Source organism: Pseudorca crassidens, unplaced genomic scaffold (assembly GCF_039906515.1).
Source record: "Pseudorca crassidens isolate mPseCra1 unplaced genomic scaffold, mPseCra1.hap1 Scaffold_64, whole genome shotgun sequence".
In the NCBI taxonomy this organism is placed as follows: Eukaryota; Metazoa; Chordata; class Mammalia; order Artiodactyla; family Delphinidae; genus Pseudorca; species Pseudorca crassidens.
The window spans coordinates 1,221,232-1,293,320 of record NW_027136316.1 but is presented as its reverse complement, the minus strand read 5'-3'; the positions used below and the strand labels follow the sequence as shown (position 1 = coordinate 1,293,320).

General features: G+C 42.1%; 2 long non-coding RNA genes and 1 pseudogene across 3 annotated transcripts; all 3 read right to left on the bottom strand.

The window, feature by feature from the left end:
• Nucleotides 1-18,710: 18,710 nt before the first annotated feature.
• Nucleotides 18,711-43,790, bottom strand: LOC137218243 (uncharacterized). Of its 2 annotated transcripts, none has more exons than XR_010940566.1 (4): nucleotides 41,107-43,790; nucleotides 22,294-22,380; nucleotides 21,897-22,031; nucleotides 18,711-19,174 (listed from the first exon to the last, which is right to left on the bottom strand). It is a non-coding gene; the product is annotated as an uncharacterized lncRNA (long non-coding RNA). The 2 variants fall into 2 exon arrangements; XR_010940565.1 differs by having other exon boundaries at nucleotides 41,006-43,086.
• An 801-nt stretch (nucleotides 43,791-44,591) lies between these two features.
• Nucleotides 44,592-51,732, bottom strand: LOC137218222 (uncharacterized). Its single transcript, XR_010940536.1, has 3 exons — nucleotides 51,644-51,732; nucleotides 44,834-45,520; nucleotides 44,592-44,799 (listed from the first exon to the last, which is right to left on the bottom strand). It is a non-coding gene; the product is annotated as an uncharacterized lncRNA (long non-coding RNA).
• LOC137218218 (NOP protein chaperone 1 pseudogene) lies at nucleotides 48,390-49,328 on the bottom strand (annotated as a pseudogene).
• Nucleotides 51,733-72,089: the final 20,357 nt, after the last annotated feature.

Sequence of the window (72,089 nt, the reverse complement as noted above, 5' to 3'; positions counted from 1 at the left end):
ACATGTGAACACAAGTGAGATTCAGAATATGTTCAAATTGTTCCCTGTATGTCAGGCATGTTAGAGCAACACTTATTGCAACTCTGACAATGTATTAATATCTTTCTCCAAGATGGCTATGAAACAGCATATATGACCTTTAATCTGGGGCTCCCTAAGGATCACGAACTGCAGGTTGAAGGAATTGAAGAAACGGGATTTAAACAATTATTTTTAAATAATTAATGTAACACATTATGGAAAAAAGGAGTACTAAGGTTTAAAGCTTACCTTGGCTTCCATGTTCCATTGAGTCATTTTCTCTTAATGAATTCAGTTCTCAGATTATGCAACCAAAAATCTTTAGGCTTTTGTATAGTTAAATATAGAATATTATAATATAATGCTAATGTAGTATGAGCTTCAATAGGTGTGGAGAACAACATTTTGAAATATGAAAATCCATAAAGCAGGGTTAGTATTTCCATAGGCACCATAGTCTGTGCTGTCTAACTTTAGATTTAGAAAAATAATGACCCTGACTATCTGAGATGGTTAAAGCCAGTTTTTCAACTTTTCTTGTGGTGGGGCCCCACACTGTCTTAACAACATCTTCAACTTACATTGATTAAACAACTCTAAACTAAATGCACTTCAAGAAATATCAATAAATCTTTACCTAATTAAAAATAATATCCCAGAAATTTTCATCTATATTTTGGATGCTTCAGCATTTTTAAATTGGTTTTTACCCTGATTATGTGAGTAATGTGTGGTCAAAATTTATAAAGTACCAAGAAAATAAGAATTATGCACATCTCTATCGCAAAGAAAGAGCTAGTAAGAGTTTTATATATTTACACTCCTCATAAACTCACATGTAAATATTGTTGATTTCCCCCTCTCTCCATATATATATAATGTAATGTAATATATAATTTTTGGAGCAATGCATTGAAAGAATGCAAGATGGGGCATCTGATTTGCAGATGACACAACCCATCTTCCAGGCCTGCTCTAAGGATTTAAATTAGATTCCCAAAGTTAAGGGTTCAACATATGTAACACATAATGTAAATAGTAGCTGCTGTGATACATTTATTGACCTGTATTTAAGTATCTTCATAGACATTATGATAATGCCTGAATAATGTTATGTCAGGAACTTGGGCAATATAGTTTAACCATTTCCTTGCTAGTTAGAGTCTAGATTTAGGGCTCTTCACAATTTTTCCATCTTAAAAGTAAACTATTTGAATACCTTTTCTATGTACAAACACGTTGCCATATCATTTTTCCCCCGTTAGTAGTAGAATTCTAAGGATGGAATTACAAGAGGTTTATTATCACCTCTTTAAAAACTGCTTTCTAGAAATGTACCAATTTATGTATGTGGCTGTTCACCGCTTTTGATTTAATTGTGCCATGTTTTGAAAGTTTTCCTAAAGGTAGAAAAGATTGTATTATTATTCACTTGTGAGATCAACGTTTTATGTTGGTATTTTTATTTAATCAAAGGAATTTTCTGTGCACATCATTCGTGTGTGCGTTTTAGATCTGCTTTATTCTTTCAGTTTAAATCAATTTGCATTAATGTTTTAATATTTTAAAACTAATAGTTTATTTAAAAAAATAGTTTAAAAATATTAACTTATACAAATATTAACATCTTGAAGTTTCCCATTTTTATGTAATTTTTCTTCTATCCTTTATGTGTTTGAGATTTTCCCATCTAGAAACCATATACATCTATATATTTTTTAAAAATAAAACCCTGTTTGAATGTATATCAAATTTATTTTTTATGTTTTGAGTGAAGATGTAAATACTTTTTAAAGAAAACTAACTACCCAGTTTTTCATCACCACTTATTGTATGCTCCATAATGGCTTCTATTGACTGTAATACCTTTATCATATAGGCTCTCATCCTAGAATCTACATTTAGGGTAACGCTAGTCTCAGCTACGAATTGGCACTTGTCATCTACCTCGACAAGGATTAAATCATGTGCTGGTGCAGCTGCTGCAGCCGCTGACCTTCAACACTCCCTGAAAGGAGTTCCGGGTGGAGAGCAGAAATGAGGCACTCTGTGCTCGGGGGAAACTGGCAGGACAACTCTTCAGAGAGTTAGATACTTTCAGGAGAAGATTTTATGAGCCCAATTCTTGTATCCCCTCATATCTAGAAAAACACTAAGATCTTTCATGGTGAGGTCTGCTCTCAAGACTAGCAGCAACCTTCGCGAGACTAACAGAAACATTCTGCAAAAAATATATGTTCTCGATTGCATATACTCCCCATTCACCAAAATCACATATATACTGATCTTCCCCCCTGCCTCTTTGGAGTAGTTTCTCAGAGCTCTCTGAAATGCAGTCTCCTGGGCTATACTCCTCATTTTGCCCCAAATAAATCTGAACTTGCCACTCTCACGTTGTGCATTTTTTTTAAAGTCCACAGTAGTTTACCATTTTCTGTATTAGAACCACTCTCTTAATTTAGCTTTATATATATAATTAGTAAGGCACATTTCACTCATTCTCTTAAAAAAAAATTCTAGCTTGACTTTCAACTAAACCTTAATCACTTTCTTAACAACATACTAGGATTTTGATTGGAAGTTTATTAGAATTAAAATCGAGAAAGGTAGATCTCTCTATAATATTTGGTGCTCTACAGAATCATGGTATTTTCTCTCTTTTTTTTTTTTTTTGGTCTTTTTAAATGGTATTTTGTAAATTTGATTTTTTTCTACTTATTCATTCTCTATATTCCTTTAAAATACGTTTATTTTAAATTTTAGTTGCTTTTTTATGAAAGAGATTTATACATATGTTTTCTATATCTTAAAAGTAGAAAGTCAGCTGTTTTGTGCACTCTTTATGATTCTTGTCCATTGAACTGTTACATTTTTAAGGATTTTCAGTGCCGTTTCATTAACTATTGGGAAATCTCATAATTTCTGAAAATGTCCTTTAGCATTCAACAATTCATATATTATTAATTAGTATTTTAATAAGATAGGATTTTAAAAATTGGGGTATAGTTGTTTTACAATGTTGTGTTAGTTTCTGCTGTACTGCAAAGTGAATCAGCTACATGTATGCATATATCCCCTCTTTTTTGGATTTCCTTTTCATTTAGGTCTCCACAGTGCATTGAATAGAGTTCCCTGTGCTATACAGCAGGTTCTCATTAGTTATCTATTTTATACATAGTAGTGTATATATGTCAGTCCCAATCTCCCAATTCATCCCACCTCCCTTTTCCCCCCTTGGTGTCCATACATCTGTTCTCTATGTCTGTGTCTCTACTTCTGCTTTGGAAATAGGTTCATCTGTACCATTTTTATAGATTCCACATATATCCGTTAATATACGATATTTGTTTTTCTCTTCCTAACTTACTTCACTCTGTTTGACAGTCTCTAGGCACATCCATGTCTCTACAAATGACCCAATTTCATTCCTTTTACTGGCTGAATAATATTCCATTTATATATGTACTACATCTTCTTTATCCATTCATCTGTTGATGGAGACTTAGGTTGCTTCCATGCGCTTTCTATAGTAAATAGTGCTGCAATGAACATTGGGGTGCATGTGTCTTTTTGAATTATGGTTTTCTCAGGGTGTACGCCCAGTAGTGGGATTTCTGGGTCACATGATAGTTCTATTTTTAGATTTTTAAGGAATGGCCATATTGTTTTTCATAGTGCCTGTATCAATGTACATTCCCACCAACACATAAAATTGGTGTGTGGTTTTGTTTTGCACCATTTATGTCTGATATCAGGGTTAAATTATTTTCACAAAATACAGATTTCCTCTATTCTTCTATTCTTGATTCTCTGAAACTAGTTGTTACTTTTGTAGTCAGCTGTTTTTTGTTTTTTTTACTTGTATAACCCATACACGATTTTCAGAAGTAATTGTTGAAAAACTTTATGTGCTTTCTAGCTTATTTTTCTTTCGTTTTAGTTGTTTTAAATATTGCTCTTGAGAATTCATATTTTTCCAGAAAGTAGTCAATTTCTTGAATATTCTAATGTAGTTGCAGTATATATATATGTGTGTGTGTGTGTGTGTGTGTGTGTGTGTGTGTATCTGACCTGGGGTCTCACACAATGTCCCTAAATCCCTTGAAGTTTCCTGGGTGATAGAAGTGGGGCTTTTTTCTATGTTTTTTAAAGTGTTAATTTAAATTTTTTTTTCTGGTAGGAAACGATTACTTGCATATCACTTAGACCCTTTAAAGTCTCATTTTTAAGGTTTGTTAGTGCAGTTCTAGAGTATCCTAGAGTATCCTTTATTCTAGGGCTTGTGATTAGTTCCACTTCTAATATGCACAATTTCTGGTGTCTTAATTGAATGCCCCATGTATTCAAGGAGGTTTCTTCACTCTGGCTGGTGAGGATTCTCAGCCATACATGAACTTTGGAAATTATTTAATGTACAGTTTTCCAGTAATTGTTCTTTCTGCAGAAATTGTTCCTTCCCAGCCTTGTGAAATTTCACCTGTGTGTGCTCAGATTAGTACTCGACAGAGACTCAGAGGGATAATCAGGCAGTGGTGGAGGTCTCTCTCTGGGTAGCTCCTTCCTTTTGGATGCCCTGCCACACAAATTATCGCCCCCTGGGCCTCCCAACTCACTGTGTTCTCTCCCTTGCTCTTCCTTTGGAGTCCCTTCCTCTCAGTTCACCTGTAATTTCTGGGCCACTGAAAGTATTTGCATCTAACTCTGTCTTCTCCTGCTCCTATGTAAAGTCTCAGTAGCATCTTCCCCTGAATGATGACCATGGATGAAACCTAAATCCTCTTCTCCTTCCCCAGCTACTTTAAACTCCCCTCTGGATGTCTCCTCTCATCCAGGCTCAGTGAGTCAGAATCATCCATGATCCATTTTTTCATACTCAACAAGATGTCTGGCCATGTTGAGTGTTTCTCCAGTGGAGTGGGTTGAGCAATGATGGACAAAGAGAGACGAGCAGACAGCAGTTAGAGACCATGTCAGGCTGTGGTGGGCATGAGAATGAATGACACTGCTAAGAAGAGGAACAGATTATAGAGAAGTCACAAGGGTAGAAGAGGTTGGAAAATGTTTTCAAATACAGATCGGGGAGAAATCTGGTAGAGGAGAGGTTGAATTTATAATAAAATAAAGAGAAATGACCACTTCTAGGTTCCTCAGAAAAACTCAGTACCTGCTATCTTACTGGTAACATCTTATCAAATGTTATTTCAGTTAGAAATACTTTAGGCTACAAATCCTTTAGAAACTATCCTATACAGATTTTAGCAGTAGAATAACATAGACCAAAGTTATGCATTGCAGCATTGTTTGTAATGTCAAAAGATGGTTGACTATTAGTGTTTATCCTAATATGGACTGGCAATATGCATTATAGTACATCATCCACTCAGTGGACTGCTTTGTAGGAAACAACGTCCTGATAGAAGTTTTTTTCCCCAGATATTTTTCAACTGAATATAAGGAAGATGTAATGAAACATTATACAACTACTTATGTATTAAAATGTGGAGTGAAGGAAAATATATATTCACATTTTCTTGTATACCCATAAAATGACACTCTGGAATGATACTTGGAAAATCAACCACAGTGGCTGACTTTGAAGACAGGGGTCCTGGGCAAGGGCGGATGGCAGAATACAACATAAAGTATATAATATTTATAGGTTTTTGAACCTTCTACACATATTATCAACTTCTCATAAATGCGGACATTAAATTCTTTTTAAATCTCTAAAAATTAAAAATTATAGCACGATTTCTACCAACTGAATGAAAGTCCAATTTGTTTTTCCAGAAAGATTATCCGGCTTCCCTAAAATGTCTACTCATGAGAATTTTCTGGTGGCTTTTGCTTCTTTTCTTTCACTTTGGAAGCAGTTTTCTGATTCATAATCCTTTGTGTTCTTCCTTTCAAAGAACATCTACCGCTGCTAATTTTATGAATTAAGCTTGATCTAATTTTCTTACCTTTTTCCCCATTTTTCCCTATGAAAAGGCTCTGTACATTCATTATCAGTTGAGACAATACTTAGATAATTCATAAGGCTAGGAGGACAATTATTTGCCTTAATACTTGAATTCTTTCTCTGCATCTGACATATTAATAATGCCAGTAAGATATTGTATAAAACCGTTGACTTTATTATAATAAGAAACATTAGTCAGGAGACCATATCTTAAGACTGATTGTAAAACCAGCAGCCATGTAAACAGTGAGGAGATGTGAGGGGATATTTCATGTGGAAGAGAGGAGAGCTCTCTTCAGAGGTTTAAAGAGTGTTTAAAAGCATGTAGAGCTAGGCCCAGTGGATGGATCATTTGGGAGTCACTCCCCAGGGATACATAGGAGAGAGTCCTGAGCATCTCGAGTGCTGCACAATGCGGTGGTCTGGAGTGGTGGCTGTGGACCCCTCTGTAGATCAGTAGAGAAGAAAGTTGCACCCTTGTGTCTGTACAAGTCTGTACAAGGCGATCTGGCCTTCAGAAAAAGAAATTTGACTAAATCGCATATGGTCTCAGCTCTAATAATAAGATCTTTTCTTGAATCCTTTTCTTTTTGCTCTCAAATTCTCAAACCCGAGTAGTTATTCTGCATGAGACAATTCTCTTTTAATTCCATTCTTCAGTCTCAAATTTTGTAGCTTATCTTCAGATAAGTACCTGTCCATCTTTATTCTTTAGACAAGATAAGCAAGAGGGTCATCTTCTTATCAGACTTTAAAGGAAAACAAATACCTTTACATTTAGACTTTCTAAGGTTCTAAATGTATTTCATGTTCCCACAGTAGTATCTTCAGTCCTGAGTTTGTGGCATTTTTACCCACTTCAGAGATGACTCTGGGGAGTGAATTGGTGGTGGGACCTGACAGACCACTGGGATTTTGAACTCTTGGCAGTTAGATCTCCGTTTATAGAAGTGTTAACAACAAATGGAACAATCAGCATACAGTCCAGGGTTACAGGGATGACAGCCCCGAGAAGGCGACCTATGGATGACAGAAGAGATCGGCCTTCTGACAAGCAGTTGCATTTCACTGCGAGGCAAAGAGAAAGTGCCTGCAGATACAGAGATGCCATCAGCAGGGAGCAGGAAAACTTCACTCAGATCTGTTATCAACAAAAACGTCAGAAGTCAGTCATTCCCTGGGCTTATTTGTGCTTCCTGTTTCTGCGCTCCCTTGTGCTTCGAGACTGCTCTGCTGAGTTGATGTTCTCCTCTGTGCTTTTTCTAAATCTTTTTCTGGGCCAGGAGGATGTAGGAAGCAGAGGTGCTCTGTGGCGGATCTGCTTCATATAACACGTCTGACCGCCTTGCAGCTGGGACAGTATGTGTGCTGAGTGCCGACCTGCCTTCCCACGGGTGTGGCTGGGGTGGGACCAGAGGTCTGAATGGGGAAGGTGGTAGGGGTGCATTTGTTTTCTTTCACTCCCAGGTCAGGAGATCTTAATCTGAGGGGCTTAGGGAGACCAGGGAGCCTGTGGCCTCCCTGAAGTCATGTATAAAATGTGTTTGTGCACAGGTTTTTATTCAAATAAAATTAAATGCCCTGGATTTACCCTTTCAGAATATTTAACACTGTTCCTAGTCTGTAGAGATCCTTGTGCACTGGAGTAGAACATAGCTGCAGTGATTTCAACACATTTCCATTGTGAACAGTACCTAGTAAAGTAAGCTTTCTGAGTCAAGAGCGAGTGGTGGCTGAAAAGGTTTAAAAACATCCTATGAAGTGTCTAGAATCGGGAGTGTTTGATCTGCACTCTACTGGAACATTTTAAGGTCTAATACTTTGTTTTCCACTTGTGAGCAGCTAGGTCAAGTTTTTTTGTTCCCCCAGACAAGAAAACCTAAATATATAAAGTCTATGTGTCTGGCCAGGGTCAAAGGACAAACTAGTTTAGGGATGGTCACAGGCAGACTTTTCTCATTACCAGAAATTAAAGTGGCAAAGAGTATTTATGACACAAACCCTAAACGCATTTAATTATTGGATAATCTCGATCTACAGAGAGGCAAAGTCTCTTCCTGTGGTTATTTGTAAATACTTCATACAGATCTATTTAAATGGCTTTGTGCTCTTCTAGGATTATTCTCCCGTGACAATGGCCAGGACTTAATGCACTTATGCACAAAACTATTTAGGTTCCTGCTCAAGTGTGGTAAACTGGTTAACAACAAACCAAAACAGTGAACTGTGTTTTAAACTGGCTGATGGTGCCACCTACTGTCCAGTCTGTAGAAATGAGCTGGGACTGGAACCTGAGCCTTATCTACTGAGAGCCACAGAAACTAGGATATGAAGGGGAATTAGACTCAAGTCTAATTATACTTTCTAATTATACTCTATTTAGAACGAGTTACATAAATAGTTATATTTATACCCTCTCCCCAACATTCCCAATCTCAGGTTACAGAAAATAAAACATTAGAAAATTATTTTAAATTGTGGCAGATGTAGGAAACAGTATCAGGCTATCATGTGCTTTCTGTAGATGCAGATTATCCAGTACCAAAATGCTTTTAGGGCTCTGCATCAAACATGCTCTTTGCCATTTCAACTCCTAGTGATGTCCGAAGCCCCGAGCCCCCTGAGTAGCGGCCCCTGCTGTGGACTCGACTGTATTTACTTTACACTGTGTTGAACAGATGACAGAAAATAAAAAGCTCTAAAAAGGAGGAAGGTTTCAGGTAAGCAAAAATAGTATTTTAGAATATTGATTTGGGTGTTTTGTTTTTAATGGACCAATCCATGATAGAACAGGCCCAGACGAGTTTTGAAAATAAAATGTATATTTTCTTCCCTGGAGAGACACTGGCAGGCAAGTTAATTAAAACATATGCTTTCTAGGAACCGGGCATAAATTCTCACTTAGTTTAGACAAATAACTGATTTCCAAGCTGGCTTAAACCCAGCGAGTGCTCAAGGAATGTTCTAGTGACTACTGTGCAGTGAGGGTTTTATTATTTGTGCTTCGAGTGTGTTCTGTCTCTAATCCTTAAATAAAAACCCATTCTCTTCCACGTAACTTACTATTTGACTTGACTGTAGGCTGTATGACAAGACATTTCTGTTATCACATGTAAAATTGTGCATGTGTGCGCGTGTTTTAAAATACAAACAGTGTACACTCTTGTTCAAGTTCATCCTGAGTTCCAAGTACACACAAAAAAAACCCTGAATACTTCAGAGGAAAAGTACAATTTCTCATTCACACGTATCAAGGTATCCATGGTTCATTTGTATATATTCTGACAACTTAAAAAAAAATTTTTCAAATATACTTTTATTTACTCACAGATAATAAAGTTTCATTTTTACTTGTCTTAAATACTGTGTGTTGCCTTGCAGCTTGCTTTTGTCGGGTAACAGCATGACTTTGAGGTGTCACGATTTCCTGCTTTGGGGTTTTCCACTGCTATTTGAGAACACTGCAGAAAGCTTTCCACAGAACCACATAACACTGCTATAAGCATATCTAGGTTCATATTTCATTTCTATCTCTCACCTTCATGCTAATAACAATATGCATAATTAAACGTTTCTAAGTTTTTAGAGATAATTTTCTTTAAAGTGAATATAAAGCCCAGTCACCAAGCAGTTTCTGTGGTGTCTTGTCTTATTCTAGCCTCGTCTTGAATTCCTTAAAACTTTGAGGCGAAAACTTCGTTGTAAACTTTAGGTTAAACTGTAGGTTATCTCTAGCGCAGCTAATTCCATTACTGACATCGGTGGTAATAACCCGTTTTCAGATTAATGCTACTAAAAATATCTAGTACATTAATGACAAAAACAAAGTTATTACAAGTCAGTTCTTAGCATGAGGCTTTGGAAGTCCGCAAGAGCCGGGAGCTGCCTGTCCATGTGTAGGGGCTAAGGCGTCTCATCATTTCCCTTCTCCACCATGAAGGGCTGAGAGGGCTATGACTCCGCAGGGATGTCGAGAGGAAAACCCTCCAGCAAGTTCAGTGCCCCTACACTTGACTCTTCCATGCTCGGTCCTGTCCAGACGCTCACATGAGGGCATCTCAGGTGACACACTGAGAATTCAGTCCCATTTGTCTTCTCACAGTCCCACCAGCACACTGGCTGGGTCATGAAGCTCTTTTGGGAGAGTTATAGCCTGATGGCCAGGAGAGGACACAGGGGCAGCTGGTCTGCACTCTTTCCGAGCAAGGCGGCAATAGTTGTTTATTTGTTGGGTTCTCTTTTCTGCATGTGTAGAATTTATTCAGCATAATCACAGGGACGTTGTAGTCATGCTGTCACACACACACACAAACACAGATATTGCACCACATCCATGTGGAGCCCAAGTGCATTCCATCTGAGACTTACTTATATGCTTTTATGTGCCACAGCCCACCTTTTATATAATACATGTTTCAATGCCAGTTGCTGTGTTGACTTTCTCAGCATCATCTGCAGACATCTTCACGACTGCAGCACCCAGAGCAAGCTGTTTTCCTTCTGCCTCAATTGCAACAATCCTATCTGCTGCAGCGGAGCAAAGCTTAGCTCCTCGAGAAGCTAAGTGTAGACACGTGATATCAACTCCTTTGAGTACAAATTTGATGGCTCCTTTATCCACCTGTTGGTGTGGAAAAAGGGTCTTTTTTTATCTCTTTCTGTGTGGAATAACCTTGGGGTTGGATAAAAAGACCCTCTCTTTTTCTAAATAGAATAACTCTCCAGTCACTGTAAAGATTTCTTTCTGTTCATAGCATACCACTCTTTTAACTGGTTCCTTCTTAGGCACGATTGGATGAAGCCATAGTTCAATGCCTGGGAATGGTTCTACTTGTTCTTAATACCCATAATAGCAGGTTTTCCACTGGCTGTAGCTGAACACATTTTCTTTTTAATCAAATTTCTTGAATATGTTTCAAGGTGAAGGGGTGATGATAGGGAAGGGCCGGGAATGGCGAAAAATAGACTTAGCAAGGATACCGTAGACCCCCTACACCTGGAAGGCAAAAGGGATGGTGGCAGCTGGGGTCGTTACTCACAGGTGACGCATCTGGATGCAATTTTCCAGCTCTGGTGAAATCTCACTCCTTCTGCTCCTTCAACTACTTCCTCCGACTATTCATATGAGCACTGAGGCAATTTGTGGTGTTCTTTGGGGTTACCACTTTCTCCCTAGGGCTGGTAGCTGAAAGGGTGGAAGTTGAGCAGTAAGAAGGGACCAAGCACTCATTCTCATTGCAAGAACAGGATGGACGGGCGGCACCTGGTCTACACAGGGACGGTTGGCCATTTCTGCAGGCTCACAGGGATCAGAAGAGTGTGGGCTTCAACGCTCAGGGGCATCCTCCTGAATTCCAGTAACAAGTTAGGGTCCCTCTCACGGCGCTAACGTCCCACGGGCTAGCAGACCTCTGGTGAGTGGCTGACTAACCTCGTCTGGGACTTGGAGCCTGGCTACTTTAACTAATAAATTGTTGATGAAAATAATCAATAAACAATCTATAATAGGAATAGAAAAGCATCTGATTTGAGCCAAACTGTGGACTACAGCCTGGAAGACAACCGCTAAAATAGCTCTGATGACCTGTCTCAGGTAAGCATGGTTTTCAGCAAAGTTTTATATATTGTCAGAACAAAGAACATTAAACAAGTCAGGGATACTTTCCTTTAAGGTTTCAGGGAAAAAACAAAAACAAAACAAACAAACAAAAAACAGATCAGCTCATACACAGAGAGTCAACATGGCCTTGGCACCTGGGAAATGAGGCTTATTATTGAAGGAGCTTCAGGATTGGCGTCCCAGGAAGGGAGGCATTTCATCTTTATTTTTAACATGTACATTCTTTACTTCTGGTCAATGCACTCTTTTCTTTAATAATTAAAGCAGAAGCACAATGTATGTTTGATAGGCCACACGCAGGCTATTCTAGTATGCATAACACTCAAGTTAACTCCTGTATAAGCCAGACGACGTCCCCATACCTCAATATGTGAAAATATCTTTGTCAAAATCCTGGGTCTGGGTGGGGGGTTCAGCTTTTTCTGTTTTCTTTCTACCCGGAAGCTCCTCTTCTTGTTTCGATGGTGACTAGCAATTACTACCCTGTCACCTGTGAGAGTTTGCACACCTGGACCATCGCCTATTCCAGACACTATGGGTGCCCCACCTAGCCCGTGGAGGGGTCCTTGCTACTTCCAACTGTGGAGCAGTCTAGCTCCCAATTCCCTCTCATCACTGCTTCCCCACCGTCACATGTCAGTTTCTCTGGAAGGGAATGTTTACATGGATTTTGGCAAGCAGAGTGCAACTTTGGTGTCAACCTCTGTGACAGGGCAGAGAGGGAGCAGGATTGGCCAGATGACATAGTTGAACAGGAGTCCGGCCCCGAGGAAGCCTTGGCTCAGCCCATGGGGGCTCTGAAGCATATGTGGCCATCACAGGTGTTGTAAGTGCCCCTCTGCACTTGACCATTGGGTGTGGCAGCCCTGAGAGGGTCCCATGCATGGTTGAGGCTGCCTGAGGGGATCTTGGCTGGAAGTTGCCTGTTGATGGCACTCCAGCATCTGGGAAGTGAGTGTTTTCTGTGCCAGAGGTGTGGGTGGCACATCCGTGTGCACCCTGAGTGGTGCCCCATATATTAGAGATGAGTAAGTGGGGAACACGTTAGAGATATTTGTCTTGTCATCTTCACCCTGCTGCACCACCTAACATGCTACACTACCTGATTCTTGTGGTAAACAGTCATGATGATTAAATTTCTTTAACTTCATTTTGAATTATTACTGTAAAATAGATTGTTTCCTAATATTTACTACATATTCTGGTAGCAAAGTCTCACTATTATCAGTAAAATTAGTTTAGGTTCATTGTGCATTGTTACCCTGGAGGCTATTGAAATAATGAGGATTCTATTTTCTCACATTGTATAATCTAAGTAGATACACGCTGTTGATGCAGGCACACAGAGGGGCACATCCGGGGGAATATATTAAACAAACGTGACATTAAACACACTTTAGGTAAAGGCATCTTGGGGCCTTGGGCCAAATACCACTAAGGGATGGAGGACTTCGAGTCAGCTCTGCACAGAAGTATCCAAAAATAGCCTGAAGATACTACACAAGGAAAGCCTATTCTTTAGTTTGTCATAATTCCATCACTGGGCAAGTCTTGGTGAGTCTTTTGTTGGTGTCGTTTTTGTTCTCCTTGCAATCTACTGGTGCCACTTGAGAAAAAATTTTCAGCTGAGGAATTTTTCCTCAATCCCCTATCTCCAGAGGACTAATGGATGTAACCAGAGACATTCTGGGTTGTCACGCCTGAGGAGATGCTAGTGGGTAGAGGCCAGGGCTGCTGCTCAACATCACAGAATTCACGGGACAGCTCCCACAGCGAGAAGTTATCCAGCTCAGAATGTCGTTAATCCCCAGGTTGAGAAATCTTGCCCTAGAGCAAGAGCAAAGGGCTTAAATATCACAAAGTGTGCCTTCTGAACTTTTTGAGCAGAGTATTGGACTAAAACCTCTATACAAAAAGTGAATAGACTTGTTGAGGTTAGTGCCACTGTGACAACTCTTGTTGAAAGTCACCCCCATGTGATACTGTACCTCTCATGAGCTTTCAGTGTAGTTGAGCTTTAAAAGCCTGACACAAGACTGGAACAACTTTGGTCTTTCTCACTTGGTCAATGCAAAACTCTAGGAGGAGACGCTAAAAGGATCATATTATCAGGGGGAAAGCAACATGCAGATGAAACAAGCTGTGAGAGCTTTAGCCCCCACCACAGGCAGTGAGGTCTCCGGAGCTCAGCTACAGTCACAAGCTGTGTGAAGCAGCTTAGGAGTAGATGCTTGTGCAGTTTAGCCTCCTTGTCCCCAATAAATATTCATTCAATGCCTGCTACATGCCAGACATGGATATGTCACAGCCCAGTCTCAAGCAGCACCGCTGTAAGCCTGGACACTCAGGACGTGTTATAGGTTCTGTGATAGACACCAGAAGCAGCCTCAGTTGAGGAGAGCACAGAACACAGACTAGCCACTGCAGAGGATCTAATTTGTAAACCTTGCAGCTACAAGGGTCCTGTTCACATGTGAAGCCAAAGAAGTGCCTGATGAACGGCTGATATCCTTACACTGAGTTTACCAAAAAAGCTGCCCGTCTGGGGGGCTGAGAGAGCAGCCCTGTGAAGGATGTGGTAGAGCTGCCGCCACAGCTGCCTGGTCCCACCGCCCACACTGGGCCAGCTTCCTCACCTCACCTCTCACTTCGTTCATCTTTTTGGCTGAATGAATACATGTCTCTATTTGACTTTTCTCTGGCATTTCTCATTTGTCTGGATGGTTAATCAATAACATTTTAAAAGTAGTCGGACACTTTTGACCATATTAGGTATTTTGCAGGTGTTTCTACCTTTAGTCCCTGTTTACTCTGCCATCTGGAATACAATGACAGCTAATAAATTTCGCAGTGACCAATCTTTGCAAATCTGAGTAGAAATTAGAAACCTCTAAAGCTGTAGTAAATTGAGTGTATGAGAATAGGCTCAATGAAGTTCTGAATATATTTAGTCACGCCAACCTTATCAGGGGAGCTTTTTTCTTATTGTATTTTTGGGCTATATCTTAAAACAACGCACAGCCTGTGCTTAGGTGGCTAGCCTTAGCAAACTACAATAGGTGCTACCATGCACACCCGGGGAAAGTCAGAGTCGCCTTTAGTTGTCCTGCACATCCAACCACCTGGCGAGGGGAGAATAACAGCAGGGAAAGTCTCCAGTGACAGCAGGTACCCAGTTATCACAGCTCTAAAAGGAGGAAGATGGGGCAAGGCCAGCTCACTGGCTGCAGGGAAGGTGCTTACGACTGGCTGTGGCCCCCAGCCAACCTGATAGCAGGCCTGAGAGTCTCAATGAAGGGAAAGAAAAGAGAGACAGGAGGGAGGAGAACAGTGGGGGAGGGTTAAATTCACCTCCAGATGTCCAAAAACAAGTGTCACAGCAGAGACTGGGGAGGAGAGGGGGTCCGGTGGGAGGAGCCAGTGAAGAAATACCTGGAGGAGGCTTCCTCCCCTCTCCACTCCAGATGGGGCGCACGGGGCGGGCGACAGTGTTTGCATCCACTCTCCTCACTAAGAATGTGCACTTCAAGCTGGTCTTGAGAACACACCTCATTCTTCACTGTGACTGCAGGTTGGGTCTTCTCTGCCCACCTCCCCCTCACATTTCACTTTGCCCTGAAGTCTTCATTTTTTCAGGCAAACAGTCTGGCTCAGTGGGAAGAGCTGAGCACCCAGGAGGCAAATCCTGACTCACAGGTGTAATATATATTCATATTAATAGCTTATTTATATATATTAATTTAATTTATTATAATAAAATAATACTATATAAATAAATGTACATATAATGTAAATAAAATGTTAAATATGATATACTAATATTATTTTAATATAATAATATTTATTAATATATCAACACTATATGTTCATATTAATCATACATAGGCTAATTTATTTAGTGACATCCTTGGCATGAAGAAAAGCGAAGACTATAGAAATCAGAAGAACTGAGAACTTTGAAGATCTTTGAGAGAACTCCATGCCCACGATGTAAATGGAGAGAAGTATGTGAAGGGCTCCTGGCCAGGACTGCTCACAGAGATATTCTAGGCTCCTTGTTTACTGGGTCAAGAGTGAATCAGGGTGCCCCAGATGTCTGGATAAAAGCAGGAGCCTAGGGTCCAGGGGCCAGCCCCCGTGGACAATGCCTGTCCTTCTTTCACCACATTGCAGTGGCCCAGCCCGCCCGCACATCACCTCCTCACTTACACTCCTGTGAACAAACGTTACCACTTCTCCTACACAATGAAGTGTGCGTGTTGCAGAAGAATTGGCACCTACCAAATAGCGACGAACATCTTGACACTACGGAGAGAGGGAGAAGGAGAGATAGATGGACAAATAGGTAAGCATGCCACAGTTTTAGACTATAATGTAAAATTTATGAAAATAGAAAGTAATGTTAAAACTCTTTAGCTCTCCTGCTTCCCTGGGGACGAAGTGGTTGCGAGTCTGCCTGCCGATGCAGGATATACGGGTTTGTGCTCTGGTCCGGGAAGATCCCACATGCCGCAGAGCGGCTGGGCCCGTGAGCCATGGCCGCTGAGCCAGCGCCTCCGGAGCCTGCGCTCCGCAACCGGAGAGGCCCCAAAAGTGAGAGGCCCAGGTAATGCAAAAACAAAAACAAAAACAAAAAATCTCTGTAGCTCTCAGCTTTTATTTTTACCAATGCCTTCATTAAACAATTTATCAGTCATCTAAGTACAGTAGATTCTAAATCATAAAATAGGATTTTAATTTTGAAGTACTGTAGTTTTCTACATTACCAGAATGTACCTTCAAATCACCCAATGTCTTCTTAACCAAAGCAGACATTTGTTGTATCTTCAAAGACCCTGTCAGAATGTTCCCAGGAGATTAAAGAGGAGTTTCCTGGAACATCGTCTGCCCTTCCCCTGTTGCCAGAAGTAAGAGTGTTTATTAGTTTTGAGAGAGCTTGGTGAACTGGTTCAGTTCCTACACATGCAGAAATTGCTTGCTGACCAACATGCTCCACTAGGTTCAGCCTCCAATTGAATGTGCCCTAAATCCCGAGCCACTAAGCAGGCCAAGAGCCTCGCTGTCCCATTACCCCCTCTGCTTCCACCCACCAGAGTCATGGGCCCACAGGATGCAGAATAGACTGGACTCTAGCCCGCTCATCTCCTCCTACCTTTCCCCACTCGCAGGCCCAGAGAAACCAAGCTCTTTCCCCTGACTTAAGGAGGAAGGAGATCCAGCAACAGTGCCAGAAGAGGAACATGGGAGGGGTCCCTGCACTACCAGAGGACCATGGACTCGTCATGTAGGTTTGAGTGGAACATGGTAGCTAGTCTAAGAGACTCAGGACCTGACACCTATGGGACTTCCCCTGCTGTACAGACTCAGAAACCGTCTGTGGGCTGTGCGAGCTGAGGAATGGTGGGGGCACTTGGATGGACTGGAGGTAGAGGGGAGGGTTTTCCCTGTTGCAAAGCACAGGCTGTGGTCTTTCTGGGCTGGAAATATTGACAGCTCAGCACCTAATGGAGGGTGTTGGTTGGAGGTCTCCTGGTAGTAGAGTTTCTTAGGGAGGTGAGAGGAGATTCTGGGAGGATGCAAAACACCTCCAAGAGCCTTGGACCACACACCCAGCCTTCTGACACCAGAGGTGGAAGGTAGCAATTTCTTATATTTAAAGCTGTCCCAGGTCAGGACAGCCGATTTCCCAGGGCCTGAACAGTGAGGAATACAGGTGGGTGTTGCTAATGATGAGCAGTGTCCCTGAGCAGAGGACAGATGAGGGTTCCCGAACAGCCAGAACAAAGGCTATTGAGTCAGCAAGACAGTCATGAAGGGGGTGAGGCAGACACCATGCTGGAACTCACAGCAATCTTTGCCATTGAATAAGCAAAGTGAAGTGTTGGAAGAGGGAAGGGAAGATGGGGGACTGTGTGGGGCAGGCACACAGGTGAGCGTGCATGGAACACATAGAACATCTTAGTTCCTTGAAGGGTTTTTATTGAGAAAATAAGGACAGGTCCATGAGGCAGCCCTGAAATATGGATGGTCTAGAAAGTCATTTACTTTTTTCTTGTCAAGCTTTACCTCTTCCGGGTGGAAAGAGAAAAAGAGAAAGAAAGGAAGGAAGGAAGAAAAGAATGACAAGAGATGTCCCTAAGTGTTCACTGGTTCTCCTCCATAGGGGCGTGGCAGGGACCTCAGCAGAATATGCCCTCAGGAGACCAGCACTGTACCTCATGTGACCCCAGGGTGACTGCAGGTCCCAGGACACTGCTTCCTTGTCCCAAGCACAACAATTTGCCTGGGGGCAGCTGCCCTCTTCACTAGAGTCTATCCATGTCCGGGGTTCTTTTTGCTACAATGAGGGGCACTAATAGTGGGATCATGGTCATGATGGATGACGTTCGGTTTTCCAAGGAAGGGCAGCATGGCTGGGCTTGTGTCCTCTGGGCCTACTGGAAGCTCCAGGTGAGTGGGGGTATGTTGGGGCCAGGCAGGGAAGCAGTACTTAATGTTAGTCAACTGTAGACTTTAAATGGTTAAAATTGAAAATATATATTTTCCAAAAAAAAAAAAAAAAAAACAACCTCCAAAAACCCTGGTGCCATGTGAATGTACGTGAAATCTTATGGATTAAAAAGAAAAATTCTTAGGCCAAACGAAGGAGTACATTACTGATACATTCTAAAACATGAGCCTCAAAAGCATGATATTCAGTATAAGAAGCCAGACATAAAGGGCACATATTGTATGATTCCAGTCACATGAAATATTGAGAATAGGCATATCCGTAGAGACAGAAAGCACATTTGTGGTGGCCACGGCCTGAGCATAGGTGGAATAGAAGAGACTAATGGGGATGGGGTTTCTTTTTGAGGTGATTAAATGTTCTGGTATTAGTGCCGATGGTTGCACAATTTTGTGAATAGATTATAAATCACTTAATTCTACACTTTTCAAAGGGTGAATTTTATGGTATGTGAATTATGTCTCAACTTAAAAAATGGTGATTAATAAATGTGATTTTTAAAATAACATGGGAAACATTATCATGAGTTTTATTTGCTTCCTGCCATCCTAAGCTCTGTAGATATGAAAAATGACACACACACACACACACCCAAATGAGAACAAGCACTATTTACTGAGAACTTGTCTATAGAGCATGGGGGTCAGCCACCACCACTCACATCAGGCTGAGACTCAGGGCACACATAAGAGTGGGGACACTTTGTGGTGGCAAAAAAAGGAAGCCATGTCCTCCCGAGAGCTTGTGATGCAGGGAGGCTTGAGAGAAGCTGATAGGAAGAGGGGCGTCTTACGTGATTACTTAGGGGAACATATTTGGCCTTCCCCACATTTGGTTCTACATGGAAAGGACTGAAAATTTCGAAGCTGTGAGTCACTGACCAAGTCCTGACCCTTAGGTCCTATTGCTGCAGAGGTTGGAGTCTGGTTTTCCAGATTGGTTGCTGCATGTGTGGGGCAGGGCCTTGTGGCTGGAGGGAGAGTTTCCCAGGCTTCCAGGTGGATTTAGAAAATTCTGCATCCCAAAACCCTCCTTCATCATCTTCAAGCAATCAGATACTCTGTGGATAGAGAAACTTGAATCAATGTTTTTAAAATTAACTGCAAACAGAATTATAAATGACTAATGTACAATATAATGACATACTAAAAGGCAAATATCAATAGAAGAATCAAACAGAATTTTATAAATTCCTTCCAAGAAATGAATATGCTCAATTAAAATCACACACTCCTGAACTTCAGTATTTGGTAGTACATATTTGTGTGAAAAGAATTTTCAAATATGAAATATGCAAACCAGGCAAAATCTCCTTATAAGTGAGCATTAACAGCTGAAATTTTGATGATAGGAACATGTAATAAGCTAAATGGCATCCCCCTTGCAAAAGAATTCCATTTTTCTCATTAGCAGACTTGTATCACAAAAAATTGTACTAAATATATTTTAAAGTTCATAAACATTTTGTGAAAAAAACTGCAAACGATAGTAATTATTACAGTAATGTGAATTTACTGTAAATCTTAGGATTTTTTATTTCACTAATGTTCAATTGTAATGAATCTCACAACAAAAAGAGTGTCAATTCATTCAATTTTTTTCTTGCCTCAATACCGAAATCTGGCCATCTGGTCGACCTTGCCGCTGCAGACGCCAAGTGACGTGCAACTCGTGTGAACCTCAACAGGAAGTATCCAGATCGCACACGGGCGAAGGCGCACCGCCACACCGATGACAGCCGTTCTCGACCCAGGACACCATCGGTCCCATTTCTTGCCCTGGAGGGTCCTCCCCTCTGCCCGCGCGTCTGTAGGCCGTTCACTGTCTGCAGAGCTTCTTCAGACAAGCTCCCGACAACAATGCCCACCCGGGACCGCGGCCAGGCTCGTGTCTCCTCCCGACCATCACGTATGCCCCGGCCAGTCCCTGTTTCCCAAATAGAAATGACTACGACTTAGGACCACCGAAGCCTAGGAGGAACTGCCGCCCCTCCATGAGCGCCCTACACGCTTGCCCTCGACAGTCGGCGGTGAGGGGACCTGAACAGGTAGGAAACGCAAGCGCCACGCTGACGAGGCGACCAAGGAGTGGGGACGGGAGGTCCCTGCGTAGACGTCGTTTCAATCTGGCGGGTGGCTCCCGTCTGTTGAGCCGCATCCCGTGCCCCTTCCTCGGGGCAAGAACCGCCCCCGTGACCGCCTCTCCTGGATGCCGGAGAAAATGAAGTGGACCCGTTGAGCAGCCCCACCGCCTCGACAACACAGGGCTGTAGCCGGGCCCCCAAGGCGGCGAGGACGCAGCGACGGATCGTTCCACACGGAGTACGACGTCGGGCACGGACATCCTCTCCTGGTTGCGCGTAGAAGGGTAGGAGGTATCGGGGGGCCAAGGGGCATCAGGGAGTGCTGGTCGACCGGCGCAGACCTCCCCCCAAAATTTCGAGGGAGCTCAGTGTCGGCCCCACAGCACACTTCTCTCCACATTCAATCTCCGGTAAGACAGGACGCGCCCACCACTCCGCACCACCGGGATGGTCGCTGCCTGCGTCGCCGGCCTCCCGGAACTCTGGCCTGCGCCTGGCGGGCGAGTCACATACCTCGCGAAGGTCGCCAAAGCTCAGGAGGGAAGGGACAATATAAAAGCGTCCGCCAGGTGGCTCCCGACAACGGGCTCGTACGTCAGCGTGATGGATTCTGATCGCTGGGCGGCGAGGGATCAGCTCCGACCGCCCAAACGCTCGAGATCGTCTCGGGCCATCCGCCTAGGAGCTCCCTGTTGGTTAGGCTCGGCCTGGCATGACGCGACCCCAGCAGCGGGCGGGGCTGGGAAGATTTGGGCAGGAGGCTGCCGCGAAGGAGAGGCGCTCCTCACGCTAATGTGGAGAATTCTGCAGTCAGAACCCTGACTCAGAAGACTTGGGTTCCCTTAGTGCCCAGCCTGTTACCTCCTTATCAGGAGACCTTAGCAATTCACTTGGTTGCTCCAATTATCTCTGCCCACCCTACACCTGTGCAGCTCTTCTCTCCATGAGTCTAGAGCTGCTTTCCCAAAGAAGACATCCCCATGCCATTGCAGGTAGGAGCCAAGGAGAAAACTGAACATTTGCAGCTGGACCTATTACATAAATTTTATGTATCCAACACAGGAAGATACAAGACTGAGAGGGTCTTATAACTTTAGCACCACATGAGCATAGTTTTCATGAAACAGTGATGCACACTCGGCAAGTCCAGGGGTGTCAGGAAGAAGAAACAAACAGACACACACACACACACACACACACACACACACATCCCCGGGTCTAATAGGAACACTTACCAGGGCTGGCAATGGTGGGAGCAGAAAGCCCATTGTTCCCACCTCTGGGGTTCCCTGGGCTAGAATCCCAGCTCATTCAGGCAGATCCTGGTTGTTTTACTGATGTATCTGTGTGGGAGTGAGGTCTTGGAGCTCTCCAGACTGTCATTTGCTGTCCAGTGCTCTACACTTTGTTCTATGTACTATGCCCCTTCTCCTCCATACACAGTCACAATTAAGAAAATAAGAATCTGCAGACATTGCATTCAACTTTCTAATTTGAATGAAGGTTAACAACACAAAGGAACAGAGTTATGTGAATAACTTTGCTAAGGAACTTACATTTATCTTTATAAAACTATCAAAATGTTTATGAGTAGTCTGTAGAAAGTTAAACATTTTAAAATTAGGAAAAATAATTGATTCTTTATTGCTATCTCTCACCAAGCGTCCATTCACCCCAGCACCTATAACACAGGACTCACCTGATGAAACGCTTGCTCCCCACTGACGTAGAGATTTCTGTTCTGAGTCATTCTCTATCCCCTGTGTTCACCGCATTCCTAAGTCCACTGCAGCCAGTAACATGATGAAGGAGGCCACTGAGCCCAAGGGATGACCTTTAAAAAAAGAGAAGGTAAAAACCTCTCCCGTCTTCTGTGAGGTCACAGCCTTAATGGAGGCTGGAGCAAGTGAAAGTAAATGTTCGGAAAGAGAGTGTTTCTACATTGGTCCCTGACCTGCCATATCCCTAAAAGGGTGGTGAACATAACTGGCGTTAATATTTCCTGGGTGCACTTAGAAGATCTGGACCCAAAGTAGAAACCTGACCACTTGGCAAAAGATGGATCAATTCAGGAATCAAAATAATTTTTTTCTCACCTGTTGTTTCATTATCAGGAACTCTGCCACCATCTGCGCTCCTCTGCATCCTTATGCAGGGACAATCCGGAAATCAAGCAGATAAATCTGAAGAAAGAGAAAACAGCCATGAGAACCCAGCCTTTCAGAGTATTGTTAGATATATCAAGCATCAATCCCCAACCACTCAGCTGGGAGTGACCCCTGCCACCTTACCCACAGGCATGCGCAGACAGAAGGAACGCTTTTTCCTCCCATGGTCAAGAACAAGGCTGCATTGGCTACTCGGCATGTAGGGAGAATATAATATCCTCATTTTGCAGAAAACAATGCAAGTTATGGGGTGTTATACTTTGATTGGACTTACTGTTCAGAGTTATTAGTTTATTAATATTCAGTTCCTAGGATTAACACTAATTCCCAGGTAACCCTTATCATGGTCTCCTGGAGAGTCCTGTCTCCACAGCAAGGACACCTCTCACAAAATTCTTATTTAATAATTCTTGGTGAAAGACACCATCATTTGTTCTCCAACACCAATTACAGGCCTTTAGCACCCCTGGTGCACCCACCACCACCCCGGATGCCCTTGCCCTTAGTCACCTTGGTTCCTCCCCATGTGGGAATCAGCAACATCAGAGACTCAACCCTAGCTCTGCCCTCCATGTCCTTGGCCATGTGGCCAGGAGATTTTCTATCAATTTAATGGAGGATGGAACAATCTGAGGACCCATGTCTTTTGACATTACATGTCAAACACTAACCTGGTCTTCAATGAAAAGGTAATTGATTAAACATACCTCATGGATATAGTGTTTGAAACATAAAGAAGACCTAAATCTTAATCAGAAAGCTATGACCAGTGAGGGTTTACCAGATAGAAAATCTGTGTGAATTCCGCAAAGTAACATTACCTGTGAATGTAACTAACATGGGGAGATTTTCAATGAAGACCATCACTGAGAAGCTGCCTAGAAGTCACATGTAGAGAGATGACTGAATGATCATTATGTGAGCAATTTTTAACAGCCTCTCTTTCCTTGTCAATAGCGGGGATTTCATGCTGGAGAAGAGCCCACTGAATGCAATGAATATGAGGACATGTCACATACAACAACCTTAACTCCACGTGTGTTACACTTTCAGCCTGAATGGGAGACTTCAGCCGTTATTCACCACTGAATTAACATAAGCTAATTATACTAGAGGGAAACCATGCAGATCTCAGAATGTGGAAGGTTTTTAGTCACCCTCCAACCTTAGACAACATGAGAGAGTGCACTCTGGAGTGACTCTTGCAAATGTCCTGAACGTGGGAAATAATTCAGCTGAAGCCTCGCATTTATACACCAACAGCTCACACTGGAGAATACGAACCTTATAAAGGTAATGCAGCGAGAGAGCTGACTTTTATTCACACCAATAAACTCACACGGGAGAAAAGCCCTATGTTTGGAATGACTGTGGAAGAGCTTTCAGTGACCCTCCAACGCTTCAATAACATGAGCACATTCACACAGGAGAGAAACCACAAGGAATATCATTTATGTGAGAAAACACTTAGTCAAAGCCATAACCTTAGTCATGGGGGATAATTCACACTAATGAGAAAGCCTACAAATGCAATGAATGTGGAAAAGCCTTTAAACGCAGCTCTCACGCTTATACGCACTAGAAAACTTACAGGAGAGCCACCCTATGTCTGGAATCCATGTGGTGCAGCCTTTACCCAGAGCTCCCACTTTTATCAACACCAGCGAATTCATACTGAGTAGAAACCCTGTGTCTGTAATCAAGGATATTGAGCCTTCAGCCAGAAATTATCCCTTTTAAACCACCAGGAAAGTCATGTGGAGAGAAAACCTGACCCTGTAATCATGGTGGAAGAGCCTTCAGTTGGAGCTCCAGCCTCAGTATACACAGAGAACTCAGAGTGGACTGCATCCCTGACACAGTAGAGAAGACATCCCAAGGTTTACTACGAGGAGAGCCCTCTTGGTGTAAGCCATCTAATCACTGCTGTAGAAGAAATCCAATGAAATGAATGCTACAGTTCCATTAGTCATGGAGTCATTAGACGTGAGAGGGTTCACACCGAAAAAATAGTCTCAGTGTAATGAAGGAAGGACATTATTCAGTGATTCCTCATTCCTGACTGAACAAGAATGTGCTCACACTGAGGAGATGCCAATTCTAAAGACAATGTGGAAAATCTTTCACTTGCTATTCATCAGAAAACTCATACTGGGAAAATAGTCTATAAAGAATGTGTTAGCATGCAATTGAGTCAATAATTCAGTCCTTCAGCAATTGTCTTATTATTAAATATACAGTATAAAGATGTAGATGGTGAAGGGTTTTGAGAAGTGCTGCAAGCAATATTCAGTATCAAGTAAGAAGAAACAAAGCAAACCTGCTTCAGTAGATCAGGATTTGCAAATACATAAGCGCTACTGAGTGGGTATGTGTCATTCAAAACCATGAAATATTGTGATAAGTAAGAATGAATCCATTTTCTGTTAATACTCTGTCACTGTTGATCAGTTAGACACTTTCTGACTTTATAAAATTATAATCATAATTACAAAGACTGGGATCAATCAGGAAACAACGATGAATGTTAACTGAAAATATAAAACATAGTATGATGTGTGTTAACTCGTACATTAGGGTCCAAATATCCTTATACGCATTCCGGATGAATGGCTTCAAGAATAAATACACACATACTTTGTGATTAACCTCTGCTGCTTCAATTAATTCTATTACTTAACGTTCATTTACTATTTCTCGTATGACTTAAAAAAATGTATACATTAATTATATTTAAAGAAAGGTGAATAATTGTGGGTACATGGACAGGAAGAACTCAAGAATTCAGAGTCAGATGGTGGTTTAACCCCTACATAGCATTTTGTAGCCAAGGGTTTCTTTGTTTGTTTTGTCCAAAAAGAACAGATAGATATCTTCAGGACTGAGAAGGTGAAAGATCTTTGAAGACATAAAAAGAGTTCTACTTTAAGAATGTATTAGAACATTGAGGGGTGCATATAGTAAATCATGTAAACATAAAGGAGATCCCTCACAGAGCCATTGGTAAGTCTACCTTTAAAGCTTTACTCTTTGATGTAGAAAAATTGTACTAAAAAATGTTCCGGGAGAAAGATCACCATAGAGACAACGTCTATTTTGTCAATTAAACCTTCAAGAAGGCTAGCTAGGGAGAGTGTACAGGCTGCCTGATGAGTTCTGGACCTTTTTCAGTTCAATTTCTTTTTCTTTGTTGGCCAAAACATTCGTTATAACCCAGAGGTCCATTGAAGTCTAATGGGTTGAGAAATGGTATTCTAGGGCCTATAAAGCCCATCATGGGGACTTTCCTAGCATTCCAGAGGTTAAGACTTCACCTTCCAATGCAGGGAGTGCGGGTTCGATCCTTGGTCGGGGAGCTAAGATCTCACATGCCTCGCAGCCAAAAAACCAAAACATAAAACAGTAACAATATTGTAACAAAGTCAATAAAAACTTTTAAAATGGTCCACATCAATAAAAAAATCTTAAAAAAATTTTTTTAAAAACCCATGATGTTACCTGCAACATTACTGTGTGTACATGCATCTGAACGCACACACAGACACCCATTCAAGGGAGGGACAGTGTAACAACTATCTGATCATAAAGGGAAAATGCGATTCAGGAATTATTAGCATAAAGGATTCATGCAGGAGAAAAATAAGATAAATCACCCTGTTCATTCATTTATAAACTTTTAATTATTAAATATTTAATGAGAACTTCCAATATTTCAGAACCTGGATTGTTATGATGATTAAACATAAATAGCAGAACGCCTTTCTCTTCATAGAACTCTATATTCTAACGCAGGCAATAAGGATAAATTGCAAAACAAAATTTCTGACATTAAAAAAAAGACATGTTCATACATTGTATAGTCACAAAATATCACTACTGGTCTACAATAAAAAGTTGGCACTTCATAAAATAAAATTGACATTTAAAACAGTCTCAATTCTGGAACTTTGAAAAGTTATATATTTTTAGAAATACTGGTCAGTAAAAATATTTTACAAAATTCTCAATTTTGGAAAATCTTCTCTACATGAATTGGGGAGAGCAAAGCTAGGTTTCCTGTCTTAATAACCAGGTTTGCTCTTCTCTATATTCCAAAACAAGTATTTTTTAAATTGTCAGAATTCAAAACTATATGTTTGAAAATCAGTACCGATTTTTATAAGGATAAAAATTCCCTGTACGTGCCTGTTAAAATTCCTTTCATTATCCATTTTATTCAAAATTCAACCGGATACCATTTTAAAGGATAACAGACAAGAGGATTGCTATCTTCCTCTTTATATTGGGCTCTTAATTTCTTTCTATTTTTTTTGATAACCCAAAGCAATCCAAAATAACACATTATTATCATAAAATCTAGAATTTCCCAGGGTGTTCTGTAGTGTATAGAGTCCCAATGCGATTATATACACTATTGGTAAATTTGAAGTTAAATGTATTCCTAAATACAAAATAAAAATCTAAAAATGCATTTACCTATATGTTTCATTATGCAATAATGCCCTTTTAAGAAAGAAATGGCTTACCAGATGAAAGAATACCTGGAAGTTGCATAATATGTTTTTATATTTAATAACAGAAAATAAGGTAATAAGTGATTTTTTTTGTTGTTATACATTTTTATATTCTTATGTAAATTACATATTCATTGTTTCATCAATATGATTGTTTTCTGGTTTATTTTACTCCAGTGTGAATTATAGTGCATTAACTCTTGATAGTTTTCTATTAGAAAATGATTCTTGATGAAATTCTCTGTGATCAATTAACTTTGGTAAACACTGCCACAGGCAAGAGATGTCGCCAAACCAAAATTTAAAGTAAATACTTTTATGGCTTACAATGTCCTATTTTGAGGCTCAGAAATATCTAGCAGTTTATGCAGTTGATGTTAATTTGTGTGGGTGCTAGGTTTTAGTTACACTAATTTGTGATTATTTCTGAGATGAAAATAAAATTATCTGCAGGTGGATTCCCTTCCTCAGTGCAGGAATAATTGTGAATTAGTGTTTATTCTAACTGAGATTACTGAGAGTAATTTAACATATTTACATCTACCTAAAGTTTGTTTCCAGGGAGAAAATTCGCTAAAAGTTTAACTGTTTTAAAAGTATAAATCCCAGCATATGAGTGTCAAAAAAATTTTTTTCCCGCTTTTCCAGAGCAGGGGTTGGCAAACTTGTGTAAAGGACCAGAGAGTAAATATTTTAGATTCGTCATAGGATGTCTGTTATTTCTACTCATCTCAGTCATTGTAGCCAAAAAGCAGCTACAGTAAAACGTAAATAAAGGAGTATAACTGTGTTTCAATAAAACATTATTTATTGACAAGGAAATTTGAATGCTATATAATTTTTGTGGGTTGCAAATAATGTTTTTATGAATTATTTTCAGCCATTTATATATATAAAAACCACTCTTAGCTTGCAGTTCCTACCAGCACAAGCTGGGTGTGGAATTTGGCCGATGGGATGTAGGATGCAATGGCTTGTTCTCTCGAATTACAGTGCAAACATCCCTCCTTGGAGACCAGCATTTCAAAACGAATTGATTGTACTAGCCCTCCGCCACAAAAGATGAAAACTACAATCAAAGCAAAAAACAAGTTACCAAAATCTGCCCAAGATGGGAGAGGACTTACTCCTCCCCCAGGGTGCGCCCCCTGCTCATGTATGGTCCCCTCCTGTTGGCGTCCCCAGCCACCAGCAGTGAGTGAGACTGTCCTGACCCTGTGCTCCCTGTCCGGCCGCATGCATGGGAGCAAAGAGTTCCGAGCAATAGTTATTTGCTGGGCACAGATCCTCATCCATCAATTCACCGCTAACTTCTGTGGCTCCCAGAGGGACAGAAGCCACCTTTCCAGCCCCACCCCTGGCTTGGAGTCCAGCCGCTACGGGTCCACCTTCTCTGAGGGCTAATGGCCAGAGTCTGACAGCTGTTGTGGGTTCTGTGCACCCAAATGTGGTTGCGGCAGTGACCTGCTCTTCAACCTCACGGCCAACATCAGCGGATGACTCTGACAGTTCAAGTCACCAAATATCTTATTTTGGTAGGGGACAGAACATCTTCTACAAAACATTTATAAAGAACATTTCTGTTGCCCAGGATGGGAAATCTGAGCCCTTTCACACCAGAGACAAAGATCAAAGAAGTAGCACGCGGGGTGCACTGTGTAGTTGACCACCGCGCTGTTATTCCAGTGCCGACCCTGCGCGCAACGTGCAGCCAGCGAAGCGTCCCGGCGCTGCGTCCTTCGGCTATTAAGCTACAGACCGGGAAGCACGTGGAGCCAGAAGTGGAAGCGGCCCGGTGTCCCAGGACCGGCCCAGAAAACCCGACGGCCCCTCTGGCGTCAGTGTCTCCACGGCTCCTCCTGCAGCTCGGTCGGCAGGTCCGGGAAGGAGCGACCGTGTGTCGGGCGGAGCACACGACAGGGCTCCGGGCTGGGGCGGCGATTGCGGCTGGGTCCATCCCCGCACGAGCTCCCGCCCCCCTCGCTGACGTCGCAGGTGCTGGATGCGTGGCAGGAGACTTGGAGGCTGCGAGGAGAGGAGCGTGGCGGCCTGCAGGCCCAGGAGACTGTCCCGCTTCTCTGCGCTCAGGGGAAGCGGCAGTCATAGGAGCATCACGGACAGTAGAGCGGGTCCTCGGCCCGGCAGAGGGCTTCCCACCGGCCGGGCTCTGCCCCGCGGGGCCGGAACAGCACCTGCTTCCCTCCCTAGGCGTACATCTCAGCCCGCTGTCTCTGCCGTCGCCGAGGGAACTTGGGGTCAGAGGACAGAGAGAAGGGGCGTGATGCCAGCATATCCTCTGGCACCCGGAGGCTGCCTCGTCCTCCGCAGACAGTGGCCTGTCCCTGAGCTTGGCGGCGGGGCCCAGGGCCTCAGACGCGACGGTGCCCTGGCCCTTCCCCAAGCAGAAGACCCGGTGCTCATTTTGAAATGTATAGTCATTCCAAATTACTCTGTTGTGTAACAAGAAGTAACATAGTGTTGTAGATCAGTTATATTTCAACAGCCAACCAACAAGCAAACAAACTCATCCAATAACAGTCCAATTTGTGGTCCACAGAGGCAGGCGTGGGAAGGGGTGGGACTGGATGAAGGTGGCCCAAACTGCAAGCGTCCAGCCGAGAGATGAAGTACCAGGGATGCAATATAGCACATGTTAAAGGTAATAAATACTTCTGTCTCCTACACATAAAACTGGTTAAGAGAATAAATTATAAGGGTTCCCATCACAAGAAAAACACATTGTTCTATTTCGCTAATTTTGTATCTATATGAGATGATGAATGTTCACTAAATTTAGTGTGATAATCATTTCATAGCATATGTAAGTCAAATCATTATACACTGTAAAGTTACTCTGTGCTCTATGTCAGTAATACCTCAGTAAAACTGGAAGAAGATAAATGAATAAATAAAATGGTGCCCCATTGAATCTCGATTAAAATGGATGCTAAATGGAATTTTAGTGGGCATGTGCAGCAGTTTTTGTATTCTAATAAAAAACATTATTGATTTTCAAAAGTGTATTTTGTAATTGAACAGTTAATTTAAAATACTTATTTCATAATATTTTGAACAATTATCTTGGCTGTTAGAAAGGGAAATCTATGTTTATTCTTCCCAAATCTTGCAGAATAGCTTTTCAAAGGTTCAGAATTTTGTAAAATATTTTTTAAAAGCCCAGTCTTTTTGAAAATTTTTGACCTTCCAAAGATCTATAATGACAGTTATAAATCTCAATTTTATTTTTTAAAGTGGCAACTTTTCTTTGTAAATAGTAGCAAACATTTTTTAGTTACACAATTTGTAAACCCTTATGTATGTTTGATTTTCAATATCAGAAATTTTATATTGCAGTGTATTTGAATTGACTGCGTTAGAATGTAGAGTTCTACGAAGATAGGAACATTGTATTATTTACAATTTAGTCCTCATAACAAGCCAAGTTCTGAAATCCTGGAAGCTTTCAGTAAATATTCATTAATAATTGAAAATTTGATAAATTAATGACTGAGGTAACTTAGATGCTCTCTCTCCTGATGACACATTTATACCATTGATTCCAGACTCACATTTTCTCTTTAGGATCAGATGGATGCTATATGCTCTCTGCCTTGCTTGCACGTTTGTGTGTGTGCGTGTGCATGTACACAGACAGGAGCACAGACACACAAATGTTGCAGGTAACATCCCATGCTTTATAGACCCCTACAATACCATGCTTTCACCCATTAGACATCCGTGGACTTTAGGGTTATAATGAATGTTTTTAGGCCAACAAAGTAAAAGCAATGTACCTGAAGAGGAGCCCGACCTTATCAGAAAGCCCCTACACTCTCCAAATCTGAAAATGGAACTCTCCATGTCTCCAATGATTTATCTTATTTTATCTTACCTTATTTTATTTATTGGGGGTATAGTTGCTTTACAATATTGTGTTTCTGGAATGATCTTCCACCTTCTTCATTCTGACATATCTATCTGTTCTAGGTGGGGGGAAAACATTTTGGATAAAAAATTCTGTTGCAGGAATAAATCCCTGCCTGACTGAATTCTTGGAATTTTCATGGTCGGGTCCACAAATTCTCTAGGACTAGGACTCTTGTGAAAAATTAAATGTATTTGTAATTCAATTTTAAGTCACGAGAGGCACATTAATAGAAAATATAAATGGAATAGAATAATTGAGGCACCAGGTTTTACAGTGTTTTGAGACACAGGCCTTCTCACCTTGTGAGTTCATCAGTGTGAATAAAAGTTAAGGCTCTGCTGAAGTGTGTCCCACATTTATCTCATTAAGTGTTCTCTCCAGTGTGAGTTTCTGGTGTATTTAAATATGAGGCTCCAGCTAAACTACCTTCCACATTTATAACATATATAGGGGCTCACTTCAGGGTGAGTTTTCTCATGACATCTAAGGTTACAGCATTGTCTACAAGCCTTCTCACATTGATGAGACCTGCATGGTTTCACTCCAGTATAAATTATCTTATGTTAATTCAATGATGAATAAAGGCTGAAGGCTCTTCCAAATTGATTGCAAGCATAGGGTTTCTGTCCTCTGAGAGGTCACTCATGTGGCGTGATAGTTGAATTCTATGTGAAATCTCCTCATATTTGTTACATTCAGTGGGCTCTTCTCCAGTGTGAAGTCTCTGCTATTGATAAGGAAAGGAAAGACTGTTAAAAGTTTGCTCACATAAAATTCATTTCTTTAGTTCTCTACACATGAATTCTAGGCTGCTCCCTCAGTGATGGTCTCCACTAACTACCCCCCCACCATGTTACTTATATTCACATAGAGTCTCACTTTGCTGAATTCACATAGATTTTTCTATTTTGTAGCCTCTCACTGCCATCGTTTTCTGATTAAGTTTTCGGTCTTCTTTATTTTTCAAACACTATATACACGAGCTACATTTAAGCAACTGCCCTTTTGAAACTCAAGGTACAGTTTTTTTGGGGGGGAAAAATGGTTCCAAATGCAAACTATTCAAAAGCCTCTGCCAGGCCAGGGTTTAAGTCAACTTTCAGTCAGATGGTTGGGCTGAATTCCTCTTACCCTAAGATCATGTCTCTAATGTGGACAGCGGGGTTTATCCCCATGAACTTACTATTGACCTTCAGATAAATGGCTTCTTCCTGAAGCTACTGTCTGTGAACATTTTTAAAATGTTGATCTTTAACAGAGAGAAAAAGTATGAAATGGAGCAATATATAAGAAATTGGAAACATATTATAAGATATTGACAATTAGCATATATCTTTAAGGGTAAAACAAACGAAAAATAAAATGGATGGGATGTTGGCGAGATAAAGATGAGGAAAAGCACCAAAAGGGAGAGACTGAAACAATGGGCGCTGCGTTGACGTTTAGCACCAGTAGCCACAGAGCCATCCTTTCCTCTAAGGCCAAGGAATATGCAGAAGGTTAGATTAATAAGATTGATACGTTCACAGAATTGTGACACCATCGGAGGGATTTTTCCACATTGACTTCAACAAGATTCCAGAGACATTTCACTCAAAGAAACCTGCAATTGACATTACCCCAGTTCTGGATGAAGTTCACAGTCACAGGTCTTGAAAGTCACTGATTCCTAAAATCATGCAGGACATTCTGGTTCAGGCTGCCCACTTTCCCCAAATGTTCAGAGGTGATGGTCGAGGGTGACAGTACTGAGAAAAGTCAGCTGTGTGTATCAAAAGCTCAAACCTGTTTGACATCAAATCCAATGTTCTTCTGGGCTGACTTGGCATATGTCTTTCATGTGCATCACAGAGATGGGCACACTCTGAATACAGAGTGACTTTCATGGTAAAGGACCATCACATGAGGGGTGGTGTGAAATAACCTGCACAGTCCACAACAGAATGTTAACTGTGAGCTGACTGGCAATTAAAAAACATGTACTTGGGGATTCATAAATATCCCTGCTCCCCACTACTTTCAGTTAAATCTACAGACTTAGCACAAGACAGGCAATATACATGTTCCGCCACTTTTCAGCAGTGACTACAGCAAAGTATTCCCCAATACAAACCTCACTGTTCTCATGTGGGAAATACTTTAATAACCTCTCAAGAGAGCTGAGTGATTAAATGAGCTGACATGACATGTTTGAACATAACAAAACCCAATAAATAAAAGCTACAGGTGAATGAGTCATTAAAATGTCAGAGAGCCTTGATACAATGTCCACCATTTTGTGTGAGTGAACAGACTGTATATACAACTTGGGGTCCGCAGTTGCTGCCTACCTAACCTCGACAGAGACCATTCATTCATCACCAGATATGAGGACAGACGGGCTCAACTTTACAAGCCAGTGGTCCCGGGGTTGCCAAACTGTAAGATGATCCCCAACTGACCTTTCCTGTGGGTTGAGGTCCCTCTTTCCCTCCTCGTTTCCTGGGACCTCACCACTTTGACTATCATGGTCTCTCCTGTAGTTTCCTCCTGTCTTCCCTGCTCAGAGACTAATCGGAGACTCTCGATGGTTCAGGCCTCTCCAGGGCTTCACATATGGCCACAGTTTTCTAAGTGTTCCTCTACGTACTATATCCTACTCAATGCACCAATTAAGGAAAAAATGATTTCTGTAAAGTGCTTCCAGTTTCTGAACAAAGGTTCCTAAACAGGGGGAAAATGGCTGGTTTGGAACAAGAATGAAAGGGCATATTTTGTTGTGACTTTTTAGAGTTTTCAAAATAGTCAATTGTATTCTCAGAAAACAGATTAAAAATTGGAAAAACAAAGAAAAAAAAGCAAATTTGGCTCCACTGTCCTCTCTGGGCCAGTCCTGCTGAAGGGCTTCTTCTCTTTCTCCTGCCCCCTCAGCCCAGAACAGCCCTCTAGCTAGCATCTCTGACCCTGGACGTATAGATCTCACCTGTCCACACACCTCCTCCCCTTCCAGACCTTGAACTTCTGTTCTTGCTCATCCTTCCACTTGTGTCCATCACATGACAGAGCTCACTGCATCGCAGACTCGCTTATGGAGTGAGTCACACCCCCGTCAAACCCATGGCTGAGCGGAGAGAAATACAACCTCTCATGTGCTCACTTTACCATCACAGCCTTCATGGAGTCTGGAGCACGTCAGTGTAAATGTTGGAAAGGAGATGGTTGCTGTATTAGCCCTTGCCCTACTCCACGATACTCACAGAGACGCCAGATGACAGGACTAGTGCTCAGAGCCTTGACTTCCACCAGGATACACTTAGAGCACTCAGTCCAAGTGGTGACCCCTTCTATCCACTGGAAAGAGAGTTACCACTTCAGGAGAAAGAACAAGTCCCCACTCACCTGGGGACACATTGCCAAGAACTCAGCTGCTAGTATTCTCTCTCAGAGACACTGTTTACTCTAAGCAGGAAAATCCAAGGAAAGAGAAGAAAGCCATGAGACTTGAACCCTATCTAGAGTTTTCAGACCTAAGAGTCATGAACCCATAAATCTTTACCTGGGAGTGAACAACCACCCCACTGCAAATGTGAACTGGCCTATGAGAAAAGAGGAGTAATCTTGTTTCCCACGGTCAAACTAAGAAGACTTTGGCTACTCCTTCTCATAAGGGAAATATTAGTATCCCAAATTTATTTATTAGGAAATAAAAATCAAAGAGTTTTTAAAGGTAATTAACCCATGATATTCCAAGTTATTAGTCACTTTCCTCCCTCGCCCCAAATGCTAGGAGAACCTCCAGTGCACTGACCCCACTCTCCTAACATGTGTGCCAATCGTCTTCATTTTTATTCCAAATTAATCAAATCAAGTAATTTCAACATATAGTTATGAAGACCAACAATTTCCATATTCCTCTTTCCATATTCCTTCCAAATTCATCACATTTGCTGGTCAAGATTCCAATCTTGGAGGGCTCCAAGTACCTGCTTCTTCCATGACTGAATCTAACTAGGATATTAAATCTGGTAGGGTTCACAAATCTCCCAACATCTTTCAAATATCGCTGGCCATTGTACTATATCTAGATGATTAAGTCTTATTCTATGCCTCACAAATATTTCAGACATTCTCTATATCTTTTGATTTTTAATCATTCTCAGTACTTTCGCCACTTTTCACAAAAGGGACCACCTTCTACTAGACACATTAATCAGATAATTTGAGGAAATTCTTCAGCTCACTGTCACAAAATCTACAAATATTCCTCACGGTTTATTCCCAAGCCCATAGTAAGAAATGAGGAATCATCTCTTCCTTGACCAAGCCCAATTTCTCCAATTGTATTCTTTTCTCTCCTGCCTCCCTGGAAACTTCATGTAATTGATTATAATTTAATTATTATTTACCTTGGTATTAAAATACAAATGCTATAAAACCCTAAAAATATCTTCCTTAAATGTTTGATATCATCAAACAACACCAGTCCTTATATAAAGCCACACAAAACCAACAGCCTGATGGGCTGTTTGTAGGTTAAACATATTTATATAAAGACTAATCCTCCAGCTGCAATTCTCTTCCCAGAACTGGCCACAATTCACAAAACAGTGAGATCTCCGGCCAAAGCATCAAGACTGGTTTTGGAGGTTTGTAGAATATTAGCAAATTAAAGGAATCTCTTATACTATCCTTACATGTATCTAAGTGGTTAACGTGTTGAGAAGGAAAAGTTTGTGTTAGGGAAGTTGTTCCTTGATTAGATTTATCCTGATTGGCATCCAGATTAAAGGCGTTCTTTCTTTATGATTATACAATATATGAGGTTATCAGATCTATTAACAGGAGCCCACAGACAATTCTATGCCTGATTCTATAGAAAGAGACTAAAACTTTGAACTCAGAAGTGTGGTAGTTGCATACTTAAGTAAAGACACAAACACAGTTTTCCCACACATTTTGTTTCTGGTGATGACTAAATAAAATTTTCCCCAGGAGGAATCAAAGTCATTTATTATTCAAAGAATTATTAATTTAAAGATAGTTATTTAATTTGATTAAAGAACATTGGTCACAGGCCATCTGAGAGTAGATTAGGTTACTGTGTACATGGAATTTCTGTGCATTTACAATCCTTATGTAATAGTCAAGAGAAACTTACTTTATGACTCTATGGTTTACTATTTTGCAATTGGTGCAGAGAGGAAAACAGGAAAAAAAAGAAAAGAAAAAATACATGAGTAGAGATATCGCGAAATATTACGTGTGTTGCCTGTAGGTTCTATTCAAGACAACAGAGAGAGGAGAGTTACTTAGCTAGTAATTTAAAGAAGGAATCTCTGAGGCACTGACATTTAACCTGAAAGTGAAGCAGTATAAATGTAGCTGGAACTATGTATGTGTATATCAGGGAGGAGATGAACAGAGACGAGAGCGCTCATTGTAGAGATAAAATCGATGCTTGGTTCTATTTGTGTGGTTCTGGGACGTTATGTCAATGACTGAGCCCCAAATAATTAGTGGAGCCGCTATCTGAAACTGCAGACGAGAGGAGTAGTAGTTTTTATTTGGGGAGGAAGTTCCTGGCTTCTGTCTGATATACATTTCATTGTAGGTGTCCACTTCCCATGCAATTATAGATGAGACGTCAGAAATGAAATCTAGCATTCGTTTTTACGCATTATTATCATAGTGGTAACAGGAGAAGACTGAATAATTATAACAGTTTTCGAAGATGGTGTATATAGTAAAAAGAGAGAAGAGGGCTAGAATGGAGTCTTGAGATGTTGAAATAGTATTGTTTGAGGAGAACTGCGCACAGTACACTGGCAGGAACTGACTAGTTTAAAGGCAGTGGGGAGTTTGTGATGTCAGAGGACCTTGGAAATATAAATTTCCTGACGGAGGTCATAGTCCAATTCTGCTTGGGTTCAAGTAAAATACTGAGAAACATTCATTGGATTTAATCACGGAGAGATAACTATAATGTTATAAAGGTTTATGTATACGCAAGTCAACAGTAACAGGGAGATCAACCCTAGTAAATCAAACTGTGGGAGGGGCGCCCAGAGATTGTCACTAATCCTGCACTGCTCTTTCAGTTTACTTTGGAAAGAGGAAATTCATTGGGCAGGAACTAGAGAAAAATTGGTTCAGAGATTTTGTTTCAAGAATGAAGAAACTGAAAAAGATGAAAGGGAATGGACTGGGAAGAGAGGGGTGTTCGCTGGTAGAAGAGCTTCAGTTTACAATTAATAATAAAACAACCTCCAGAGAACAGGAGGGAAGGGGATTCATTTGAGAAAAATGGGCTTATCCAGGCGTAGAAATGACTTTCAGTTTAAACAGGAGCGGCATCGCCAATGGGTGAAGATTCAGGAATAGGTGTTGACTTCATGACAGTGAGCTGACACATTTCTTCGAATATTCTACTTCATCTGCATTGTAGGAGGTGAACACACTGTTGAAAGTGAGGGAAGGTGAGAATTTCAGGGATTCAAAGAAACAAGGGGAACATTCAAAGTGTGTGCAAAGCATGGGAGAATGGTTTATGATCATGTCCTGGTAGGATGCAGATATTTATAAAACTCATTGGGAGATACGTATGATAGATGCAGCCATAGGAAGAGGAGTTTTTTGTCATCTCTGATTGGGGTCTTGATCATCAGCTGTGCTGAGAGGTCAGAGGGACCTGAGAATTGTTCCATAAAACTCAGGAGACATGGGAATGATCGGGAGGCTGGGTCAATGCACTGGAGGATTCCTGTGTTTGGAGACCCTAAGCACGGTAGTCATTGTGTGAACAGACTGGAGGGGAAGTGTTATGATAACAGGGAGGATTCCAGCCACTGATTTGATAGGCGACATATCCAGGTGAAATTTGAATCTGGGATCCACACCTCAACACCAGTATATTTAGGAATTTGAGATTCAGAAACAGCCTGAGCTACGTTTGAATTCTAGCTCTGTCATTTTCTAGCTGCATGATCTTCTCACATAAGCAAAATTTCAGAACCTAGCTTATGTTACTTGTTAAAAGGTAACTAATCTGTAAGTAACAGGGTTGTACTAAAGATAAATAAGCAAACGTAGGTAAATCTCAATCACAGGGTCTCAAAAGGAATGTTTTCTCTTTTCAGGATCTCAGGATCAAAGGGTTGTGATCCACCCCTCTTCCTGACACATTATCAGTATTTGTCTATGCAGTAGTTAATGATTAACATTGACTTGGGTAGCACTTGACAGTTGACACATACTTTCCTATAGAAAAATTATGAAGTGAAGAATGTTTCTCCCCATGACATTTAGTAGGACAGAACTCCACCTACTCTTTCACTAATGTATCTGAAGGTGTCGACTAAATTTCACCCCAAATTAAACTTCACTCTATATTTGATGAGCGTGTCTGCTCTGTGTGGATTGTGGTACCCAACAGTGGGCTTATGATGTGCGTACTCCTGCTGCTTTCCTGTGCAAGGGGTTTTTAGCCCTGATTTGTGTGACAAGACCTTCCAACAAGACATGAGTCCCTGGATTGTTTTCCCCACCATGAAGTAGATCCAAAGTGGCCTGGCCACATGGTCCAAGGCCATGGAGGGCAGCAATAGGGTTGAGGCCCTCATGTTGCTTGATTCCCACATGGGGAGGAACCAAGGTGACTGAGGGCAAGGGCATCCGGGGTGTGGGGAGAGGGCACAGCAGGGAGGGTGGGGCCTCTGAAGCACTGGGGCGGGTGTTGGAGAAAAAATCCTGGTGCGTTTGATCAAGAATTATTTCATGAAACATTTGAGAGTGGTGTTCTTTCTGTGGAGTCAACATTCCCCAACTGATCATTGTGCGGGTTTCCTGCAGTTTGGTGTAACTCCTAGGAAATGAACATTAATGAAATAACTCTGAAAAAGTAGCTCTAATAGAAGTACAACACCCAAGGATTTTCATGTTTTATGTGTAAATGAAAATATTACTGTCTTGATTATGTGCAGTAGCCTACACTGCCTTATTGTTGACGCTGGAGAGAGGGGGGTTCACCATATCTACACATGCCTGGGGGTTAGGTGGTAGAGCTCATTCCCAGGTGAGTGGCTGGGGATTCATGCCTGGAATGCCTAACAATGCTTTAAAGGCCAGGATTCTCTTGGTTGCTTTCCCTTTCCTCATCTTTACCTGCTCAGTTTTTCATCTGACCCTGCATAAGTATGCAGAGGCGGACAAGTGTTGGCTGAGTTCCTTACAATGAAACAACATGTGAGAAGAGACTTATTTTTATTCTTGAATTGGTCCGTCTTTTGCCAAATGGTCAGGTTTCTCCTTTTGGCTTGGATCTTCTAAGTACACCCATGAAATACTAATGCCAGTTATGTTCACCACCCTGTTAGGGAGACTGATGTGGAAATAATCTCCTTCCGGCATTCACACCCACTTGTTCCAGACTCCATTAATGCTGTGACTTCACAGAAGACATGGGAGAGATTTTCACTAAAAACAATAAATACAGCCCTTAGCCTCAGTAAAGAAAACTTCCCTAATTACCATGTGAATGACTACAACAGCCATAGGTGTGTGGTGAACACAGGTGATAGTAATGAGAGAAACAAGTTTGCAGACCCAGGGTGGGGGTGGGGGGGTGGGGGGTGGAGCAGATGTGAAAGGTGCTGGGGTGGAGGTGGATGCTGGACAATAAAGAGTAATGAGGAATTGTTTACTATTTCTAATTTTTAAAATATTGAACTTTTTATAGACTATATTTGAACATTTTTAAGTCTACAAAAGAAGACAAATAAAATTTCCTTCCTTCACAATAACTCAATTATCCTATGTGTACTTTTCTTTTTAAAGAGTTTCCTATTTATTTATTTATTTTTGGCTGTGTTGGGTCTTTGTTGCTGAGCACGGGCTTTCTCTACTTGCTGCGAGTGGGGGCTACTCTTCGTTGAGGGGCACGGATTCCTCATTGCCGTGTCTCCTCTTATTGCTGATCACGGGCTCCAGGCGCGCATGCTCAGTAGTTGTGGCTCACGGGCTTGGCCGTTCCGCGGCACGTGGGATCCTCCCAGACCAGAGATCAAACCCATGTTTCCTGCATTGGCAGGTGGACTCTCAACCACTGCGCCACCAGGGAGGTCCCTCCCTATGTGTTCTTCACCTTTGTTCAAACTTGAAAATTGAATGTAACATATGCAGATTATTATTTTCTTAATTGTAACTGTGTATTGAGGAGAAAGTGTATGATAGACAGAATGAAATGTAGGGCACTGGACAGGAAATGATACATTAGGGAGCTCGAAGCCCTCACTCCCCGCCAGTGACATCAATACAAAAACCAGGGTTTGTCAGCACAGGGGACCCAAGAAGTGGCAACAATGATCTCTTTTCTGCTCCCACCACACTCAGACCTGGCAGGAGTACGGATTACCTGCCGATATGTGTGTGTGCGTGTGTGTTTCTTTTTTCTTCGTGCCACAGCTGGACTTGCTGATTGAGCCTGCGTGTTTTAAGAAAAGAATGGCCATGTTGCGCTAACAATACAGTGGACCCTCTGTCGCTCTTGTGTCTTTGGGAGTTGAGTGCACACAAAATTTGTATGATGGATCCAGGCGCGAACTTCCAGTTTTCCTCTTGGCTCATACCTGCTATGCCAGGGGAATATTCTTCCCTTGGGAAATCAGCTCAAAGGTTTTGGAGAGAAAGGCTGCACAGGTGTAGGTTGGGACCAGCAACACTTGGCATGGACGACTGGGCAAACCAAGTGAATTGCTAAGGGTTCCTGATATGAGGAAATAGGCTGAGGACATAGGAAGGCCAGGCCTGCAGAGTGAAAGTTCTTCTTGCCTGTAGGTAGCTCTGGGTGTGGGTGGAGGAGAGACATTGAGGGGCTGAGATGCCAGCCGCCTGTCCCAGGACTGCAGAAGGAGGGGGCAGAAAAGCAGGAAGTGTGGCTCATGTTTGTTTCTGACACACTCATCGTTCTGGTTCTTGACTCCAGGCTGTAAGGAGGAATTTACTCTTGTTTTGCAAAGTCGCTTTACCTATTCCAATCCTCTACTTTTCCATTTACTCTTTTCAAAAGATATATATAAACTTGCTATTTTCATTAAACAGCTTGTCATCAACATTTTTTCCAAGTCAATAGCTATACATCTAGCTCATTAAAAAAAATATATCAATAAACCAAACCACAAAGTGATAATACTGTATTGTCTGAATGTACTTGAAATTTACTTACCTGGTCCCTCTCAATGGCTGTTTTCTAAATGTTCTGTTCTTAAGTAATACTGATATCAATATTCTTAGTACACATGTATTTGCACAAATATTCCCACCTACCCACTTCTTGTCATTTGACTTTTCTTGTGGAATATGTAAAGATCAATTAGGTGGTCAAGTTATCAATCATTTCCTCTATGGCTTCTGGGCTCTGGTTTTTATGTTTTAGTAACATCTCCACTCTGCAATTACAGAATAAAATGTCGTCCGTGTTTTCTATTGGTACGTTCATGGTTTCAGCTTACAGTTCACGCAGTCCATCCCCCTGCAGAATTTTCCTTGTTTACAGCGGCCGGCGGCCCAGGAATAGCGTGAAGAGCGCGTCTCCTTCGCGGCAGCCTCCCGGCACCATCCTCCCAGCTCCTCGTCTCCCGTCTGCTGCCGGGGTCGCGCCGTGTCGTGCCGAGCCGGGCGCTAGCTCCGAGGCGGACTCCCCGAGACGAGCTCGGGCGTTTGGGCGGCCGGCACTGCACCCTCGCCTTTCGGCGATCGGGATCCGGCCCGGGGACGTTCGAGCCGGTGGTCGGGCGCCACCTGGCGGCCGCTTTTATATCGTCCCTTGTCTCCGGAGCTTCGGCGATCTTCGCGAGGGCTGACATTCGGACGCCGGGCGCGAGGCAGCGTTCCGGGACGCCGGCTATCCGTGTGGCGATTGTCCCGGTGGTCGCGGGGCATGGGCTCCTCCTGCGGTCGCTGGAGATTGGGTGTGTAGGTTTACGAGGCTGTGATCGTTGCCGCGCTCCTTAGTGAGTTGTGAGGGTTGCCTGGCTTGGTCGACCAGCAACCGCCCGTGCCCTCCAGCCACGGGAACTGAGCGGACTCGACCCTACCTGGGCCACCCGTCGCGTTGTGTAGGGAGGGGTTCTTGCGAGCCCTCCGGAGCGCTTGAGGCTTGATGGTCCGTCCTTCTGAGTCACTTTAGGTGCGTTCATTTTCTACCACTTCGGTCCACCAGCGTCCCACTTCGGACGTGGTGAACGCACCGGGCACGGGCGCTGAGGCTGCTGGAGGGCCCGATGAGCATGTTGGATGGCGCGCTTGGGTCCCGGTCTCCGGCGCATGGGCGCTTGCTGCTCTCGCGGGATTTGGACGGGCAGACATGTGTAGTGTGAGGCCGGCGCTGCGCTCCCTAGAAGTCGTTGAGTGGTGGGTCGGCTCGGTTCGACCACCACTCCCTTGTGTCCCTTGCGCGTGAAACGCCCACTTTGAAGCACGTGGTCAAGAGAGGGTATCCATCCCCGGAGTCGTCCGTGTGGCCCGGTGGTCGTACTTCCGCTTTACAAGTGTCGCCTGGGAGTGGTTCAAAGTCTCCTACGGACGTGGACGCCGACAAGTTTCCGCCGGCCTTCTCTCTTGATCCCGTTTGCCCTTATTCCCAAATATGTTTTTCTCCGCAGTGGGTAGGGCCCGAATGGCATAACGAGGAGGCACTGGAAGTGGGACCACGGCCTTCACGTCCTCCACGTTCTCCTTCCCACGGGACCGCCACGCCCCGTCCAATAGGACACCCGGTGCTGCTTCTTGGCCGCCTTGGGAAAACGGTGCGTCCCGGTCCTGTCGCCGTGGTGGAGCTCCTCCCCTGCGTCTACTTTCTCCGAAATCCGCGAGAAGCGGTCATGGGGCTGCGCAGACGGTATTCCCCTGCAGGCCGAGCTGCGTCTACGGGGGAGTGACCGGCGTCCCACTTCTGTTGGCCACGTCGGCGAAGCGCTTGAGTGGACCAGGTCTTCTCACCACAGGTGAGAGCAAGGAAAGTCGCGGGCGAGAGGTAGGGCGCCCCAGGCGCAGCCACGGTTCCGCCTGTGGCTTGGTGGTCGGAGAAGCCTAACAAATGGGAAATGGGGAGCTGCCTGGGGCGTCTGGTGATGGTCGTGTGGAGGCATGAGGCGATGCGCAGTCCTGGGTGGGCGCGGTTGTCAGAAGCTCCTCGTGAGAATCTCGTACTGGAATGGCCTCTGAACGCACGTGTGGATGAGGAGACAACCCGGAGAGAGAAATGGGACCTATGGTGGGCCAGAGGGAATGAGTTTGGAGGAGTGGAGGCGCACCTTCTCTTCCGTGCCATCCAGATCTATACCGGTGGTTTTTCCTCCATTTGGCTGTTACCTGGCGTCCGCTGCTGCAAGGAAGACTAGACCATACAGCGTTGTCCTGGCAAGAAACAATTCAGTGACGAGAATTTGTTTGGAGATCCATTAGTGTAGACACTGGTGAAGTGAGAAATTCTGAGATCTACAGAACTGAAAATTACTATTGTCGTTACTCAACAGCATTGTAATTACCATTGTTTGTAATTAGTGATAAAACTGAGTAAAGTTGAGTCACACAGTAGCTGATTAATTGGAGATGATCAAAGAGGGGTTTTCAGTATTTCTAAATGCTGCTAAATGGGCAGAGGTCAAGGTGGAGACAGCAGGTATGTGCCAGGTAAGGCTGTGACGTGTGTGAGAATAAAGAGAGGTGCTGAGAAGATTATGGAGGGGTTCTGAATGGTACAAGAGGCTGGAAAGCATTCTTAAAGATATGTGGGGGGATAGATATGATAAGTTGCAGTTTACAGAAAGAGAAAGGCTCATTGCTAGTCTCCACAGAAGGATTCAGCAGCAGAGTATCTTATCAAATGCTGTTAAAAACACTCCAGGGGGCTTCCCTGGTGGCGCAGTGGTTGAGAGTCCGCCTGCCGATGCAGGGGATGCGGGTTTGTGCCCTGGTCTGGGAAGATCCCACATGCTGCGGAGCGGCTGGGCGCGTGAGCCATGGCCGCTGAGCCTGCGCGTCCGGAGCCTGTGCTCTGCAATGGGAGAGGCCACAACAGTGAGAGGCCTGCATACTGCAAAAAAAAAAAAAAAAAAAAAAACTCTAGGTTATAAATCCTTTAGAAACATACCCTACACATTTGCTAGCAGCAGAATTATGCATTGCTGCATTGTTTGTAATATAAACAGATTATTGAATATCACCGTGCATCCCAACGTGGATTGGCAAAGTGCATTATAGTACGTCATCCATTCAGTGCACTGTCATGCAGGAAACGATGTCTTGATAGAGGATAATTTGCAAAATACTGTCAAATGAATAAAAGCAAGCTATAACAACACTGTGCCCAGTGTTCTACTATTTGTCTTTTTAATTAGGGTGCCAAGGAGAAATGTATATTCATATTTGCTTGTATGCACATAAAGACACTCTAGAAGTTTGCTGTGGGAAACCAGATACATGGCTACCTGTGGAGGGCAGGGGCTCCTGGGCAAAGAGGGAAGGCGGTGCGGGGCACAATGTAATGCAATTTTCAGGACCTTCAACCATGTACATGTATTACAACCTCTCTAGAAATCCAAGAAATTGAATTTTTTAAACCTCCAAGGATTAAAATGCATTTACTATTTCTACCAACTGAATACATGTCAAGTTTGTTTTACCAGGGAGAGCTATGCCTTCTCTAAAATGTCTACTCAAACCTTCCATGGTGATTTTGACTATTTTCCCTTACTTTGGTAGCAGACAAAGAGAACCAGGGTAACCAATGGCTGTGTAGTTCCTCAGCCCCTGCAGTGGCTCCCCTGCGTTTTTCTTTCAAATACTTTATACACTGTGTTTTTTGCTGCTATTTTCATGTTTTATTTGCAAGAAAGAGGATAGAGGAGAAATAAAGCTGTATTAGGGTTTTGCTAGGGTTGCCAGAACAAGATAGTGCAGACTGGGAGGCTTAATTTTCTCACAGCTCTGGAGGCTTTGAGTTCAAGATCAAGGTGTCTACAGGTTCAGTTTCTTCTGAGGCCTTGCTCACAGGTGGCTGCATTCTTGCTGCATCCGCAGATGGACTTAACTCTATGAGCTGAGTGTGCATGGCTGTGTCCTAATCTTCTCATAGGGGCACAGCTCTGGATTAGGGCTCACCCTTGTGACCCATTTTAACTTCATCATCTCTCCTAAGGCCCTATTCCCAAATACAGTCACATTCTGAGGTACAAGTGTCTGGACTTCAATATATGAACTTACAGGGTTTCAGTTCAGACCTGAAGGGAAGCTGCTCCCCGTTGGTTGAAGCAGAAATCTCAGAGGAGAGAGGAGTCTTCCCACATAGCCTAGAACTTCTTGACACAGCCAAGTCATGACCCATAAGCCTGATTCCGTGGTTTTGCATGTCTCTGTGACAGAGAGTGGAGGTCAGGGAATGACTAAGGAATTATGTCCTCAAAATATTATCACTAAATATTTCTGCCTTTTGGAGGCCATGTGTTCACAAAAGTAAAGAAGTTATGTTTTGCTCAGCAAGTTCTCGGCTGTGGAAGTACACAACACACTGAGGAATCAGCCTAAGTGTCTCCCATATCCTGATCAGGCCATGGACACAGGAGCAGGAGACAGCCATTAGAGGCCACAGCCTTGCTGGGAAGCAGGTGCATCACCAGTTTAGCTCAATCAGATCTCTGTTCTAGGTGCTGAGCTTGAGGAGGACGTCAGTCCTGGGACACTGTGGACACAATGCAGAAAAATTACCTTAAACCCTGAGTCATACTTAAATAGAAAAAATGTGAGATATTAATTCTTATTGCCTCCACTGAGCTATAAACTTGGTGAAGGTGGCAATTTATACATTTCACGTCTTAGTCTCCAGAAAATTCCACATGCTGGAATCCTGGAGACTCTCAATAAATATTTGTTACTTTAATGAGTGGTGTGTGAGAGAGCTACCTGATTTTTCTTGAAGACTCTTGTCCTATGATAATTTACAAAATCCAGAACACTTGGGAGATATGTTCTCCCTTAAGTATCTGATGGATACTGTGGACCCTCCACCTAGTAATGCACATGCACGGACACAAACACATTGCTGCAGTTGGCCTCAAGTGTTCTATTTCCCTCTTTCCAAGCTCATAGACCAACCCTTTAGCATTCTATATATACGGGCTTTATACTGGTTTTGTGTGTGTGTGTGTGCATCAAGAAAGAAAAAGTTAATGGATTTGAAGGGAGAGAGCACATCATGTAACTCCTGCCCTTTCTCAAGCCAATCCGACAGCAGATAAACTTAGGACATAGGCATTCTCCATGGGGACCATCTCTTTTCCCCAGGTATTATTTTTCTTTATTCTTAACATCTTTATAGAGTATAATTGCTTTACACTGGTGTGTTAATTTCTGCTTTATAACAAAGTGAATCAACTCTATAGCCTGGTCCTTATTGATTAGTACCATTCTCATTGGAGGAAGAATGGAACTCGGGAGGGGGACCAAGTCCTTCTGACTTCCCTGGCTCAGGGTACAGAGGGTGGGAGGGGTGCCCCAGCCCCTGCCCCTGCCTCTGTTTACTCCCTGAAGAGTAGGGGCCACAGCCTCAGCTGCAGAAGCAGAAGAGCCACTCCTCTTCTCTTTGCTTAGTGTTCTCATGCAATATCTCTTCCAATATTTTCACTTTCAGCATATGAATGTCCTTACTTCTGAGTGAGTCTCTTGTAGACAACATATAGTTGGACCCTTTTTATGTCTATCTTGTCCATCTTTGTTTCTTTTAATGTTATTAAATACTCACCTATATTTTAGTATGAAACTTATTTTATTTCTTTATATTTAAATCTATAAGACCTACATAATTTATCTTAGTATCCAAATTGGTTTAAAAACAGCCACCCCTGACTCTGTGTATTAAATAATTCAACCATTTTACACTTAACTTAAAACGACATCCCTATCACATATTAAATTTTTGTTTTTCCTTTTCCTCCTATGTCATAAGAATGCCCAGAGGAACTGAATTTAGTTGACTTCTTTAACTGTATAGAATACCTAGTTGTATTATATGAGAAGGCCATGGCAGGAGAGAAATATAATTCTACACACTAGTATGTATTCTAGACTGACTAGTCTCTTTCACTGACCATCAGACTATTTCTACTTGGCTTTGTATTTCCAGTGAAGTTACACTTTCATATCCGCATGGATAACATGGCTTAAAATGCCCTGTACATCCTCAATATACCTGTAAATACATTTATCGACATCATTCGGTGCCTACTGTGTACCATGCACCAAGCTAAGGAGTGAACCAGACAAATACAACTCTTCCCACAATGTGGCATGAATATTATCTGGTAGAAGACAATCCTTAAATAGTCACACCAGTAATCCATCACAGCTGTGTTTGGTGCTACAAAGTATACCCTTTGCAGCTGAGAAGTCTCGTTTCCAGATCTGTTCACTTCTGCATACTTTGAGTGCACAGCCGATTTCCAATTCCCAATGAAAAATACCAGAAGGAACTTGGAGAATTATCCTCAGAGTATTTACAAGATGTCATAAGCTAATGAGAGGAGTAGGAAAAAATAGTTAAAACAAACCCCTAAAATATTAGGCAACAAAGTCTCATGAGCTCAATGCACTTGGAGACAGTCCTTTAAACTCTCAGGTCTATATCCTGAGCAAAGCCAGTCCCATGGCAGATGAGGTCCCAAACAAGTTAAATAAGATCAAGAATGTGGCAGAAAGGCAACTCCAATGCAGGATAATTTTGCCGTTTGAAAGGGAAAACCTATTACTACCATTTTATGTACTGTGACCTATTTTCCCGGGATGTCCCTATTCTCTACAATTGAATAGGTTTCAAAACTGTGGGCAACTGGAAAGAATAATGTTAATAGCCGAAACAAACAAAAAATTCCTTTATGAGAAAAAGAAAAACAAAAAAAACAAAATTTTCCAGCCAGCAAATTTTACATGCATTAAGAGGCTACAGAGTCACTGACAGTGATTAAACCACAGAGCACCAGTTTTCCAGCTCAAACTGGAAAGGATTTTTTTATTAAAGTAGATATGTCTGAGGGCATCTAAATATAAGTAATTCTTTTCTTTGTAAAAAATTTCTCCCTCAGGGTGGGATAGGGAAGGTGGAAGGGAGATGCAAGAGGGAGGGAACATGGGCACACATGTATACATATAGCTGATTCACTTTGTTACAGAGCAGAAACCAACACATTATGTAGAAACTATACTCCAATAAAGATGTTTAAAAAAAAATTCTCCCTCACTGAACCCATTTTGATGGTAACAAATAAATGTGACTTTAAAATAGCCTAAAAAAAACCCCAACATAAGTTTTTGTTTGTTTTTTGTTTTGTTTTTTTCAGTACGCGGGCCTCTCACTACTGTGGCCTCTCCCATTGTGGATCACAGGCTCCGGATGTGCAGGCTTAGCGGCCATGGCTCACGGGCCCAGCCGCTCCATGCATATGGGATCCTCCTGGACCGGGGCATGAACACGTGTCCCCTGCATTGGCAGGCGGACTCTCAACCACTGCACCACCAGGGAAGCCCCAAGAGGCCAATTTAAAACAAAAACAAACGGGTAACTTGTATTTTTACTTTAAAATAAGTTTGAGATTTCTGAAGTCTATGTTGATGAAAGAGGATGTCAACAAATTCACTCATCACCATACATAAAGTTAAGCTTTCTAAACTAAATCTCTTTAGCATGAGATCAAAAACAGTCTGCTCTTAGAAGATCCCCAAATGCTATCTCTTCCAACTCTTTAAAAGCTAGCTTGTTTCTCCAAGAAGCAAAATACATTCATTTTTGCAAACAGGCACCATAGGTATCTGAAATGCAAAATAACCAGCAAGCCACATTCTTTTTCACAGAATTAGCGGGAACTATCACCTGTTTCTCAGATTGTTTATGTCCCTGTTTTCTTTTTTTTCACTGGCAGGACGGTCCAGAACCTCTATTTTGCCTTTTCCATCTTCTGAATTAGGAAGCTTAATGGTATCGATGGTGACTTCACCTTCAGAAGAGGTGCTATCATCTTCATCCTCAAATTCTGAACTGTCCTCTGAACTGCCTTGTGAATTCTCTTCTGAACTGTCCTCCTCTTTTGAATCAGACTGATTCATCTCAAACAAGGCCATAACCATTTGCATAACTTTTCCGAGAGTGTCAATATTTTCAATATTGAAATGACCAGGTGGTGCAGCTGCCATTTCTTTCCTTAGCTTTTCGTTTGCCTGAGCCATCTGTGGGAGAAAGCTCTGTACTTGGTCCAATAGGGGACTCCTCTTTTTCCGAACTTTTTGAAGAGTGGAATTCTTTCTGGAATTAGGCTTGGAGTTGATGACCAACTTGTCCCGTATACCTCCGTGGCCGACACTGCCCGCCGTCAGCACCTCCCTGGACACCGAGACCCCGGAGCCGTCCCAGGAAAACGACGAACAACTCGTGTCAGGCTGGGATTCGCCGCGGGCCTCCATGCTGCTCGCCCGTCTTCAGAGCAGCCCCTCCAGGCCCGGATGCCGGATAAATGCTAGGGACATCTTTGTTTTTTAACTGATGAGTTTAAGCTATATATATATATATATATATATATATATATATATATATATATATATATATATATATAAATTACTGATATGAAATGACATTTAATTGCCAATTTGTTTTCTGTAATGTCATATAGCTTTTCTGTCCCACATTTTCTCACATACTGACGTCCTTTGTTCTTACTCTTTGTACTGACTCATTTTTAAAATTAATTTCTTTGGCTGTGCCAGGTCTTAGTTGTGGCATGGGGGAACTTTGATCTTCTTTGCAGCATACGAACTCTTAGGTGTGGCAAGTGGGATCTAGTTCCCTGACCAGGGACTGAGCCCAGGCCCCCTGCATTGGGAGCGTTGAGTCTTCACCACTGGACCACCAGGAAAGTCCCCTGACTTGACTTACATTTAATTTCCTTCTGTGTATATTCTATAGATATTAAATTTGTGGACACCATGGAGATTACATATAAAATCCTATCAAACTAGCTTAAACTGATATCAACATAATTTTAATCACATGCAAAATCTCTATTACATCTCCTATTACATTACACATTAATTACATATTATTAATGTCACAAGGCACATATGTATACATTGTTTTCTGTTAATGTAGATGTACGAAATAGTTATTTGGGGATGCTATAACAAAATGCCACAGCTTGGGTAGCTTATAAACAGAAGTTTATTTCTTATGGTTCTGGAGGCTGAAGTGTGAGATCAAGGTGGTTAGGTAAAGGTCTTTTCTGAGTCATAGACTTTTCATTATATCATCACCTGGAGGAAGGGGCTAGAGAGCTCTCTGAGGTCTCTTTTAAAAGCACACAAGAGACTTCCCTGGTAGACCAGTGGTTAAGAATATGCCTTCCAATGCAGGGGACATGGGTTCGATCCCTGTTCAGAGAACTAATATCCCACATGCCAAAGGGCAACTAAGCCCATATGCCGCAACTATTGAGCGTGTATGCTGGCTCTAGACCCTGTCTGCCACAACTACAGAGCCTGTGTGCTGCAACTACCGAGCCCCCATGCCACAGCTAGATATGAAGCCTGTGCGTCACAACAAAGATCCCACGTGCTGCAACTAAGAGCGAATGCAGCCAAATAAGTAAATAAATACATATTTTAAAATAAATAAAAGCACACAAATCCTATTCCTGGAGGCTCTGCCCTCATAACCTGAGCACCCCCCAAAGGCCCTACATCCTAATACCACCACATTTGGAGGTTTTATTTTTAACATATGAATTTTAGGGGAAAAAATCATGCAATAACAATACATTTATATTTTAATATTTTGGTTTTAAAAAATATCCTAGAAATAAAAATTGTAGTTACAAGTAAAAATTAAAGATTTTTTCTTCTATTTGTCCATTTATTTACCTTTATAAGAGAAATATATTTTTTTATATGGCCTCAAGTTTCTGGTGTCCTTCCATTTGAACTTGAAGTACTCCCTTTAGCATTTCTTGAAGGATAGGTATTATGGTACTGAACTCCTTCAGGTTTTGCCTGAGACTGTCTCTAATTTTCCTCATGTTTGAAGAATAATATTGTAAGATATAGAATTGTTGGTAGGTAGTTCCCGCCATGCTTTAAGCATATCATTTCACTTTCTTCTGGCCTGCAAAATTTCTGATGAGAAAGCAACAGATAATCTTACTGACAATCACAATTAAGTGGATCATAATAATTGTCACATATAACTTTGTTTATATATATTTCTTAATGCTAACCTATTTACAAAAGTACTTATTGTTACAAACTTTTGTATTTATCATTTCAAGACAACTTAACAAATCAATAATTTTATTCTACTTATTTATAAAATAAGAGGTTATTAGCCAAAATTATGAATTCATAGCTGAAATGTGTGGTAAAACATTCTTGATAAGAGTTTTTCATGTCTGAGAATTTTGATATGAACTCTGGCTTTTCAGTTTGATTTTAGCATTGATAGATCCAGTGTGAGGATTCAATGTTGACTAAGGAATTAAAAATCCCTCAGGGCTCTCCTTCATTCATTACAGTAAAATTGTTTTCTATGCTGTGAAAAATCATGTGTATGTAAGTCTATTCAATGATATTCTCCAGTTAAAATGATCTCCATGTCAGTTACATACACATAGTATGTAAATCTTCTGCATGGACATCCCCTCTTTGTAACATTTCTACTAGATATCATCAAAATTTAGTCTAATTTAGTCTATAAAGTGAACACTTTATGTTGGGCTAGTGTTTACACTGCACCATAACTGAGTTCTATGAATCTGCTGAATTCCTCACTTACCTCATTCCCAGGTTTCACATGTGGATGACCAGGGTTCACACTTGAATAAATTTACTATTTTCTTACAGCTACATTGGTCCACAGGGAAATAACTTGCCTGAATATCATTTCTTGCTTTTAATGGTCACAATTTTTGCTTGAAATAAGGCAAAAATAATAATTAAATTAAATAAATAAGAAACGACACATGTGACATTAGGGGGATTAAATTGTTGAAAAGTACATTACATGGGGAAAAAACATGAATTTGAGAAATACACCAGTGAATAGAAACATGGTTTAGAAAAATGTTAATAAGATGTTCAGTGTTTAGGTAAAAGAAAAATAAAATATATTCAGACGCTACAGGGAATATGAGAGGAAAAATTATTAAAGGGACCATGGCAGAGACAAAAACATGAAATTTTAACTTCTACGAGGACAGGATTTTTGCTTCTCTGAGGTGAAAAGTACAGGGGGAAACGTGAAGAGAAATTGATGTGTGATGCATAATGACAGAATCTGGATAATTTGACTCAGTGGCTTCACATACATTTCTAAAAATATCCTTTAGTCGAGCCACCTCCAGTTGACATTCCAAGTGTCCTGCTCCCTCCCCACACAGAGCACATGTGTCTGGAGCTGACTTGGATCCCAGCCTGGGGAAACCCTCCTCTTCCCTCCACACCTACTCTTCTTGCTCCAACTGGGAAATTACATCTGGTTTGCAGAGCTGATGCCCTGATACATGTGGGAAATGCTAGATGGATTTAAAGTTCTGTGTTGAGAACAGTGCATGCAATGCAAGTGCAGGACAACATGCTAAGGCTCAAGTGTGAGGGCATCAATGGCAGTGCAGGTTCGAGCACGCTGAAGAAGGGAAACACTGAAGGTTGTCACCCGACACTTCACTCAAAGACAGTAAAAGTCTCTGGCTGCTGCTGTTCTGCCCAAGAGGAAAAACAGTCTGCACGCTGCCTAGACGTCTCAGCCAAGAAGGAAGCAACGTTTTCATAATATGGTTAACACTGCTTTCTAACAGAATCCAATAAACATAAGACCCATGAGATTATTACTTGGAGTTCATGTAGAAAGGGGGATACAAGCTGTTATGTGTTTTTTGCTGTGTTCAAACCTCATAATAGTCCCCCGAGCAGAAGAATTACTTAGCAACATAAAGTCACTTGTCTGTTACATAAAATAGCCCTTATCTGTGTCCAGCATTATTATGTGTGTTGGTGGCAGACTAGTAAGGAGTACGTGCGATTGTGGTAATGGAGACTGTATCTCCATGAAGGGGCACATGTGCTGTGATTAGTAAAGGAACACATTCGTTCCAGGTTGCTCTAAGTGCTACAGAAGCATGAGTTAGGGCCAAGAGTGCAGCAGCATATGTGGAAGCTGTAGAGCCTATCTCAATAAGACATGCATAAGGAAGTAAATAAATATTGAGAGACGCACTCAGAAGATGAGACAACGGGCGTCCTCCAGCATCACATCTGTGTACATCTTTGTCTGCAATGTGTCCAGCAGGTCCTACTCTTTATGAGTGAGTTCTACAAACACGAGCTCAAAGGTCACTGATCTCTAAAGCCCCGTCAATGGCTCCTCTGGGCTGATACGGCATGTGCCTTTCATACATATTCAGAAATATATATACTGTGAACAAATATTACTAAAGGAAACATATGAGGTGTTGTGTAAAATAACCTATCAATTTCCCAAGGAAGTAGTAATTCAACTTTCGGATAGGTTATTATAAAAATTTTACATGCAAATTCATAAGTAATCTTCTCTTCCCAATTCCAAGTAAGTCTGTAGATGCATCAAAATGCAATCAATAGCCCTGATCTGCCACTTTGTCAATTGTCAGGCAGTGAGGGTAGAGATAGAGTTGAAGCTCCATGTACATTTTACGTGTTTTTTTCACGTATTGAAGGTGTATCTGGAGTCCTGCTTTTCTTTCCCGGGTTAGAGCCGCAGACATCAGTCATCAGAACTCATGAGATTTGCTGGATCCATGTGTCAGGAAAGCCCAGGATCAACTTTTCTCTTCTACATAGTGCTCTCCTCTGGGCTTGGAATATGAGACTTAAGTCAGCCCAAGTCCTCCCATGGATTTCTTTTACCTGCTGCTGTTTAGTTTTGCTCTATTTATACCTTCACTATGCAAACCTACAACTGTGGCTCCAAAGCATGTGCTAAACTCGGACTCTGATTTCAAAATACTCCAAGAAACTTGTCATTCAATAAGGGAAGTCTGTAATCCCTCAGTCCTTAAGTTTATTAGTATTATGATTGGTAGTAGTACAATTAATTTCTTTATGATAGTAATCACTATCGATATTATTATTTATCACTATTGTTGTTATTGCATTTCTTATTAAGTTTCTCTGCTCATGAATGTATCCAATTTACTGAAGAGTATTGTGGAGGGTTTTCAACAGACTTACATACACATGGTGCTTCCTGGTTCCTGCTGTACTTATGGGTACTTGTGGGTCAGAGAGCCTCCTGAGATACTCAGACTTACCCAGTGGAGGAAGGGACAGTTGTTACTGTGAACCCCAGGGAGGACATTCTTGACTTTCCTGAGCCTCTAGTACAATGTTTAAGTCCTCTTAAGTGACCAAAAAGAGGGACCAGTGCAAGAGCCCTGGAAGATACCCTTGTCCTGCCAGACTCAGCACAGGATTTTCCACCTCAACTCTGTGCCAGGAACCACTCTCACGTCTCCTGGGAAGGCTGGAGAGGGTGTCCCTCCTGGAGTCTAGTCCTCCGAATTAGAAAAGTCAGCCCAGGAACTGACATTGTGATAAGTGAGGAGTAAGGAGAGTATCACTGGCATGCCTGAACCTAGGGACATGTTCCAAATTCACTCAGGGGTCCAGGAAAAGCTGGTGCAGCACTGGCAGACATAGAGATGGTGACTTGCCTGCTCAAGTAATCATTTCTTTTTCTAACTCCCCCAGGGAGCCCCTGCACTGTTTGTGCCAACATATCATCCTCCCTGCTGACCCAGGATCACCTGCCTGTTTTCTCCTCTCAGAACAAATTTCTTTGTGCAAACCTAGCATTCTGACTCTAAAATACCCCAGAGGACATCTGATATAGGTACCCTGAAATTTACTTAGAGGAGTCTGTACGCAAATCTGCAATCTTTCTATGTTTATTTTTCTCTTTAACAGTAGTACTGGTAATATCATCATAATTGTCACTATTATTGTTTTTAGTGCATTTTCTTACCTTTATTAATATGCATTATCTTTGTGGTTGTTTTTACATAACATTGAGTAGACCTGCTCTATGCTACAGATTGTCTGATTTACTGCAGATCATATGGAGGGTTTCCCAACATACAAAATACATACACCTAGCTACTCCTGAGCTCCCACAGCACTTAGCTCAGTGCCCTCGACTCAAGGTCTCTATGAAGCTGGGGCTGAGGTCTCAGTTGTCACTCCACAAGGGAGGATTTTCTCGAAGACTCACTGAGATGGGTACTGGCAGGATGCAGTCTGAGCTGAGAGCCTAGTGCCTCTGCCTGGAGGCCTGGGACTTCCCTGTGTTCTCTCCTATGTGGGACTCTCCATATGGCACCTAGTAACACCCATGCAGGCTTCCCCAGGTCCAGGGATAGGAGAGACAGACAGACAGAAACAGAGAGAGAACACAGGATGCAGCAAGTGAAATAGAAGTGACAGAGGTTCTGTCAATGAATCTTAACACTGACCTCCCCTGATTTTCTACATTCTGTTGGACAGAACCCAGTCACTAGCTACTTAGTACTTGCAGAAAGAGTTTCATCGCTGCATGTGGATCACAGTCTGTGGCTGGGAACACCCAGGAAGGCATGTTCAGTGGTCTCCCCCAGAACTGGGAAAAGTGGCTGCATTCTGGAAATAACTGAAAGTGACAAAAGTTCAGCCTCACTCATCAGAAGAGAAGTGAAAAGGAGACAATGGGTTATGTGTCATTTCTCATCCACTAAAGCAGCAAAACAAAAGCTCCCCAAACTCCTGAAACTGGAACCCTTGGTGGGAATGAGGCACAGGACCACTCATTCATCAGTGGTAGGAGGGGCACCGACTCTTCCTGGAGGATGATTGCTGCCTCATCCCCAGATGCCACCCACTTGATTAAGGAGGTTACTTCTAGAAAGCAAAGGTGCATTGGTCAGAGGTGTGTATGAAGAGTCCACGTGGGTAGTGTTGTCTGTCTTATTTCTAAGAGCCTTGCATGGACACCTGCTTCCAGAGGGGAGCTGGTTCCACTGACAGTGAGAACAGGCTGCAGCTGTTTAAAATGACAAAGTCCATACTACCCAAAGCAGTCTACAGGTTTAATGTGATCACTATCAAATTACACATGACATTTTTTCACAAAACTAAAACAAATAACCCTAAAATGTATATGGAACCATAAAGACCCAGAATTGCCAAAGCAATCCTGAGGAAAAAGAACAAAGCAGGAGGCATAACCCTCCCAGTCTTCAGACAATGCTACAATGCTAATCAAAACAGCCTGGTATTGGAACAAAAACAGACATATGGATCAATGGAACAGAATAGAGAGCCCAGAAATAAACCCACAGAACCATGGTCAATTCATCTCTGATGAAGAATAGACAATGGGGGAAAAGATTGTCTCTTCAGCAAGAGGTGTTGGAAAAGTTGGTTCATGCAAATCAATTAAATTAGAACACTCTCCCACCATACACAAGAATAAACTCACAATGGCTTAAAGGCTTAAATATAACACATAACACCATAAAACTCCTAAAAGGGAACATAGCCAAACATTCTCTGTCATAAATTGTACCAGTGTTTTCTTAGGTCAGTCTCCCAAGGCAATAGAAATAAAAGCAAAAATAAACAAATGGGACCCACTTAAACTTATAAGTTTTCTTACAGCAAAAGAAACCATAAACAAAATGAAAAGACAACATACAGACTAGGAGAAAATATTTCCAAATGATGTGACCAACGAGGGCTTAATTTCCAAAATATACAAAAAGCTCATACAACTCAATAACAAAGAAACGAAAAAACAAATCAAAAAATGGGCAGAAGACTTAAAGAGACATTTCTCCCAAGAAGACATACAGATGGCCAATAGGCACATGAAAGGTTGCCCATCATCACTAATTATTAGAGAAATGCAAATTAAAACTACAATGAGGTACCACCTCACACCAGGCAGAATGGCCATCATCAAATGTCTGCAAATAAGAAACACAGGAGGGGGTGTGGAGAAAAGGGAACCCTCCTACACTGTTGGTGGGAATATAAATTGACACAGCCACTATGGAGAACAGTATGGAGGTTCCTATAAATAAAGTTGCCTTATGGTCCTGCAATCCCACTCTTGGGCATATATCTGGAGAAAACCATAATTCGAAAAGATACATGCACCTCAATGTTCATAGAAGCACTGTTTCTAATAGCTAAGACAAGCAAGCAACTTAAATATCCATTAACAGATGAATGGATACAGAAGATGTGGTACATATATACAATGGAATATTACTCAGCCATAAAAAGAATGAAATAATGCCTTTTGCAGCAACATGGATGCAAGTAGAGATTAACATACTAAGTGAAGTAAGCCATGAAGAGAAAGACAAATGCTATATGGTATTACTTATATGTGAAATCTAAAATATGACACAAATGAACCTATCTACGAAACAAAACTAACTCACAGACATAGAGAACAGACTTGTGGTTACCAAGGGGGAGGGAGTTGGGGAAGGATGGACTGAGAGTTTGGGGTTAGTAGCTGCAAACTCTTACATATAGAATGGATAAAAAACAATGTCCTACTGCATAGCACAGGGAACAGGATATTCAATATCCTGAGATAAACCATAATGGAAAAGAATATAAAACAGATGTATATAAGTGTATAACTGAGACACATTGCTATATGACAAAAATTAATACAACATTGTAACTCAACTGTATTTCAGTTAAAAAAAAAGAATCAGTTGATGTGAACAACACTAAAAGCCAAATGATCATAAGAGTCATATACAGAACATTCTCTCCAACATACGCTGAATACACAGTCTTCTCAAGTGCAGAAAAAATAATTTCTAACAAAGACCATATGACAGACCACATATCAAATCTTAATAAATTCAGGAAGACTTAATTTACACCAAGTATATTATCTGAAAATATTATTAAACTAGAAATCAATAACAGGAGGAAAACTGGAACTCTAACTAATACAAAAAAATTGATCAACACTCTCCTAACCAACTAATTTATCAAAGAATAAATTTAAGAAGAAATAACACAGTATATGGAGAAAAACTGAGATGGAAACACAGTATACTAAAAGCTATGGGATGCAGCAAAGGAGTGTTAAGAGGGAGGTTTATTGCAACAAATGCTTACCTTCCGAATTAAGAAATATCTCAAATAAAAAACCTAATTCTTCAGTTCAAGGACGTGGAAAAAGACAAAACTGAGCCCAAAATTAGCAGAAGCAAGAAAATTATAAAGATTACAGAAGAAATCAGTGTGATAGAGAAGAGGAAAACAATAGAAAAGAAGAGTGATACTAAGAGTTGCTTCATTAAAAGATAAAATTTCGAACCTTTAGCTAGACTAACCAAGGAAAAGGAGAGAAGACCCAAATCAACAAAATTATAAATAAAAGAGAAGACATTACAACACCACTACAGAGATAAGAAGGATAACATGTTACTTTGAACTACTATATGCTAAAAAACTGGGCAACCTAGATAAATGGAAAAAATTCTTAGAAAGATACAACCCATCAAAAGTGAATTAGGAAGAAAGAGAAAATCTAAATGAAGCAATTAGTAGTATGGAAATTAAATCAGTAATGAAAACTCTTCAAATGAAGAAAAACTCAAGATCAAATGGCTTCACTGGTAAATTTTACCAAATATTTAATGCATTAATGCCAATCCTAAAAGTCTTCAAAAAAGAAAGAGAAAAATGGATAAGGAGAGAAAACTCCCAAGCTCAATTTACGAGGCCAGGATTTCTTTGATAAAATAATCTGAAATGAACACTGCCAATTACAGGCCAATAACACTGATGAATATAGATTTAAAAATTCTGAATAAATACTAGCAAATCAAATAAATGGGATGCATCATATTAATAGAACAAAGGAAAAATATAATATCAATAGGCACAGAAAAAGCATTTGTTAAGTGAGGTATAAAATGAATGTAACTCAACATAATAAAGGCTAAATATCGGGACTTCCCTGGTGGCACAGTGGTTAAGAATCTGCCAGCCAATGCAGGGGACATGGGTTCAAGCCCTGGTCCGGGAAGATCTCACATGCTAAGGAGCAACTAAGCCCATGCGCCACAACTACTAAGCATGCGCTCTAGAGCCCGTGAGCCACAACTACTGAGCCTGTGTGCCACAACTACTGAAGCCCACATGCCTAGAGCCCATGCTCAGCAACAAGGGAAGCCACTGCAATGAGAAGCCCACGCACCACAATAAAGAGTAGCTGCCACTTACTGCAACTAGAGAAAACCCGCATGCAGAAGCAAGGACCCAATGCAGCCAAAAGTAAATATTTTTTTTAAAAAAAGGCCAAATATGACAAAGTCGCAGTTCAAAGCACACTCAAAAATGAAAGTGTGAAATTTTTGTCTAATATCAGAAACAAGACAAGGGAGTCTACTCTCACCACTCATTCAGCATAGTAATGGAAGTCCTAGCCAGGGCAATCAGTCAAGGAAGAGAAATAAAAGGCATCAAAATTGGAGATTAAGAAGTAAAAATGTGTCTATTTTAAGATAACATGATTTTATATATAGAAACTGAAAAACTTCACCAAAAATCTATTAAAACTAATCAACATAATCAGTAAAGTTGCAGAATAAAAACTTAAAATGCAAAAATCAGTCATATTTCTATATACTAACAATGATCGGAAAAAAGAAAACCATTCTATTTATAAGAGCATCCAAACTAATAAAATAATAAGGAATAAATTTATCTAAGGAGTTGAAAGATATCTACAATACAAGCTACAATACATTGATGAAAAAAATTGCAAAAGACAGAAATAAATGTAAAGTTATCCCTTGTTCATGATTGGAAGAATTAATATTTTTAAAATGTCCACACCACCTAAAGCCATCTATGGATTTAATGCAATTCCTATCAAAATCCAATGGCATTTTTTAAAGTAGAATAAAACAACAGAGAAATGTATGAGGAATCACAAAAGAACTTGTATATGCAATGCGATCATGAGAAAAAACAACAAACCTGGAGGTATCACATTCCATGTTATCAAACTGTATTATAAACTATAGTAATGTAAATAGTATGGTATTGTCATGTAAAAAGGCATACACAACAATGGAATAGAACTGAGAATCCAGATATAAATCTATACATATAAGGTGAACTAATATTTGATAAGACAGTCAGGAACACTCGGTGGAGAGACAATCTGTTCATTAAACAGTGCTTGGAAAACTGCATAGTTACATGCAAAAGAATAAAGCTAGACTCCTGTCTAACACCACTCATGACAATTAAATAGAAATAAGATAAGGTAAAGACGGGAGGCCATAAAACTCCTAGAAGAAAACAATAAAAAATTTTTTAACACAGGTCTTAAATATTATTTTTGATGATACCTTAAGCACAAGCAACAATTTAAAAAATTAGCAAGTGGAACTATATCAAACTAAAAGTCTGCTACACAGCAAAATATATAATCAACAAGATGAAAAGAGCCTATGTGATCAAAAATAATATTTGCAAACCTTACACCAAATAAGGGGTTGATATCCAAAATACATTATAGAACTCAGTAACACAAAATAAGCCAATTAAAACCTGTGCCAAAGACCCCAACAGACATTTTTCCAAAGAAGATATGTGAATGTACAACAAATACATGAAAATGTATTCAACGTCACTACACATCAGGGAAATTAAATCAAAACCACAATGAGATATCACCTCAGGACTGTTAGAATGGAATTCATCAAAGAGACAAGAGATCTGCTAGCAAATGCTAGCAAAGATGTGGAGAAAATGGATGATTTGTATGCTTTTGGTTGTCTTATAAATTGGTTCAGCCTCTATGGAAAACACTAGAGAAGATCCTCAAAATTTAATAGGGCTACCATATGGTCCAGCATTTTAAACTATGGGAATATATTAAAAGAATTACAAACACTATGTTGAAGAGATATCTGCACCTCCATGTTCATAGCAGCAGTGTTTACAATAGCCAAGACATGGAAAAAACGTGTGTCTATCAACAGATGAGTGGATATAAACTTTGTGATATATTTAGAAAAAGGAGTAATATTCAGCCATAAGAAAGAAGGAAATCCCGCCATTGGTGAAAATATGGATGGACCTTGAGGGCGTTATACTAAGTGAGAGAAGTCAGACCAAGCTTACATGTGGGGAAAAAAAAAATAAAACAACAAAACACTCATAGAAAAAGATCAGATTTGTGGTTACCAGAGGAGGGAAGTGGGAAGAGGCAGAATTTGATGAAGTCCCAAAGTACCAACTAGCAGTTATAGGGTAAGTAAGTATTGAGAACGTTATATACAACATGATGAATAGAGTTAACACTGCCATATGGTATATTTGAAAGATGTTCAGCAAGTAGATCTTAAGAGCTCTCATCACAGGAGAATATATTTTCCTTTTTTTTCTTTTCTTGCATCTATATAAGATGATGTATGTTAACTAATCTTACTGTAATAACAATTTCACAATATATGGAAGTGAAATCATTATAATGTGCATTTTCAACTTAAATAGTACTGTGTTCAATTATATCTCAATAAAACTGGGGGGAAAATTACAACACCTTTACAATAATGCCTTTTAAATTTAAAAAAAAAATTGAAAGCAAATGGAAACACAACTTGCTAAAACTTATGGGCTGCAAGAAAAACAGTAATAAGAGAGTTTATTGCAACAAATGCCTACAATATGAAAAAAGAAAGATCACAAATAAACAACCTTACTTCTCAGGGGACTAGCAAACAAAGGAACAAACCACTAAGCTCACAAGTAGCAGAGCAACGAAATAAGAAATATGAGAATAGAAATAAAACAGAGACCATGCAAACAATAGAAAACATCAATGCAAGAGGTGGTTTTTGAAATGAAAACAAAATTAACCTTTTAGCTATACTAATGAAGAATAAAAGAGAATACTCAAATAAAATCAGAAATGAAAAAGGAGACATTACAACTGATGCAACAAAAATACCACAGCTCATGAGAGGTGACCATCAACACATATATACCATCAAGTTTGATACCCTAGAGGAAAAGAATTCCTAGCAACAGAAAAACTACCAAAACTGAATCATGAGGAAATAGACAAGCCTAACAGACCAACGATGAGTGAAAAGATTGTATCAGTAATAAAAAATTTCCAAAAAAAATGGCTAGGTCCAGATGGTTTCATTGGGAAATTCAACCAAACATTTAAATCGAATTAAAACAGATCCATGTCAAACTTTTCTAAAAAACTTTGAGGTACATTCCCAAACTCATTTGATGAGTCCAGCATTATCCTGATACCAAAGCTAGATAAGAACACTACAAGAAAAAATAAAACTGTCAAGTATTACTGATATAGATGCAAAAATTCTCAGTGAAATACTAGCAAAAAGAATTCAACAGTATATAAGTGGTCGTACTTTCTCAGTTTTTCCAAGTCATCGGGAGGTGGGGAACGACAGGGATGTACTCGGACGGCGCTTGGCCTTCCCTGGCCTCCGCACTGTATCCCGAACTTATTCACCAATTTTTTATGTCTCTCGCTGGAGTGGAGCCCGGGCCGGATGGCGAAACAAGGAGGCGCTGGGAGGGCGACCGCGAGCCTTCCCTTCCTCCTGCCCACGGGACGATGACGCCCCAACCCACAGGCCATCCAGCGGTGCGTCCTCGCGTCTTTGGGAGCCTGGGTCCATACAGGTGCTGTCGTGGCACTGGGGCTGCTCCCCGGGGGCCACTTTCTTTTCTGCATGTTCCACAGGAAACAGTCACAGATCTCCGTAGATGGGATTCCCCTGCATTCTGGCTGCGTCTACACTGGCAGCAACCGGCGTCCTGTCTCCTTTTTGCCTCGGTGCAGCGCTTGTGTGTTGACAGCACACACAGCAGGTCCCCTCACCGCGGGGGACGACATGGAATGTCGCGGGCGAGCGGGGAGGACTCTCCAGGAACCGCGACCATCCCACCTGGGTCTCCGTGGTCAGAGCCCCTAACAAACGTGTGGGAAACGGGGTGCGGCCTGGGCCATCCGCTGGTGGTCGGGAGGAGCCCTGAGTCTGGGCACAATCCTGGTTGGAAGCGGTTGTCTGAGGCTCCCCCACGGAATAAGCTCTCTCTCTAGATCCTGGGAACGGTGCTTTATGTTTCCATGAATTAGTACATTCAAGCCTGCTGTTCTAAAACAATCTGGAAATGGATTGCTCCATGTCTGCAATGACCTGCCAGTTTCTCAGTACCGAGATAGGTATCTGCCCTTCTTGTGAGAAAAATCCTTTGGCTCCAAAATTCTAATATAGGGGATAAACCACTGCCTGACTCTGAGTTCTTGGAATTTTTCTGTCCAGGTACACACAGTTCTCCAGGAGTAGCAGGCTTGTAAAAGAGTAAATTAATTTATAATTTTCTTTTAATTTATGAGAGAAATAATACATTAAAAATTGAAGTAACAGGATTAGTTGAATTAATGTTGACTCTGAGTCCTCTGTGTGTTCTGAGACTGGAGCTCCAACTGGAGGCTCTTCCACCATGAGTACAGGTGTAGAGTTTCTCTTCACTTGAGTGTCCCTGTGGTTTAAGAAAGAGAAACTCTAGCTGAAGGCTCTACCTCATTGATTGCAGATATAGAGTGTCTCTTCTTGAGTTCTCTGATACATATAAATGTGAGAGCAGCATCTAAGAGGTCTTCCACATTTATTATATTTATAGAGCTTCTTCCCAATGTGACTTCTCACATGATGTCTAAGGTCATGGCTTTGTCTTATGTTTTCCCACATGATGACACTCACAAGGTTTCCTCTCCAGTGTGAATAAGTCCACGACTTTGAAGTAACCAAGTTTCAACTGAAAGCTCTTCCATATTTATTCCAGACATAGAACTTCTCTGCTATTTGAGCTCATATATGTGAATAAAAGTTGGCCTCTGATGAAGGGTCTTCCACATTCACTTCGTTTTTAGGGTTTCTCTCCAGTGTGATTTTTCATGTGTGTAAAGGCAAAACTCCAGCTGAGCTATTTCTCACTGTCATAACATTTGTAGGGGTCCCTCCACGGTGAGTTCTCTCATGCCATCTAAGTTTAGAGCATTGACTAAAGCTTTCCCACATTGATAGGATCTATATGGTTTCTCTGCAGTATAATTCACCTTATGTTATTGATACTTAAAAAAGGAATATTGGCCAAACGCTCTTCCAGATTAGTGACAAGTTTAGGATTTTTCTCCTGTGTGAATTTTTGGTGTATATAAAGGTGAAGGCTCTAGTTGAATTCTTTCCCACATTCATAGCATTTATAGGGATTCTCTCCTGTTTGAGTTAATACCTGTGAAATTCACGTTGTTGTGTGTGAAATCTCCTCACATGCATTACATTCCATGGACTCTCTTCCAGAGTGAAGACTCTGCTATGTGCAAGGAAAGGAGAGGCTGTTACAGATGTTCACGCACGTCCATGTACTCATTTCTCTACGTACTGGCTCTAGTCTGCTCTCTCACTGGTAGTCTTCTTTTAAAGTAAACGGCCCATGTTCGTTCTATTCACATGCAGTGTTACTTGGTGAATTCACACTGATTTTCTATTTTGTAGCCTCTCGCCTGCATAACTTTCTGATTAAATTTTAAGTCTTCTTTATTTTTCACACGTTATATACATGAGCTATGTGGAGGCAATTCCCCTTTTATTGAAACTGAAGTTCCAGTTTGTCTTCAGGGAAATGTTATTCCAAAATTTAAAGTATTCCAAATATTCTACTGGGACAGAATTTATGCTCAGGCGTTTTATCCATCAGCAGATTGTCATGAACTCCTATTTTATCCCATTACCAGGTCTCTTATGTGACGACTGAGTTCATCCCCAAGAAACATACCGTTGACCTGCAGATAAATGGCTCCTTCCTGAACGCATGTTGTATTGGTATCATTTCATGTTTGTTAAGGTCACCTTCCATGTCTGAGAAAAAGAGAAAAGAAATAGCTACAGTGACTTAGGGGAAGGAGAATTTTGCAAATGCTCACAAGGCTAATGTAAGTATGTGTCAAGTATTGGCTTTAACACAGAGAAAAGATGTGAAATGGAGGAATATAGCAACAATTAGATACATGATATAGAACATTGATGATGTATACTATTTTTAAGAGTAAAATGACTGAAAAATAAAATGAAGGTGGGATGTCAAGGAGATTAAGACACAGTAAATCAACAAAAGGGAGAGACTGAAACAAAAGTTGCTACATGAATAACAGTAACAGAAAGAGCACTTTCTCAGAAGCCAAGGAATGTACATAAAGTTAGATGAATAGAGATTAATGTGCTCAAAGAATTAGGACACCATTGGAGTGGTATTTCTGCATTGGCTTTACAAGGTGTGAGAAGACTTCTTCTTCAAGGAAATCTGCAGTTGACATTACAGGTCCTGTTCTCTCACTGACCAGGCCCCTCTCCACATAGAATCTCAAGAGCCTGGAACCCACCTAGAGCTGGGACTCTGGGAATCCTCTTTCTTCCTCTACACCTCTTCTCCTGATTACGGCTGGGAAATCACATCTACTTGTAGAGGCAAAAACCATTTGTGGAAAAATGTATATGGATTTGGAGTTCTGATTTGGGATCTGCGTGTGGCCTTCAGGTTCACATCAGGAGGAAAGCAAGGCCAACAGGAAAGAGCAGCACAAGGAAGGGCGTCCTGAGCTCTGGCAGCACCACCAGCCCATCCCCAGAACAGAAGGACGCTGACCATTTCTTCAGATGTTAAGGAACTGTCTGTTGATGTGTAGGTCCCAGCACTTTGACAGACTGCAGGATCATTTTTTCCCACTTTCCTCTGACCGGTGTGAATCAATTGTTCTATAGTGGATTAAACTTTATTTTCAAAAAAAAAATCCAATATTATAACTCAATGCCAACCCTATGACTTGAATTTTAAAGGGACAATATCTGTTCTGTGTAACTTTGTAGGGTTAAACTCCACCAGAGTTTGCACAGCAGAATGGTTTTTGGAAAATATTTAATGCATTTATTTATCCATTTAAGGCCTCCATGCAGTGAGCGCCCAGCACTGGTCTGAGTGTTAGATATGGAGCCGCAAGAAAGACATACTACAGTTATCAGAAAGTCTACTATCTTTTGAAATGGCAAAGATGAAGTAAACAAATGAACAAGATCATTTCGTCCAGGTTTTAGTAAGTGCTTTATGAATGTATATGTGTCAGGGTGGGGAGGGGAGTGAACTCTGGGGAAGCTACTCTGGATGATTTTTTATTAAATAAATAAATGCTGACAGTGTCATCCACAGAGAACAGATGACTGTTGTTCTCCAGCATCACATCCCTGTGCAGGTTCCTCTGAGATGGCTTTAACAGGCCTCCCTTTTTTTTTTTTTTTTTTTTTTGCGGTATGTGGTCTTCTCACTGTTGTGGTCTCTCCCGTTGTGGAGCACAGGCTCCGGACGCACAGGCTCAGCGGCCATGTCTCACGGGCCCAGGCGCTCCGTGGCATCTGGGATCTTCCAGACCGGGGCACAAACCCGTGTCCCGTGCATCGGCAGGGGCACTGTCAACCACTGAGCCACCAGGGAAGCCCAGGTCTCCCTTTTTTGATGAAGATTATAGCCACAATTTGAAGGTGGCTAATTCCTAAAAACATGCTGGACTTTCTGGTTCAGGCTTCTCCATGCCCAAGAGTATCCAGAGGTAATGGTTGAGGGTGACTGCACTGGGATAAGGCAGCTGTGTGTATCAAAAGCTCAAACCCTTCTTGAGGCCAAGTCCAATATTTCTCTGGGCTGACTTGGTCTATGTCTTTCAAATGCATCACAGAGATGTGCACACTCTGAATACACAATAGTTTTCATGATTAAGGAATATCACATAAGTGGTGTGAAATAACCAGCACATTCTATGACAGAATGTAAGTTCTGAGTTCCGGGCTAGCAATTATAATATTTGTACTTGGGAATTAATAAATAAACCCTGTGTTCCACCAATTTTTATTAAATCTACAGACAACACAAGGCGAGAAATATCCATCTTCTGCCACTAATCAGCTTTGATTGTGGGCAAATTATTTCCCATTTTGAACTTCACAATTTTCAGGTGTGAATAAGTTTCATAACCTCTTGAGAGAGTTGAGTGATTACATGATCTAATAGGTAAGTGCTTCTCACATAACAAAAGCCAATAAATAAAAGCTATATATTATTATATGTTATTTATTATTTGTTCAGGAATATTGTCATTAAAAAGTCAGAGAGCCTTGAGGCAATGTGCACGCCTCTGCATGACTGGACAAGTTTTATAGTAAACTTGGGGTCAGGAGGTGTTGCCTGTATCATCTCCACTCTCATCAGTGTTCATCACCAGATGTGAGGACAAAGTGTGTATGATGAGTCCAGGTGCAAAGTTCAGTTGTCCCCTTGGTTCACAACTGCTGTGTAAGGGGAATTCTTTCCCTTGGGAAAGCAACTCATGGCTCATGAAGTGAAGAGCTAAAACCATGGAGAATCGAGCCAGCAGCCACTGGTGGGGATGACTGGGGCGCCTGAGTGAATGTCTAGGGTCTCCCAGGATGAGGGAACAGGCTGAGGAGGCCAGGTCTGCAGACTCAAGTTTACACAAGGTCCCCACTTGCATCTGGGCCTGGGTGGAGCAGAGACATTTACGGGCTGGGATGCCAGCTCCTGCCTGGGAGCTGTAGTAGTATGGGGCAGAAAAGCAGGAGGTGCGGCCCATCTTTGTTTCTGAAGACACTCATCTTTCTGGCTCCAGACACCAGGCTATAAGGAAGACTTGATTCTTGTTTTTCAGAGTTGTTTTAGCTATTCTAATTCTTTTGCCTTTCCAACTCAGATTCTTTAAAAGATAAATGTATATCCTGTTGTTGGTGCTGGCTTTTCTTTTCTTTATTATTATTATTTTTTAACTGCCCTGGAAGTTCTACAAATGGCTATTTTCATTGAATAGTTCATTATCAACATCTTTCTAAGTCAGTACCTATAGATCTACCTCATTTAAAAAATATCAGTAACCCAAACACCAATTGATAATAATGCATTGTGGGGATGCACTAACCGGAATTTATTTACCTAAATTCTCTTAATGTCTATGTTTTTGAAATACTCTGTTTTTATATTAAGTAAAGCTGATATCAATATTCTTATTACACATGTAATTTGCAGAGATGTTCCCCACACAGCCGTTTGTTTTTGACTTTGCTTGTGGAATATGTAAAGATCAATTTGTGGTCAAGTTTACCATTCATTGCTTTGATGGCTTCTGGACTTTTTAAAGAAATGCTTCACAAGGACTCCACTATGAAATCACAAATAAAAATTATTCATACATGTTTTCACCGAGTACATTCATCGTTTCAGTTTTTCACTCCACACAGTCCGAGTCGCCGCAATATCTCTAAGTCCGCCCCGGGAGCAGGGACCCGCCCGTGTGCTCGGGGATCCTTCGCGGCAGCCACCCGGCGACATGTTCCCAGCTTCCTCCCCCTTTCTGTCTGCTGCCAGGGTCGGGCCGCGTCGTACCGAGCCGGGGGCTAGCTCCGAGGCGGACGCCCCGGGAAAAGCTCGGGCGTTTGGGCGGCCCGCGCTGCACCCTCGCCGGCCGGCCATCGGGATCCTTCCCGGGTCCGTTCTAGTCGTTTGCCGGCCGCTACCTAGCGGCCGCTTTGAGATCGTCCCTTCCCTCCGTAGCTTCGGCGACTTTCGCGAGGGCTGTGACTCGGCCCCCAGGCGCGAGGCAGAGTTCCGGGAGGCGCTAATGCTGGCGGCGACTGTCCCGGTGGCGCCGAGGCGTGGGCGCTTCCTGCTGTAGCCGGAGATTGACCGAGCAGAGTCATGTGGTGTGAGGCCGGCCTTGCGCTTCGGGGCTGTGGTTGGGGTGGTCCTGGTGGGTCTACCAGCACGCCCTGGTACCCCTCCGCCCGCAAGACTGAGCGTGGTTATAGGACACGGTGTCCGTGCCCGACGTCGTCCTCCACGTCCTGGTGGTCGTACTTTCTCAATTTTTCCGAGTCATCCGAAGGTGCGGAACGACACGGATGTACTCGGACGGCGCTTGGCTTTCCTCGGCCTCTCCGCTGGATCCCGAACTTATTCACCAACTTTTTACGTCTCTCGCCGGAGTGGAGCCGGCCCGGATGGAGAAACAAGGAGCACTGGGAGGGCGACAGCGGGCCTCCTCTTCCTCCTTCCCGTGGGACCATGACGCCCGACCCACAGGCCGTCTGGCGGTGCGTCCTCGCCGCCTTGGGGACCCGGGTCCGTCCAGGTGTCGTCGCGGCAGTGGAGTTGCTCCCCGGCGACCACCTTCGTTTCTCCAGCTTCCACGCGAAGCGGTCACGGGGCTCCGTAGATGGGATTCCCTTCAGGTCAGGCTGCATATACAATGTTCCTGTCACCTGTTCTCCTCGGCGCAGCGCTTGTGTGTCGACAGCACACGCAGGTCCCCTCACCGCGGGGTACGACACGGAGTGTCGCGGGCGAGCGGGGAGGACGCTCCAGGCGGCGGCCGTCCCACTTGTGTCTCGGTGGTCGGAGCCCCTATCAAACGTTTGGGAAATGGGGTGCGGCCTGGGCCGTCCGCAGATGGTCCGGAGGAGCCACGAGCCCGTGCGCAATCCTGGTTGGAAGCGGTTGTCTGAGGCTCCCCCACGGAATAAGCCCTCTCTCTGGATCCTAGGAACGGTCTCTGGACCCGCGGTGGCCCACACCGGACCGAGCAACGCGACGGATGGCGGCCTGGGTGCGACCCCAGGAGTTAGGGCGGCGGCTGTACGCCTGCGCCCTTGCACGACGCGGGTTCGTCCCGCTGAGATTCGCACCAGTGGAGCTTCACCTGGGGGCTCCTGCAGCAAGGTCGACCAGATGGCTTGGCAACGATATTGGGGACAAGGAAAATACGCATTGGATTAATGTTTTGTTTTCTTTTGTTTTCAGTGTGAGACTCACCACAATGTGGACATTCATGAAATAAGAAATCCTGAGATTTTGGTAATGAAAATTACCACTGTTTCTGTTATTCAACACTAGTGTAATTATTACCACTGTTTGCAGTTAATTTTGAAAACACTGACTAAAGATTCTTTATCCCAAGAGTATTTGAAGATGTTGAAAGAGGGTTTCCAGGATACAGAATTTTCTATATACGCGTGGGAGTCAGGGAACTCATCCCTGTAATCATGAAGTCCTGCCCCACCCCCTGCAGGACGCAATCTGGAAAGCCAGACACAAATCTGTGCAGCAACAGACCCCAAGTGTCAGTGCTTGCTCAGCGACTGAAAACTTCCTCATTATTCATCCTTTTCATTCAGAGCAGAATGTAGGAAAGCCAAATATGTTGCCCTAGGCAGTCATGCGGGCTTCCCCTCTTCTTGTCCGCCGCCTCCAGCTTCCTCACATCACAACTTTCTTTTTTGCCACCAGAAAGCACTTCTGCGTGTGCTTGGGTCAGTGTAACGTGAGAGGCGGTGTCTGTGCCTCTCAGTCTGTAGCGCCGGCTCTGAACAAATAGTGCTTGTCTCGCTTGGGAGGTCTTTCATCATGTCTACAGAGCTTAGTAGAGTGAGAATGAGAACCAACCAATAAACAAACAACTCAGGATTATATGTTTTTTTGACGTTCTCTTATAAAAATCACATTTACTCATGATGATTTTTAAAGCGAGACAGATACACATATCATAAAATTCACCCTTTCATAAGTGTACAATTCAGTGATTTAGAGTTGACATAGAAAGTTGTACAACCATCATCAGTACTAATTGAGAATATCCCATCAACTCAGAAAGAAATCCAGACCTCATTATACAGCCACTTCCCCTCCCCACTCTTCCCCATTGGCCTTCAGCAACCCCCTGTGTGCTTTTTGTCTATGGATTTGCCTGTTCTGTATATTTCAAGTAATTGGAATTGCACAATTCTGGACATCTCTGTCTGGCTTCTCACACTTAGTGTCATGTTGTGGGGTCTCATCCATGTTTTAGCCTGTCCTTCATTCGTCTGTTTCACTTAAGGATTTGCCATTCTAGGGCTTCCCTGGTGGAGCAGTTGTTAAGAATCCGCCTGCCAATGCAGAGGACCCATGTTCGAGCCCTGGTTCCGGAAGATCCCACATGGTGCTGAGGGCCCATGCACCACAATTACTGAGCCTGTACTCTAGAACCTGCGAACCACAACTACTGAAGCCTGCAAGCCTAGAGCCCATGCTCTGGAACAAGAGAAGCCAACGCAATGAGAAGCCCATGCATCACAATGAAGAGTAGCCCCCGCTCGCCGCAACTAGAGAAAGCTCGCACACAGCCAAAAAGAGCCAATGCAGCCAAAAATAAATAAATAAATAAAAAGAAATAAGAATTTGACATTCTATATCATTAAGATATACACACGTACACAGACACTTTCTATCATTTTTTAAAATGTGAAACATACAGAATATATAAATTCCATCATAACCATTTTGTGCACACAGTTCCACAGTATTATGTCATATTTTCCTGCAGATCCTCAACTTGCTCCACCATCCTACAGCTTCCCCCAAGCCCCACGGACACGAGCGCAGTCCTGTTGTATTTTCTCACAATCCCATAAATTACTCACCCCGACCAGGACTCCACCAATGGGTGCTTCATGCTGGCGGCCAAAGAAGAGAACACCTGTGCAGGGAGTGGGGTAGTGGTGGAAAATGGACAGAGAGATGAAAGGAGACAGAGGTGGCAAAAGCGTGATCCCCCGGATCCCACAGTCTCCCAATCAAGTACAGCTCACTTATCCTCAGAGTGTTGTGGTGTACGATGATGGCATCCAGGGGGGCACACTGCCAGTGAGGCTGCACTCCCCAGTGTGCTCTGAGCCCTGGGCTCCCCAGGCTCCTGTGAGTGGGCTGCTTCTGTCACATCCTTCAGCCCTCTGTGGACCACACGCTCAGGCTGGGACTTTTGATTTCCCAGGAGACTGTGCACACTCAGGGTGTGTGGCCAGTTGCAAAAGGTCAGGACCAGCCAATAGCAAAGTCCTGTCCCCTGTATTTCAATGCTGCCCTGACACCACCTGCCCTTCTCCTACTCACTCTTTCATTCCTCTATGAAAACATTCCACCACCATATTGCAAGCTGGGGTTACGGGGACAGGAGTGACAGGGGACAGCAAGAGTTGAGCATCTTACAGTGAGATGTCAGGAACTCATCCAGGCTCCACCTC